At 42.7% G+C, this 72,089-nt stretch overlaps 1 protein-coding gene and 1 long non-coding RNA gene across 2 annotated transcripts; both read right to left on the bottom strand.

Annotated features, from left to right (window-relative positions):
- Nucleotides 1–6,789: 6,789 nt before the first annotated feature.
- LOC308079532 lies at nt 6,790–8,204 on the bottom strand. The gene is made up of 3 exons (XR_013932616.1): nt 7,696–8,204; nt 7,351–7,579; nt 6,790–7,077 (listed from the first exon to the last, which is right to left on the bottom strand). It is a non-coding gene; the product is annotated as an uncharacterized lncRNA (long non-coding RNA).
- Nucleotides 8,205–28,729: 20,525 nt separating this feature from the next.
- LOC308079630 (uncharacterized protein) lies at nt 28,730–54,685 on the bottom strand. Its single transcript, XM_080421183.1, has 15 exons — nt 54,344–54,685; nt 41,606–41,719; nt 39,361–39,875; nt 37,665–37,746; nt 34,327–34,658; nt 32,994–33,056; nt 32,105–32,584; nt 31,944–32,004; nt 31,682–31,807; nt 31,466–31,532; nt 31,313–31,367; nt 30,973–31,201; nt 30,698–30,847; nt 30,336–30,598; nt 28,730–30,238 (listed from the first exon to the last, which is right to left on the bottom strand). Exons 1-14 carry the CDS (start codon nt 54,588–54,590, stop codon nt 30,336–30,338), a joined length of 2,784 nt encoding a protein of 927 aa, XP_080277309.1. The 5' UTR covers nt 54,591–54,685; the 3' UTR covers nt 28,730–30,238.
- Nucleotides 54,686–72,089: the final 17,404 nt, after the last annotated feature.

The raw sequence follows: 72,089 nt of genomic DNA, 5'->3' as shown, positions 1-72,089 counted from the left end.
CCTGGAAGACCCCTCGCTCTGCGATTGTACAAGGAATTCCGCTGCCCTGCGAGTGCTCAAGAGTAGTAAAAATAAACAAAACCATTTCGCTACTCACCAAAGCAAAGGCTGTTTTGTGTTGTTGAAAGTCTATTCTCGGAGGTGGGAAGCCTCTCAGCACCCCAACTACTCTGTAAAATACACTTTTTGGGCAGCAAATAAAATATGTCAGCGAGACGGAAATTATTTTTATTTACTCCACAGTGCCCTCTACAGATCTGTAGGATTGAACTTACCATTAACCAAAATATGTAGAGGGCACTGTGGAGTAAATAAAAATAATTTCCGTCTCGCTGACATATTTTATTTTCTGCCCAAAAAGTGTATTTTACAGAGTAGGTGGGGTGCTGAGAGGCTTCCCACCTCCGAGAATAAACTTTCAACAACACAAAACGAGAAAGGACGTGCAAAAGACCTGGCTATCGAGCTCAGGCTTATTAGCATGACTGGTAACGTGTCGTGCTGGCGAGTGGGAGTTTCGGGTTCAATCCCAGCTCACTGCTTCCCTATATATGCATGGATCCGGTGTTTATAAATTCTAGCAATTTCCGATCATCTCATAAGAGGTGACAGAGCCAACTGTCAGATGTCCTGAAGCAGTCCACTCTAAATACAACGTTTGAATATATTTATGCATTAAATTACATCTACAAGCTTAAGAGGCGTTGTGAGCTTGCAATCTGCTATTTAAAAAAATATATTTATACATATTAAACTTGGGAAATGGGACATTCTGCGTCCTTTTTTAAAAATATATATTTAGGGGCTTTTTTGCCTTTATTTGGACAGGACAATAGACTGACAGGAAAAGGGGAGAGAGACACAGTAAAGGTCGTCGGTACTAGAGTCGAACCCGCGACAGCTATCTTGATGGATTCCCAAATTGTGTGACATGCGCCTAGACCGCTAGGCTAGTGGACGACCCATACTAAACGCTGTGACTTTTGGTAAAAACATTTTTTTCATATACATTTATATCTTGCAGACGTCAGCTGTCACTTTGTGAGGGGAACTGGGGTCTTACGTCCTTTAGTTAACTTGGCTTGCTTAATATTTTTATCAGATGATCAGATCAGAGATCATTCGTGAGAGTACAGTACAATTTGTAAACTTCGGGTTCATGCATAGAGGACGCTCACCCTACCCAAAAAAAAAAAGATCTGCAAGCTGTCGTTACGCACCGGCCCGGCCGCAATATATATATATATATATATATATATATATATATATATATATATATATATATATATATATATGTGTATATATATATATATATACATACATATACATATATAAATTAAATGTGTGTGTGTGTGTGTGTGTGTGTGTGTGTGTGTGTGAGTGTGTGTGTGTGTGTGTGTGTGTGTGTGTGTGGTCGGTCGGTCTTTTCATAGATCTATTTCGCTACGATCGGTGTTACTACCGCCCCAGGGCGCTAGTAACAAACTGCTTCGTAGGAGAGCACTGCAGGGCTACGCCTCTCGCAGAAGTAGGAGGAGAGTAGGATACGCCATTCTATCTCCCAAATGTAGTTTTAGCAGACACGTAACGCCTGGACGTGGGAAGCGATTGCACGTTGGGCAGAACCAGCTGCTACTAATGAGGGTAGAGCGTTGGTTTCGCCGGGTCCCAGGCTCTTACGCAGGCTGCGTAGGCTACACATGACCTGAAATCTACGTGCCTGCTATGGTACTGCGCAGATTGTGTGGACGCACGTTAGACCCGTCGTACAACCTGCGCAGGATCTCAACGCAGCATCTCTACGAATCTCGTTGGGAAACGCGGCCATTGCCATTGGACTAAATAAGGTTGTAGGAAATATAAATATGTATAAATATGTCAAATGCAACCACGGTTACTAAGTTATCAATTGGAGATGCACAACTAACGTTGAATACCTTATAACTGTACCGTTCTGCCTCTCAACTATCTTCCCTTTGTCTTTGTTTTCAGTGTTGCATCTTCAGTCGGCTTCCCTGCCATACCAGCTGTAAATAAACTGAAAAGAAGCTTGGCTTAACCAAAACACCACAGCTGTGACCAGTGTGGAAAACACTTCACTAGAATGGAAAGCCTTAAAATACACCAGAGGATTCATACTGGAGAAAAGCCATACCAATGTGACCAGTGTGGGAGCAACTTCGCTCAATTGGCCCACTTAAAATCACACCAGAGAATTCACACGGCTGAGAGAAGAGGGAGAATGTGGTATTTTTGTTTCAGTGACTGGACTATTTTCAGTTGCCATATTTTTATGGATTTCACTGTTTTACTTGTATCTATTTTGAAATATATATTTTTTACTTTTTCCACACAAAAAAATATGTTGTTACATTTGTTTGCTTGAATTTAATAAACACTCTATTGAGACACATTCTTGGTTGTTGTTGTTATTAACTCTTTGACTGCGGACGACGCGATAACGCGTCAAGTGCTACTTTGTCCAGTTGGCCGTCGACGCGCTCGACGCGCTGGACGCGCGTTCATTGTTTAATCTCTGATTGCGCTATGCTGCTTAATATTCAATGTTATTCTCGAGTTCCACTTACTTCACGGACATCTGCATCCGGTTTCATGGCCTGGATTCCGTTTCCGGTTTTTGATTTTTTTCCCCAGTCATTTTCGTCCAAAATAGGTAAATAAACGGGTTTTCACACGGTATAACGGACAAACGGACAGCTTCTCTTCTATAATCTATGGTCTGGGTGACGATCAGTCATCGCCGTCGTGCATCACAACGTAACTTTCGCTGATCAAAACAATCTGGGTGACGTCACATCCGTTTTCATGTTTTTCCTTGTCTAATCTATGAAGAAGGGTGAGAGAGACCCAACGACATGATCCAGCTGTCATGTGCTGCTCTCTGCTGGCGGATTTGTGCTGGGTCTTTACATTATGTGTCCTTAAATTATTTTCATGAGAAAAATTCAAAATAAAAAAATAAAAAAACACGAAAATTGCTGGCACTGGGGGAGTACTTTATGAAAATACTCTGGCAGTCAAAGAGTTAATAATGTTCACAACATAAAATGTATATAAAGTATGTGCTGAAGGTCAAGTTATCCAGACTGCTGCAGCAAGCCTGGGCTTAAACATCTCTAAATTGTCATGTTTTCCCTATTTTCCTTTCACTAGCCTCTGGGTACTGTCTGTGCCAAGTTCAGGAAGATCACACATTAGAATACCACTTCAGTAACGATTTGACTGGAAAAGAAGAAAAATGCATGATATCACCTGGATAAATCTAGGTCTATTTGATAATATAATGCACTAGAATACTCTAGGACAGCTTTGTACTTTCAACTTTACATTAAAGTATCATGTTTATCAGGAGGTGTTGATCAAATGACCACCAGCAAATATTGCTATCTTGATATACAAACATGTTTACATGCAACCTACAGTAGTTGCTGGTGTCTTACTTTAGTTTACGCTACATTTCAATGATCTGTTATGAACAAAGTATACATGACAACTAAGGTCTTGGACCATAACGAGATATGCTAAACTAAAACAAGTACAGGCTGTTGGAGGCTGAGCTGGACTGTTTGAACATAACATTAATCAAATAGACTATGTCACTAATTCCACCAGTGTTTCACAGTTAGCCTGATTAATTGTTGGGTGGATGTGAGACTTTGTCATTGATTGGTCTATAGCTTCACTATTCACATGTAATTCAGTCAGTAAAGTAGTGCTCAAATTCATGATATCACTTGGATACACATGGTTCTGTTTGACAAAATACTGTGATACAATACAATACAATACAATCACATCCTATGCTGCCATAGGCAACGTTTTGAACACGTTTCTTAACACAAAATAAGCAGCTTAAAGGGTTAGTTCAGTAGTTTCTGTATGAAATACTTACCATTATTGTAGTGGTTGCAAAGGTATTAATTATCTGGCCGAGTCCCATAAAGTAGTTCCATGGTTTGGCGGGGGCCGATCATTCAAAATAAATTCATCCAAAAAACTAGCGTCATCTGTATTGTTGACATATTTTAACAATATAGCGCAGGTTTGATTCAACTTCGACCCCTCTGTCACATGGTACTATTTTCTACTATTTTCTGTGTCCTATCACTGCGCCGCAGCGGCAGCTTACTCTCCCAAAACAAGGTGCTCTATAGTCTGCCGATCAGCTGTTTCCTGTTTGCCAATGTTGCCAGATTGCGATATGAAAACAAGCCCAAAACCAGCGACTAATGCGACCTGTATACCTGTATACACATCGTATACACACGTTGTGAGCTTGTAGATTGGCTATTTGCAATATATATATTGCAAATAGCCGATCTACAAGCTCACAACGTGTCTTCATAGAAAGCCGCTTATAATAACCAGACATGGCAACACTGTGCTGATCACTCTGGTGTGCTGTTTCAAACTTGAACACGGTTTAGAGTGATTTCAACATGTCAGATAGTTCAGACTACAACGAAAGTGATGAAGATGTTGCTTTTACTGCACATCCAATGGGATATCTGTATGAACCTGAATATACAGATGAAGAACTTCATCAGATGGACGTAGAACGGGCTGAGAGAGAGAGGCGGGTGAGAGAAGCCGTGCCAACAGCTGCAACGAGAGTGCGAGAGAACGATACCTGGTGGTATACGTGTACTAACTGCCAGCGAATGCCCACAGAGCCGGAGAGCTACTGCTGTGGTGAATGGGATCTGGCCATGCCACTGTTGCCACAGATGCAAGCTCTCTCGATGTCAGAGGAGGCCAGGCTGACCAGCACATCTCTCCCGGTGTCAGAGGAAGGCAGCGCATCTGCATCTGCTTCTTGCTGCATCATCAACCACCAAGAATTCCCATATATTATGAAAACTGGTGTGTTGAAAACCCTTTTCCACATACCCAAAATAAACTGGAAAGAACGTCCCAAGCCTGCTGGAGCTGATGGCCAGTTGTCAGTCGAGTAAGTTATCTCATAAAGATGATTATGGAATTAGCTGTTGTGCGGATATATATCCCATTATGCCTCTAAATGTCAATTGCAATACTTCAGTCATTCTACATCAGTGGTTCTCAAACTTTTTCATGACAAGGACCCCCAAAATGATATGTACTTGACCCCCATCTAAAAATATTTTGTTCCAGGGACCCCCAGAAGCAAAGATTTGAGTTACAAATGTCTGCTTTAAAATATATATATTCAAAGATTTGCACAAATGTTCAAGATTTTTCAAAAATAGCAGATCTACAAGTGTAGATCTGCTGAATTTTTGAATAGCCAAAGTATAAAAGGTCATAATTATTCTGATGCTATATTTACAAATATTGCTGGGTACCCCCTGGAACCCCCTCAAGTACCCCTGGGGGTCCCCGAACCCCACTTTGAGAACCAATATTCTACATCAATAGAAAGCTTGGCCTAATGTACAGTAAATCAGAGAGCTACAGAAAAACATCAATATGAGTAAAATGTTCCACTTTACAAAAACAGTATGCACACACTAAAGATTTCATTTTGTGTTTCAGTCAATACAGGCTGGTTGGGTACAGGATGGTCTTGGAATGGGCCCTCCAAGGAAAAACGCTTGGTCTAGGAAACAGGAGACCTCTCCCCTCATGTGTGGTGAAAGCCATTCGAGTGATTTATCCATCAGCAAATGGAGAATACGTTGGATACAAGGAAGCAGAGGACTCTTTGAATTTGTATTAGTTCATTGGAACATTTTTCAGAATGCTTTATTGCTCAATATTGTGTTTTGATATGTGCAATAGTAAATAATAAAACTGAAAACGAATTTTGGGCTGGAATATTATCAATTGATACTGAAATGTGTTTACACATACTGTGTGTGTGTGTGTGTGTGTGTGTGTGTGTGTGTGTGTGTGTGTGTGTGTGTGTGTGTGTGTGTGTGTGTGTATACACACACACACACACACACACACACACACACACACATATATACATACATACATATACATACATATATATATATATATATATATATATATATATATATATATATATATACACACACTCTTGTACTTGCTGCATTTATCCATTTATGCCTAAAGTTGGACAAACACTGCATAATACATTTTTCAGTCTTGGCAACAACATATTTGATTGCAATAATATATATACTATATATACAATTGTGCACACACATACACAAACGATAACTGAAATGATAACGCTCTGTATCAATAGACAGCATCAACATTTTTATTTCTGTATAAAAGGTTTTCTGTGTAAGGTTCTAGTACAAGAAGTACAGTGGGTGACAACATTGAAAATAGTGATGCTTTTTACATTGGCAAGCTGTAATTTCTGTCTAACTAAGTGTCAGTATCAGAAAGACTCTCTGTAGTCTGTACTACTCTCCAACAGATTTTGCACTGGAAAACGTGTTGTATGTTCTAAAATCAAAGAATCTTTGTCAGGCATTGGCGTTCGAGCTATATTGGCGGGTAGATCAACTGAAGGATGGATGTGGAAGCGATCATCTCCGAGCTTGATGTTGTTGTCAAGTCGCCGTTGAATGACCCGCATAACCAAGACGCTTCGAAAGTCCTGGGTAGTAGGCTCATAGATCTTCCTTGAAAGCCATTGAGTTGACAGTTTGGAGTGAAATAGATTGACCTTTTTTGCCAGACCCAGGGGGTCGGCCTACAGGAGGCTTTGTCGGTCGGTCGGTCGGTCGGTCCCTCTTTTCCTCTGCACACACGTCATGCGACACGTCAGTTTTCCCTGGGGGAGTAATATTACAAAAACACATCATATACATTTAGAACATTCAGGTTCCATTCCATGTTTTTCTCAATGTTTTAACATTTAGGTCTTGGAGTGCATAGTATACAGAATGATGGACACTGTTGTGTCAAGTTCAAGCTGTCTTTTTTTGTCCCCTCAAACATGCTTACCAGCCTGAGTAGTAGCATGTTGACGGCCAACATTGTGGTTGTGGTCAATGACACTCAGTTGGATTCTTGCCTGCATGGTGACATATTTGAAGTGTCTTCTCTTCTCGGCATACTTTAGCATAGAGCTGTGGTACACTTCAAGAGCCCCTGAAAAAATACATGCCATCATTTATATATTGTGTGCCATGCATTTCTATTATAAAAGTCAATGACAAGTCAAATTAGATAAAACAATCTTTCATATAAACATTTCCTATTGAATTGTTTGCTCAAATAACAGGTAACGCATCAAATAATCAGATACAATAGTATCCTCTAAAAAGAAATGGTGTCAGTTGTCTGCCAACACCTTTTTTTTTAGCCCCCAAATATAAATGTCACAGCTTGGGTACTAATATTCATGAACTGATTCCATCTTACCAGTGTGCTTGAACAATGTCATGTGATCCAGGACTCTCAAGAGATTCTTATCAAGTACAATAGCCTTGAGGGCGTTGTATGCAGCACTGCCCTTCTGCAGCCACTTCTTCCTTCTCTGTTGGTCATCACTGAGCTCATCATGGTAACACTTGTACTCCTGTCCATCAGCTTCCCAGCGGTGAATGCCACAAAGATGAAACAAGATAGAGGTGCACAGGCGTTTCAATTCCTTTACACATTGTTAGAGCAAACAACATTTTGTCTCATTTAGTATTCATGATTTAAATTATGAATCAGGCGATCATAACTAAGAAATTATTACAAATACAATTAAATTAAAATCACCCTTTCATCACCACCACAACTGCTGCAAGACCACTAAAGATGATAGCTCATGGACTTGATCCATGGCTGCAATTCCCGGTTGCATTTCTTCTTCGATACTGCAGCTGCCTTCTTCTTCAAGCCTACATAACAGAAAAGAAGAAAGACAAGGAATAAACTGGTAAACTACACAACAGTAATACATAACAGTACAACCTTGAAAACAAAAATCTACTTTTATAACAAACTAGATGTGTTACAGTAGATAAAATAGATATATACTTTATTAATCCCGAAGGAAATGTGTTCTGTTCAATAGCTCCTGTTTACTATACTTTATTATGGTTTCCCATTAGCACTTGCCAGAGTGTAGAAAAGAGAGTAACGACACGCTTTGATCTCGCCGCAAAGCGGGCTCCTATGGGCTATAGTTCCAAACATTGGAACTATCTCATTGAGATAGACAGAGCACTTCCGCATTCCATTCTTACAATGGGAGTCGACGCTAGTGTCAGAACTCTCTTTATGGCTCTGGCACTTGCCTAAGCATGGCTATTCTTCATGGGGTCCGTCACACCCAAATACACACATCATACACAACAACATACTACAGATACAATACACAGACAATAGTTCACCTACAAAAGTGAAGAAATACATTTCAGCAATTTTCATTAATTCATTCATCATTCATTCATTTCAGCAGTTGCAATACATTCGTACAGATTGTCAATAAAAATAAGCAAGATGAACATATAAAATACATTACATCAATGGATATAGAATGCAGTAAAAACCTATAAGTTATAAGATGTTTAAAAGTTTTAAAGATACAGTTAAAAAGCACAGCTATAACTACAATATAAATATAGATTATCGATTATCTGGCCAACCTCCTCCCACCTGCTCTTCCCCCAAGTGCCCTTCCCCCAGCATAGAAAAGGACGCTGTAAACCATAGTCTGATCAGTCTGATCAGTCTGAACATCAGCAGGAGCTTCCTGCAGATGTTGAAAAAAGACAGTCTCCACAAGAAATACAGCCTACTCTGACCCTTATTGTAAAGACAGTCTGTGTTTTCTGACCAGTCTAATTTGTAGTCTAGCTGCTGCTGCACACCAAGATACTTGTATGACTCTACCGCCTCAACTTCCAGCCAGCAAAGTCCAACTCCAGCCCACAAAGTCCTCGATCAGTTTCCTGTACTCCCCCCTCCTCTCCCACCGACGATGGCAGTGTACACAATAGACAAAGGAAAACATTCAACACAATTACCTTTTGCAACATGCCATGGATCATACTGATGTCTAAGTTTTGGGTACTTCTCTCATGATCTTCCTTATGGATGGATGACGATCTGTGGTGACAACATCAATACTGACTCCACGAGACTGCAACGCATTCAGCCCCCTCTGGAAACCTTCAGCCTCCATCGCAGATTAACTTGTAGTCTCGGATACCTTTTTGGATCAACGATAAACAAACACAAGCACAATCACAGGTACCCACTAAAGTAAGTAAAGGCCAATGATGTATCCATATCTATATGGCCACAGGTACAGTGACACAACACAATAGGATGAAAAATGTTACCTGACTTTATTATTTTCTTGGTTGAGTCATCCATGAAATTGTAGGAAGTGTATTTAGCACTGTAACCTTGGGAATCTGACCTGTAGACAGAAAAAGAGGGAGTCAATTATACAGCTCCCCATGTGATATCGATGCGGATTAAAAGATTGAAATCCCATTCAAAATTGCAATTAAATACACATTAGTTTTTTTTATATGTATATATATATACATATACATATACATATAAATACATACATACATACATACATACATACATACATACATACATACACACACACACACACACACACACACACACACACACACACACACACACACACACACACACACATATATACATACATACATACATACATACATACATACATACATACATACATACATACATACATACATACATACATACATATATATACACACACACACACACACACACACATATATATATATATGCACACACGTATACGTGCACACACACACAAACACACACACACACACACACACACACACACACACACACACACACACACACACACACACTTCACGTAATGAAGTTTGAGCATACAATATTTGAAACACAATTGAGGCAACTAAACATCTTGACTACATTTCTCTGGTTCACAGTATCACACGTTCATCAATTATAATGCTACATTCAAAGTCATACCCAAGTGAACTTAGAAGTAGAAATGTGTAGGCAACAATAGACGTTTTTGTGGTTGATGTTATATGTACTGCATGTCTGTCTGTCTGTCTTACAGTACCTGGGTTGTTGAGGATCCAGGCACAGCACTGCACTTCAAAACATGTGTTTTCTTCTGTGTAGGGCCATAATCGTCTTCAGTGAAATGATCACTACATATTCGAAGTTGTTTTATCCTGGGTAACTTGGTATGAATGTTCAAACCTGCTGCAACAAGCCAAAGTTCTCTCGTGGCTTTATCCATAGGGAAACGATGAAAGAACTTTGTTGATCCAGTAATTCTCTTATTAGGACATCCACGATAATCGCAAGTACGCACCATAGGCCTACTGATTTTTTTATTTTCCTATGTGACACACAACTTGTAAAGAAGCCAAAACAACTTATAAAGAAACCAAAACTATTATAAAACGAATTGTTTACAGGCTTGCAGCGCCGTCCACGTTGAAATTCCCTTCTAGCTTCACACAGCTGATCGTCGGACTGTAGAGCACCTTGCTTTGCGAGAGTAGGCTGCCGCCGTGGCGCAGTGATAGGACACAGAAAATAGTACCATGTGACAGAGGGGTCGAAGTTGAATCAAACCTGCGCTATATTGTTAAAATATGTCAACAATACAAATGACGCTAGTTTTTTGGATGAATTTATTTTGAATGATCGGCCCCCGCCAAACCATCGACCTACTTTATATTCACCAGATCCCGACCAGATCTCTGACCATGCACTCGGCCAGATAATTAATACCTTTGCAACCACTACAATAATGGTAAGTATTTCATACAGAAAATACTAAAACAATCCGAACTAACCCTTTAATGAAATGACAACAAAATAAGATAAATAGTTACAGCACTGCAATCCCCTTCTCAACTGCACATTGCACAGGGGTTCACAACTTCACATTAGAACAGAGAGAGAGAGAGGGGGGGAGAGAGGGAGGCGGAGAGAGAGAGAGGGAGACAGAGAGGGAGAGAGGGAGACAGAGAGAGAGAAGCCAGGATCCTACAGGCTAAGTTTTGAGCAAGAGTGGAAAATTTGTCTTAGCTAGAATAAACATCTCAGCTTTGTCACAAGCAATTCTGTTCCTCTTTTTGTCAATCACATGAGAAACTGCGCTGAACAGACGTTCACTATCTACGCTAGTAGGAGGGGCACTCAGGTACTTGCGGGCAGCTTTTGCAAGGGCAGGGAGGCGCTCCTTGTTACTTCTCCAATATCCCAGTGGGCTTTCAGTCCTTGGAATGGGGGGCTCAGTGAGGTAGGTTTGTATCTACAAGCAAGTAAAAAGGCCTACTTTAATGGACTTTTGTTTTTTTCAAAAGCATTTGCAGCGTAGCCTATTAAAATTGTCTTGCTGGGTAACAGATATACACACATTTAAAAAAAACACTGGAACAAGAAAAACGTTTTATGTTGTCAGCTAACTTATACATAATGTAGTAATCATTGTATTGGCCATAAGGGGATATTTAGGCTGTACAGGCAGTTTATTTCATAAGACTCTAACCTGCAATCCTTTGTGGATGGTCATTTGCGGCTCCGGGTCCAGGGTTACGTTCTCCTACAGGATTTCAGCAAACATGTCAACTAAAGACCCCCGATGATCATCGTCTCTCCTGGCCTTCTTCTGTTGCGGATCATCGGTCTCATCTGGCCCCACGTCCTGGCTGGTCTCACCAGGCTCTGTGCTGCGCTCTGCGCCCTCTGCGTGCTCATGGCTGCATGTTTCCAACTTGTCCACAGCGGTCTTCAACATGTCGTGTGCACTGTCTTTATTCTCTCTGTACAGTAGAAACTAGCTAAATAACGTTTTTTTCCATATTAACACAGTTCGAATGTTGAGGAAGCTTTCGATCCCAACAGATATCCGTTTTAGAATCATTAAGTGGTTTAAATTACATTACAAACACAGCAGTGTTTCTGTGTGTTTCTGTCGGTCTTGTGGGGGCGGAGAGTGGTTTTAACTTGCAGGGACAACAGTAGCATGAGTGGTTTTGGTTGGTCGTTGGCCCATTGTTCTCCGGTTACAAGCCTAATCCCCGCCCATCAGTTTCGCTCCTCTCTGTGGTGGTGTAAAGTTACTAAGTACATTTACTCAATTACTGTACTTAAGTACAATTTTGAGGTATTTTACTTTACTGGAGTAATATCCACTGGGTGAATATTCAACCTGAGGCTGAAACTAACTTCACCACGGTGGGAAGCGGCTAGCCCTGGTCCAGAGCGTTAGTCAGTTCCCTCAAGTTCCCTCAAGAGTAGTGAAAATAAAGAAAACCATTTCGCTACTCACCGAAACAAAGGCTGTTTTGTGTTGTTGAAAGTCTATTCTCGGAGGTGGGAAGCCTCTCAGCACCCCACCTACTCTGTAAAATACACTTTTTGGGCAGAAAATAAAATATAATAGAATATAATATTATTTGTATTTACGCCACAGTGCCCTCTACAGATTTGGTTAATGGTAAGTTCAAATTGTCCAGATCTGTAGAGGGCGCAGTGGAGTAACTAGGAAGCGGCCAGTATTGCGTTAGTCTTTTTCGGGACAGAATCTAGTTGTATAAACAATATAACATTGTAGCGAACACAGCAGCTACAGTAGGTGAGGGCAGCCCCAGCTAAACAACAGGCCGCTCGACGTTCGTATGGAAGTATTTCACTGAAGATGTGGCCAAAACAACAGTGGAGTAACGAGGCTAGGAGCTAGCATTGTTAGCTCGCCGCCAAGCGTAATGGCAGAACGTACACCTGGTGTTTGCATTTCTCCATTTACAACTCGTACATCTACATAAACGTTCATATTTCAAATATAAAGTGCTTATCTCATGGCCAGGGATGTTAAAATTCTGTTCGGGTAACCCATAAGTACCCGTAATCTCCGTATTGTCCAAAAAAAAACATTTTAATCCGATCGGTGGCCATTTTCTCCGTATTTTCTCCATGCTTTCAACTACGTGACCCTATCGGTTGGGAGGTGTAATTGCACTCTGATACACTATAACTCTATGAGCAAATGATCGCCAATCGGATTAAAATGCTTTTTATTGAACAATACAGAAGTTACGGGTACTTATACCCACCCGAAGTAAATTGTAACATCCGTGGCCACGGAATAAGAACTTTATATTTGAAATCCGAACTTTTATGTAGATATACGGGCTGTAAATGGAGAAAGTGCAAAAAACAGGTTGAAGTTTTGTCATGACTGTCATAATATGACCGTCAAGTAATGCTGCTATAAATCTAGTAGCAGCAAGCGAACTAACTTGTAAACAACCCAGTGTGCAAACTGTGCACAAAACACGTGGGCAGCTATATTATTATTACCATTATAATGTAATTATATATATATAATTATAATAATAATAATAATAATAATAATAATAATAGAAAGACGTGAAAAACAAGCCCAAAGTCGCTTATAGTAAGCAGACATGGCAACATAGACTCGCATAGACTCGCTGTGCAGCTCGTCTACGGGCCGCTCTGCGGGGGGTCTAGAGGTGTCAACTGCTCTTGCCTGGGGGAGAGAGGGGGAGAGCGGTCAATTTAGCCGAACTAAAACGGCTGGTATGGTATATATGGTATATATGTCATATTTATAATACGTTTCAGAAGAAAAAAAAAAGGGAGATGATTTGAAACAAATATTTAGGAAAAGTCATGAAAGGGGAACTTTCTCATAGCTTCATGAGAGAAGATAATCCACTTTAAATTCTCAAAATCGGTCATATTGATAGCTTAGTCATGCAAGTGTTAACGCGTGCAGTGACCCTATCATTAAGCTCCGGTAAAGCCGTATCTGCGAAGTAGCGACGGCTGGGTAGTTTATAGCGGGGTTCTAGATGTGAAATCAGTCGGCAGAATCCTGCATCTTCCACGACTGAAAATGGTTGATCGTCGAGTGCAATAAAGTCCATAATTTTAGCGTTTATCGCTATGGCCTTTGGGGTGTCACGGCCGAATTGTTTTCCTTTGTCAAAGGCCTCCGTAACCAACAGCTGTGATGAAGGACGGCAGGGGGTTGTGTATTTCCCTTTTTGCGCAGCACTCTGTCCAGCAGACAACTCACTATACTTTTCAAGATGCTTGTTCTTCAGGTGGTTCTTTAAGTTTGTAGTGTTAAATGACGAGGCCTTCTTCCCTCCTCGCATGACTTCACGTGAAAATGGCAATTGTCTCGTCAGTTTCACTGACTTTAAAATAATTCCACACCAAAGACATTTTACTAGAGATATCTCATTCTCGTTGTTTGTTTGTTGTTGTTCCTCCTTTTGTTTTTTGTCGAGTCGACAACCTCCTTCCTTTAAAAAAAAAAAAATCATTTTTATTACAGAAAAGGATTGGGTTACAGCATAGAAAGACAAGTTGAGGTATATGTGTATATATATTTTTTCCGTATCCCCCCTTTTCTCTTTTCTTTTTTATCCCAATAACCCCCCCACCCCAGAGGACTATGACCATACTGTCAACCAGACAAACAATGCATTATATCAAAGGCTAAGTAAAGGAAACACAAATAGAAAATGCATCCAAAAAATATATATATATATATACAGTATATAAAAAAATAAAGCTTGGTAAGTGCGTACAGTTGTAGCATATACCCTTGTGAGTGGTAGGTGTTGTGTACAGGTTTACAGTGCCAATTTACCATATACAAACATACATGTAGGGGGGAAAAAGGGTTCACATGCCATGAAGTATCAGCCTTCTATACAGTCGGCCAGGGGTCGACCAGAACATAAAAGGGAAGATGATTAGAAAAATAGAAATTAGGATTGTACCCTTCGAGTCCTCCCCCCCCCCCCCCCCCCCAACCCAAACGAGTTAATCTGCGTTTTGGTTTTGGAAATATAACAGGGAGGGGCCCCAAATAGAGTAAAACATTTGGGCTGAACCTCTGATCGAGTACTTTATTTTTTCTAATTTTAAAAAGAACATGAGGTACTCTAACCAGAGTGATATTCTAGGTGGGGTGGCTGATTTCCATTCTAGTAAAATTCTCCAACGGGCTAGCAAGGACGCAAAGGAAATAGCATTCTTGATTTTTTTCCAAGATGGAGATTGGACACCGGACATCCCAAAAATAGCGACTTCAAAGCTAGGTTGAATATTCCCCTCAAAGGCATCTGAGAGAGTTTTAAATACATCTGTCCAAAAAACTATTAAACTGGGGCAGGACCAGAACATGTGAGTCAAGTTGGCTGGGTCATGTTGACATCTCTCACAGCTCCCATCCAGGTCAGGAAATATTCTGCTTAATCTAGCCTTACTAAAATGGGCACGGTGGAGAACTTTAAACTGTATCAGATTGAGACGGGCACAGAAAGTAATCCCATTCACTGCGCACATAACCCGGTCCCATGTGTCCTCCGGTATCACTACGCCAAGTTCCCCCTCCCAGTCCCCCTTAATCTTGCTAAGTGAGGCGTCATTAAATGAAGATATAGAGCTGTAAATGTTTGATATGAGATATGTTTGATAAGTTGAGCAGGGGTCTGTAACAAAATATCAAATTTCAAGTCTGGATATACTGTAAATTAGGAAAGGTTGGGCTTTGGGCTTGGACAAAGTGTCTAATTTGAAAGTACCGGAATAGATGTGAGAGGGGGAGGTTGAATTTTAGTAAAAGGTCATTGAAAGTGGCAAAAGTCTGTGTAGAGGTCAGTAAATGTATACAGGCCTGATCTTTTCCAGTGCAAAAAGCTGGCATCCAATTTAGCAGGGAGAAATAAATGGTTGTTGCATATGGGGCCTTCTAAAGAGAAGCCACTAAAATTTAAATGCTGACGGAATTGAGCCCAAATTTTAAGACTAGAAATAACAACGAGGTCTGAAGTGAATTGTTTGGGAGAGAGGGGTAGCTTGGCTGTAACCAGAGCCGTAAGGGATGTTGTAGTACACGCGCTAGACTCAGACTGACACCAATCTGCATCTGGGGAACGGATCCAGTGTAAAAAGTGTTGTATATTTGTGGCCCAGTAATAGAAAAGCAGGTTAGGAAGTGCCAGTCCGCCACTGACTCTTGGCCTTTGAAGAAGTTCCTTACGGATTATGGGGTTTTTGCCGCACCATAAAAAGGTTGTTATGGTTTTATCAACTGATTTGAAAAAGGACTTGGGCAGGAACACCGGAAGACACTGAAACAGGTATAAGAACCTGGGTAGGACATTCATCTTAATACAGTTAATTCTACCAGCCAAAGACAAGGACAATACACCCCACCTCTGAAGATCCTGTTAAAGGTTGCTGACTACGGGCAGAAAGTTACTTTCATATAGACCAGGAAAATTCCGACAGATATTGATCCCCAGATATTTAATACCTGACCTAGCTATACGAAAGGGTAGGTCATCGTCTCCGATCTGTAAGGCTAGATTGTTTACAGGGAGGCATTCGCTTTATGTGAGGTTTAGTTTGTACCCTGAGAAGGAGCCATATTTACAAAGAATGTCCACAATACTGGGCATGGATAGCACAGGGTCTGATATATATAATAAAAGGTCATCAGCGTACAGTGAGACTCTGTGCTCCTTTTCCTGTCTGTGGATCCCCTGAAAAGCAGTTGAGGACTTAAGGGTGATTGAAAGAGGCTCTATGGCCACGGCGATACAGTACACAGTCTGCCTATATGTTACCATGGCATTGGACGAGCATGTTATTAGTCCGCCATCAATATCGGAGAATTTAATCGGGTTTATTTTGAGATCGGTTCGATACCGATATGGCATTTTAGGGCCGATATCGTCCGATTCCGATACGTTACCGATGATATCGTGCATCTCTAGTATGAAACAATGCTCTGTCTTACATGCACTTTGTAACTGGGTGTTGTCCCTTTATCTGACTGCACTGGCAGTGTTTATGTCCTTTGTACATCTTGTACTTCTGTTTATGTGGACATAAATACATGTTTCAAATGTGTGTGTGTGTGTGTGTGTGTGTGTGTGTGTGTGTGTGTGTGTGTGTGTGTGTGTGTGTGTGTGTGTGTGTGTGTGTGTGAGCGAGCGTTATTCTTTTGTGTACTCTATGCATTCTCTTTAGACTTGTGAAAAAGAATATCCCTCTGGGACAAATAAAGACTTTACTTATTCCTCACAGATCAATAATCGCTTGTGTGGCTGCTGCTCAAATTACAAGGTTGTTACAAAGGTTCTAGTTGTAGATGTTTCTTGTATCTGTTTCTCTGATTCTGTGAATTATTATACTGTGTAAATAAAGGCAAGACGTGACATCTGCTCTAAACATGGAACATGTATCTACATACAGGTAAGGTAAATGCCTTTCCAATGCCTTCCTGTGAAACTACACATAGCTGATGCAAAGCTAGACAGAGGAAGGACAGCAGTGAGGACAGAGGAAGGACAACAGTGAGGACAAGAGTATCTCTGTTCAGAGGAAGACCATGGAAATAGTCTCAGGAGCATATGAGGATGTGAGGGTTTTGATCCATGACAAAGAATATGGACGTATTCAAGCACACAGCTAAAGTTAATGTACTGGAGGTATGTATGGAGGTGTGAATCATGTGTGAACTAGAAAAAGTGCTCCTCGGAGCACAGGTCTCCGCCAGGTCAGGTAGGTTATTGTGGGCCAGCAATGTTCAGAATTTGCCAGTAAGGATGGAATATAAAAAATCGTACGGAACCATCTTGATCACTTGCCTAAAGAGATAATGTGTACTGATTTGCATGATGTTTGGACAAAATATGTAATATAAGTAATATAAAAAAGAAAAATCGGCCTCCTGGTGGCGCTATAATAGGGCAATGTTAAAAGGGTGGCGTTTGTTCTTCAACATAGTGCGAATGTACGTGCAAAGTTCCACCGCAATCGGACGCTGCGTTCATGATTTGCGGCATTTTGTTCAAAACGGGCCACTCCTGCAAACTTTAGATGTCAATGTTAGCCAATCAGGATGGAATATGAAAAATCAAACAGATCCATCTTGACCACATGACTATAGAGATCATGTGTACCGATTTGCATGACATTTGGATCAAATCTGAAGGCTTAATCTCAAAATATGTATTTTACATAAGTCGGCCTCCTGGTGGCACTATAAAAGGCTAATGTGAAAAATGCAGGGCATATGTTTTTCCTTGGCCTCTAGGGAGTATGCGTGCAAAGTTTCACGAAGATCGGTGCAGTTACAGTTAAAAACGCAATTTGGCCTTTTATAGCGCCACCATGAGGCTGATTTGAAAAGTGGCATTTATTCCTAGGCCTAGTGGGAATGTGCGTGTGAAATTTCACGGAAATCGCAAGCTGCGTTCATGATTTGAGGCATTTAGTTCAAAATGGACCAATCCTGCAAACTTTGGAAGCCAACCTTAGCCAATCAGGATGGAATATGGAAAATCAGACAGATCCGTGTTGATCACATGACTATAGAGATACTGTGTAATCTTTTGCGTGATGTTTGGATAAAATCTGTAGGAGAAATATAAAAAAAATGATTTTGCGCAAATAGGCCTCCTGGTGGCGCTATAACAGGCCAATCTGAAAAATCTGGGCCAGAGGTTCTGAATTGGCATCCAGGGAGTATGTGTGCACAGTTTCGCAGCGGCCGGGCCAACGGTGCCGGAGATTAGCCGCTCGCAGACAGATGGACACACGGACGGACGGACACACGGACGGACGGACGGACAGGGGGTAAAACATACTCTCTCGCCAGGCCTTTCGCACTGGCGGAGACAATCATGTCACAGTATTACAGGGTTAACAGATATCCAATAAATGTTTGTGCATATTGATGATAATGCTGTTATATGCATATTTTCTATGACTGGCAGAGCAATTGCACAGTGATGTACTTCCTTCCATTGTGTACGAGTTCTCACTTACTGACTGTATTACAAATCAATGGTAAACCAATAGACCAAACAATGACCAACTAGAAAAAGTGCTCCTCGGGGCACAGGTCTCCGCCAGGTCAGGTAGGATAGTGTGGGGCAGCAATGTTCGGAATTCGCCAATCACGCTGGAATGTGAAAAATCAGGCGGATCGGACGGATCCGTCTTGATCAGTTGACTATAGAGATCATCTGTACAGATTTGCCTGATGTTTGGATAAAATCTGAAGGAGTAATACAAAAACATGAGTTTTATATAAGTCGGCCTCCTGGTGGCGCTATAATAGGGCAATGTTGAAAGGGTGGCATTTGTTCGTCAACGTAGTGCAAATGTGCGTGCAAAGTTTCACCGCAATCGGACGCTGCGTTCATGATTTGCAACATTTTGTTCCAAACGGGCCACTCCTGCAAACATTAGATGTCAATCTTAGCCAATCAGGATGGAATATGAAAAATCTAACAGATCCGTCTTGATCACATGACTATAGAGATCATGTCTACCGATTTGCGTGAAATTTTGATAACATTTGAAGGAGTAATATAAAAAAAAAAGTTTTATATAAGTCTCCTGGTGGCGCTATAAAAGGCAGATGTGAGAAATGCAGGGCAAATGTTTTTTTCCCTGACCTGGGAGTGCACATACAAAGTTTTACACAGATCGGTGCAGTTATAGGTAAAAACAGTAATCGGCATTTTATAGCGCCACCATGAGGCTGATTTGAAAATGTTCAAGTTTGCAGGACGTGCAGTAGGCTAACCCCACGTTTGCAACTACTTTCGCCTGCACACTTCACCGGGTATGGTCTAGTATTATCAAATTGGCCTAGATTTATCCAGGTGACATCATGCATTTTAGAAGGAATACGGTAGACCAGCTAATAGAGTTTAAAGGTTTGATATATTGCCATTTCAACATGAGATGATCATGCCTCATACTGTTGTGGAATACCAAAGATAAGCACATAGCTGTTATTAGCATTAAACACTATAGAGAGAATCATTTAGAGAAGCTGAATATAAAATAAATCAAATAGCCAATGACTACAGTTGGTGCCTAGTGAGTTTGTCGTTTCTCACGTGACTCTCACGTGTCTCACTTGCTCCATGGAGCTAACCCACCTCACGCAGTAAATTTAGTTCCAAATACTACCACGAGGTGGCGCTTTGAAGTCACTAAACCCATGCCTTTTTTTTTTTTTTTCAAACAGACAGACAGACAGACAGACAGATATAGATAGATGCCTTATATTATTATTATTATTATTATTATTATTATTATTGTTATTATTATTATTATTATTATTATTATTACCCTTATTATCATTATTATTATTATACATCCCATGTCTATAATGAATTATGAACAAGGCATAATCTGCTTAACATTATAATTGCTAAGTGTATTATAATTGCCATAGTTGTAATGCATTGTAACAACGTTATAATGTATTATAATCGTTGTTATAGTGTGATTATATGGTCATTGGGTGTTTTAAGTAAAGTAATTACATTCCTGAAGGTGAAGACATGAAGCATGTGGTGTTTTTGCTTTTTTAAACTTCGCTTAATGCACCCAATGAGTACTTATAGTGACTTATAATCACACCAATGCATTATAACATTGATTATAATGCATTTTAAGAATATATATAAAGCATTATAGCTCGGATGATTAGCAAGTGTTACCGTGTTGGGTAACACTTGCTGTGCATCCCATGTCTGGGTAAATAAATGCTGGATTAGGCTTATCAATTGTAAAAGCAGAACTGTGATGTATGTGCAGTTTCTATTGTGAATACTAATGAAGTGGGCAATTACAAGGGTTCTCATGTTAATAAAAGTAGCAGGCTAGGATGTCTATTGTTCACATTAATGAGAAAATAATTATACATTTATAAAAATGTAAATGTAACAAAGTTGTTTTTCTTGTTTTTAAATATATAATATATTTGTTCAAAAATATATAATATATTTTGTCATATCCAGCCTACATTTGCAAACATTTCAGTGCCGAGTAGACCACGTTACATTCGTGCAACATGAGAAGTGCCATATTGATGTTTGAGCATTTGGGGTATTTTTTCCCCAAAAAAACAAGCCTTTGGGGGGCCTTTACAGTTATGTTGCAGCAATTTCACATGAGAAATGTATCATCTGATGTTATTGTTATTAACTTCTTCCCGCCATTAACATAAGACATGCGATGCACTACATTTTCATCGATGATACACATGATGAAAACATATTATATATAAATATATTATGTCAAAGATATATTAGATATTGTCATATCCAGCCTACATTTGCAAAGATTTCAGTGCTTAGTAGACCACGATACGTTAGTGCAACAAGAGAAGAGCCAGTGCCATATTAATATTTGAGCATTTAGGGTCTTTTAACAGAGATACCTGGAGTGTGTAGTTTGATGTTGTGTGTAACAGGCATACCTGCAGTGTGTAGATCGATGTCCATATCCAAATCAATGTCCAGCAGTTTGTTTTGTTTCTCCAGCAGAGTTTCTAGTGTCTCTATACTCTCTGGAAGAGGTTGCACATGAACTCTGCCGCCGCACTGAGGCGCTCCAACACAAACACTCTGACAAGCTTCACACAACAAACATCAGCACCATGCTGCTGTTTGTCCAAAACACACAGTCCTCTCTACCACCGACGTCATGTGTTCATTTATCTTCAGCCATACAGACTCCATTTGACACCTCCTTTAAAGGGACACTTAGCCGATTTTGATAAAAAAATCCTATTTTTATGAAGTCTAGGAAGCAATAACCTGATCCTGGTGTGTTTTTTGTGCTGTATCTGTGTTTTTAGATTTTTTATCCGTGAGACGTTTCCCAAAGCGTCAAATGACGTTTTCGGTAAGGTTCTCACCTTATGTCCGCACTACATGACTGCAGGTGACTACAGGTGTAGTTCAAATCCAAACCAACCCCCATAGCTCAAAGGACCGTCCCCGAAGGTGTCGCCTAACATCTTGTTCAACCTTCTTTCCCCACTCGGCCACTCCCATTAGCTACCTCACATGTACTATCATGGCGTCTGCAAACATATCAGAGTCGGACCATTCCATGGAGGAAGATGACTATTTTGACATTATCTCGGAGTCAGAAATACAGCAGGGTTACTTATTTGAACACGAGTACACCGAAGAACGGACCGTGGACGGTGGACGCTTGTCTCTCGAGTAAGTAAACATTGCTGTAAAGTCGCCACTATCATTATAATCTCATGTTGTATCCCTCGGATAGATTAGACTAGCTGATGAAGGTACATGTAGCCGGAGGCGACACGTGTCCTGATCTGATGGCGTTCTAATAAAAGAACGTTTGTTATTGTTTACTTTGACGTTCATATTTCAAATATAAAGTTCTTACCCCGTGGCCACAGATGTTACAATTGGAATCGGGTGGGTCTAAGTACCTGTATCTTCCGTATTGTTCATTAAAAAAACATTTAAATCCGAACGGTGGCCATTTTCTCTTAGATGTATAATGTATCAGAGTGCAATACACATCCCAACCAATAGGGTTGTGTAATTGAAAGCATTAGGAGAAAATGGCCACCGATTGGATTAAAATGCTTTTTATTAAACAATACGGAAGATACTGGTACTTAGACCCACCCGATTCAAATTGTAACATCTGTGGTATGAGGTCAGCACTTTTTTGAAATCTGAACGTTTATGTAGATGTACGGTCTGTACATGTAGAAAGTGCAAACACCAGGTTGAAGCTCCGCCATGACTGTCATGTTTCAGAGCTACTGAGTTTCATGACGTCGGCGCCGCTCGGCGGGTCCCGAAAATAGCAGATCTACAAGCTCACAACGCGTCACGGACTCGACACTTTGTGAGCTTGTAGGTCTGCTATTTTCGGTGAGCATGCAACTAAGAATAAATTAGGTATCACGTCGGATGATATCCATGTAAACTACAAGTCTAATCTAATGTGTTCTTTCCAATGACAGGACAGAAAGTTGTCATCAGCCTGCAAAAATGAAGGAACTGCTAATGAAGACCTGGGACTACAGCCATATTTTATTTTTTTTCTAAATAAAACGGTTACAAATACACACTGCTTGCTCTACTCATTGGTATATTCTACATTGTGTAAGCATTTATAATGACAAAATATATGAACACCCAATTCTATAAGGGTTCTTTTGAACTGTTTCATGATATAGGATATGATATGGTCTTTCATTTGGCAGAATGGTACATAATTACATGACTGTAAGCATTATAGATATAATAGTGAAACTCTTGTGCATTCTTTACTTCTACATGTAATCATTATTTTTCTGGGGACCCCAGCACATTGGATTCAACTTTACTGGTCTTTGGTCTGCTAGAGTAAAACCTAATATTATCCATATACACCAATTGAAAGCATGAAACGGTCTCAGTTGAAAAAAAAAAAAACAAAAAACGATTAGGCTGTGTATGACAAGAGTATTTGAACATTAGCATGTCATCTATTCTAAAGTAATGCCCATGTTTTCTATAAGTTTAGTCCAAAGAATATAACTGGAAATGACAGTGAAACATTATGTTCTCAGAAATAAGGAATCACACATGACATGAGTATGAAACGTTTTGTTTTATTATTATATTGTTGACTATGCCTCATCGTCATGGATGTCCCGACTATAGATGGACGTTACCAGCACCGGACTGTCTTCATGGTGGGAACTGGGAAGGAATGTTGAACACACACACACACACACACGTTTGTGCTACTCTGCTAATTTACACATCATATTTAGTTTGCTAAAAGATGCAATCAATACAGAACACTATACAACAGCAGCAAAGATTGAATAGTTTCACGGAATGGAACATGCAGCAAAGATTGAATAGTTTCACGGAATGGAACATTCATGAAGTCTATTCAGTGTTGCCAGATCTTGTGAGAGAAATAAGCAACCAGGTCTATGAAAACAAGCCCAAAAGAAAATACCTAGGCCAAGAGCACTTGAAACCTAGACATGGGCTACTTGAAAATTGCCGATCTACAAGCTCACAACGCGCAGCGATGTGACTCATTGTGAGGTTGTAGATCTGCTATTTTCTAAGAAATCTTGAGGGAAAAAAACGCTAAATGTATGGAATATTTTTGAAACATTTTAACAACACAAATCTGGTACAGGGGTCCTAAATTATAATTTCAGATGAGGGTCCGTGGACAAGTACACAATTATTGTATATATGTATTTAAAAACAAGCCCAAAAAAAGTAACCCACAACTACCAATATTTACAAAGTCCCAGAGTCGCTTATAATAAGCAGACATGACAACACTGGTTGATGTTGATGACAACATCAACATGTGTTGATGTTGTTGTAGTGAGAACTGGGAGGGGAAAGTTACAATGTAGACCACACCCCCACGCATCCTCCCCTCCCCACAAGGAAGGGCAGTGCCCCAAAGCATTATGGTCATTGTAGTAATGCAGCAGTCCAGTCAAACCCCAGTCAAAAACACATACTTCTATATTGTTCTGGCCATAGGGTGCAAATTTCAAAATTTGCTACTGTTATCTACTACAAATATTATTAACATTGAGTGACTGGAAGTTCTTCCAGGGGTGAAATGCTCCTTTAAGACACATGTCCGAGAGTTTCTAGTGTCTCCATCACTCTCTGGAAGAGGTTGCACGTGAACTCTGCAGCCGCACTGAGGCGCTCCAACATGACGCGATGCAGCCCTTTATTTAGACATACATTTAACACTTAAAAACATTCCAGACCTACAAGCTCACAATGCTGTATTTTGTTCATTACTGTTACATTCAGTGTGGATGAACAGGGGGGGATGTTTATGAAAATACTGAACTAATTGCATGTCTCTCTGTCTGCTGGGGGCGAGTAGCAGCCAGCAACTGCCTGCCTGTGTCTGTCTGTGGTTGAAATGGGCTGGGAGCTCTCTCTGCTGGGAGCGAGGAGCACACAACCTGCTGTCTCTGTGTCTCTGGCTCAAATGGGGCTGTGACGTTGAATTGTAGGCGTGCACTCCCTCTCATATTTATAGGGGGCGGGGCTAAAGCCGCATTCCATTGAAACAATCTGAAAGAACGGATTCTCTGTTCAAAAATGATCACAGCAATGTGGGATGAGGAGTAAAACTCAGTCATCAAAATGGAGCCTACTGACTGGTCTATTGATCTACAAGCAATGATCCCTAAAACAGATCTAAAACCTAACAACACCTCACATAAACACTGTGTCATAACTGCAATGTGTAGTTTGATGTTGTGTATGTAACAGTCAGACATACCTGCAGTGTGTAGTTTGGTGTTGTGTGTGTAACAGACATACCTACCTGCAGTGTGTCGTTTGATGGTGTGTGTAACAGACAGGCATGCAAACAGCCCCGAGGTGAAAAAGGTGACAACATGTTGTTTTCTTTCGGGTCAGGTGTCACACAATTGCCCTATTTGGGTTCAAAAAGGTGACTGTAGCTGAAAAGTGACACTTTTGCATGTCTGAACAGACATACATACCTGCAGTGTGTAGATCGATGTCCATATCCAAATCAATGTCCAGCAGTTTGTTTTGTTTCTCCAGCAGACATGGGCTACTTGAAAATTGCCGATCTACAAGCTCACAACGCGCAGCAATGTGACTCATTGTGAGGTTGTAGATCTGCTATTTTCTAAGAAATCTTGAGGAAAAAAAACGCTAAATGTATGGCCACACACTCCAACCCAAACACTCTGACAAGCTTCACACAACAAACATCAGCACCACCCTCCTTTATGACACGCTTTTCACCTTCTTAATGCCTCTCGCCCCCTGGTGGAAGAGGTGTGTAAGTGAAGATAGAGCCTCCTGTAGCTGTGGAAAGACAGTCTGTCCTCCCTCACTGTGAGTTGTGTGTTTGAGCGGGGGTGTGTCCAGAGAGTTTAAAGGAGCACTTCACCCCTGGAAGAAGTTTTCGGTCTTTTAATGAAGTTTAGGAGTGAAGAAACAAGATCCTGGGTTTTTTTTGTGAATAATCTGTGTTTTTAGATATCTAGTAATCTTTGCAATATTCGTGACGTTATTTGCATCATGAGAGATATGTCTCATTCCTTTCCGCACTACATGTTGTCTCGACGCGTCTCAGTCAGACAGCTTCAAAGACAGCCCCAAAGGGTGTTCCCAAGATTCGGTCCAACCTTCAACCTTCTTGCACTCCACCCCTTTGTTTTGAGTTGTAAATAATACCCACCCCTTTTTAGCTATGCGTTCCCCGTTCAGATTTGTATCATGGCGTCAGCACGCATATCTGAGTTAGAGGATTCCATGGAGGAAGATGACTACTTTCAAGTTATGGCTGATTTTGAGATACAGGAGGGCTATCTTTTTGAACCGGAGTATAGCGATGAACAGCTCCAGCGCAGGGACGAGGAAGAGGCGGCGGCGGCGGCGGCGGCTGCTGCTCTAGCAGCCAGGCAGGCAGCATTAGCTGCTGGGGCGGACGTGGAGCAGCCACGGGTCGGTAACACTTCTTGGTGCCTGTGCACCAATTGCATGCCCATGGTGACAGACATCGAGTGTATTTGTTGCCACGAATTCCCCCGTGCGCAATTCCTGCTGGATGAGCTGTTGGATGAGCAAGATGCCAGGGGGGTAACAGGGCAACCGATATGTACAACTGTGCACAACAGCTTTGCAATAAACATAGATCGACATAACCTGGAACTCTACTTCAAGATTCCCAAAAAGAACTGGGAGAATCAACCAGAACCAAAGGGGCCAAATGGACGCATGTCTGACGAGTAAGTAAACATTGCTGTAAAGTAACCACTATCACTAGCCCTGAAACATGACTGTCATACCATGACAGTCATGGTGCCGAGTCCCCCTGGTCTAAAGTTGTGTTCGATTTTTTCACATTGCCATCTCTCACATAAACATAAACGTTCAGATTTCAAATATAAAGTGCTTACCACCGAGCCACGGATGTTACAAGGCGACGCGGACCGCGATGAGTACCCGTATCTCCCGTATTGTTCAATAAAAAGCATTTTAATCCCATCGCCGGCCATTTTCTTTTTTGTTTTGTAATGTATCAGAGTGCAATACACATCCCAACCATTAGTGTCGCATGGTTGAAAGTATCGGAGACAATTTGGAGAAAATGGCCGGCGATGGGATTAAAATGCTTTTTATTGAACAATACGGGAGATACGGGTACTTATCGCGGTTCGCGTCGCCTTGTAACATCCATGGCTCGGTGGTAAGCACTTTATATTTGAAATCTGAAAGTTTATGTTTATGTGAGAGATGGCAATGTGAAAAACAACACAACTTTAGACCAGGGGGACTCGGCACCATGCGTCATGTGAACCATGGCTAGCTGATGAAGGTACATGGAGCCAATTACGCGTCCTGATCTGATTGCATTGTTGCCTCTTTTGAAATAAAATAATAAGTAGCCTGTCCTATCCTACACGAGGGACACAACGTGAGTGCTGGCATCAATTATTTTATTAGCTTATGAATTGTAGACTCCTGGGTCGTTATAATGTTCCAGGTGGATAATATTCTACCCAGTGTGTGTGCATTTTACATGTCAATATTAGGCTACTGTAGGTCTGTATTTACTGTAAGCATTGAAGAGTCAAATGGAAAGATCCGTGGTAGTCACAGGAGCATGAGTGTATGGACAATATTCATTCAACTCAACTGTTTTAGGCCTACATGGAAGCTAGATACAAGTATTATTCGTGTACAAAAATTGGAAAATGGTGAGGTGCATAATGAGGTGTTTGTATTATTTTAGCTGTCATTCTTCTGAATAGAGGTGGAATATTCCAGTCCATGTAACGGTAGTCTACCGATCTAATCAATGATTAGTAATCATGTCTTTTGTCAATTATATCTTTCAGTCAGTATCGTTTGGTAGCCTACAGGCACTACGTTGAGTGGGTGTTGCAAGGAGAGAAACTTGGTCCAGGAGTTCGCATCGTCTTACCGGCCTGCGTCATAAAAGCCGTCAGATCCGCATACCCATCACCAACGGGACAATACCGTGGATTCCAGCAAGTCCGTGAGGCTTTTGAAGAGCTATGAACAGCCCCCTTTAGTTCTGGTTTATTTTTCCAGGTTATGTCGATCTAAGTTTATTGCAAACACATATACACATATCGGTTGCCCTGCTGGTCCCCCCGTGGCATCTTGCTTATCCAACAGCTCATCTCGTCTCCATGGACATGCATTTGGTGCACAGGCAGCTGAAATCCAGCACATTTTTTTTTCTTCATATTTCTTATTTGTTTTGGAAATAAAACTAAGATTGTTCACATTTGGTTGCAATATTCATTGAAGGTATGCCTATAATAACCATTCATGAGAAATGTACATTTCATTACTTGGCCAGTATTTTCAGTTTGACATATTTGTTACCAATTACAGCTGTGGGACTATAATGTACTTTTGAACCATCATTAGACATATCTGGTCTGATGTCTCATTTGGCACAGAATTCCTTTTAGCATGTAAGTTACATAAACAGTGTACGTCATGAGTATACTGTCCATGTTTTAGTCGGAGATAACAGTGAAAACTGCCCAAAAACAGAGTTATTTGTATTTGGTCACATGTAATGTAGCAGGGGAAGCCTATACTGTTATCAACTTGGTGTTAGTGTTCGCATATTCAAAATGATATGGTGAGTAAAAAACAGATTACAAAGTAAGCAAGTCTACTAGCCTGAGTTCAATATTATCAAGACTTATCACAACTTTGTGGGATGATAAATAACACTGGTTGCTGGTTGCATCTTACAGTACATTTCATAGCTTGTATATGAGCACAATGTAAGGGACACAGCACACAGGTAGTAGGTTTTTCCTTTTTACTTCCATATTGGCACATACAAGGATTTTCTCTGGAGCCGGTGCATTACACAGTAGTATGCAACATTCTCCATTCACTCAAAATGTAAACAAGCAATGACAAGGTAAACAGTTTCCATAGTTTCAGCTTGATTCAATATTCCAATTGTCACACCTTGATTGACAAGTACATAATAGTAACATTCTATGTTTTGGTTCCTAAAATGATAGCAGCAATAATATACTGTGCACAATGCCTGGCTGTAGAATAAGCATAAATGCACTCAGACAATGTTATGCCAAAACAGTGTGTTGGTATTCAACTGTGATCATACCCACTTTGAAGTCCATATATTCATTTCTGCTCAACTTTCACGTGCATGAGGGGCCTTCTTTCAAGGACAGTTATTGTCACATCACAAGTTTACAGGTGTGAAACAATGGGTGAAACGATTGCAGTTATAAAATATAATCATAATAGATGAAGAAGTGATAATGCCTGTGTGACGTCCCACGTAGCCAGAGTGATTTAGCAGCAGGGCTCAGCACTCAGCCTGATGATGGAAAGTGTTCTGCCTTTTTCAGCACATCAAGGGTGGCCCATTTGAGGTCCTTGGTCATGTGTACTTGAACTTCAAGTGTTGAACAAAGCTGCTATCATTTGCAGTCTCCTGGGAATTAGAAAATAGCCATAGACAAAACACAAGGAAAATGGTCAGATATGTGAAATGTTCCCAATATGAGCAGATCAAATGTATGGACACATAACGGTGCAGGGTTCAACTAATGACAATGCAGGCATGCAAACAGCCCCGAGGTGAAAAAGGTGACAACATGTGTTTTTCTTTGGGGTCAGGTGTCACACAATTGCCCTATTTGGGTTCAAAAAGGTGACTGTAGCTGAAAAGTGACACTTTTGCATGTCTGACAATGAAATAAGGCAGCACAACAAGGAACTTGAAATTGCTGACCATCTCCACTGCGACACCGTCGATGCACAGGGGAGCAAGCTCTCTTCCCGGCCTCCTGTAGTCCATAATCAGCTCCTTGGTGTCCTTCATTGAGTGCGAGGTTGTTATCATGACACCATTGTGTCAGTGATTTGAGCATATTCCTGTAGGCAGTCTCTCTGTAAAAAATGTATCCCACGATTTTGTAACCCCATTTTTTACACCCAGTGCCAATTGTCTATGTAATCCTGGGCACTGCCTTCCCTCTGCCAACCTAGGGAGGCCAGGGCCGAGCTCATGCCTCCTTCAATGCATGAGAGCCAACTGACCTTCTTGTCACCTGACAGGGGAGAGTTTCCCTGGTTGGATGTAGCGCGTGGAAGGAACACGTTATTCCAACCATTTCCTTTCCCCTCTAGGGAGGGTACCTACCCTAGGGAACACGGGATGAACATGCAAACTCCACACAGAGGCCCTTTCGCCAACCCCACCTAGGGTATGGGCACTGATGACGTGGAGGAGAGAACACGCCCCCAGCGCCCACAGCGTCCCCTGCGGGAATCCTGTAGGCAGTCTCATCATCACTGATGAGACCCATCACCGTCATCAGCATGGTCACCAGCAACTGCATCAGAATATGACAGGAGAGGTGTCACTGACTGGCAACATTTTTGGGAACAATCAAGGAGAACACTAGAAGCTTCACAACATGCAGGACTTACCTATTGGAACCGACTCCGACTTCTGTCAAGTAATTCCTGCAGTGGGGGGGCAGGTGTACGGGCAATGTTGGGCGGAAGGTCCGATGGTTGAGGCAGATTGAGTGAAGATGTCGGGGCCTTGTACACCACACTTGGGTCCCGGCGACGCTCAATGACCAGCTGCATTAGTGCGCGTCTAAAGCGGTAGGTGCGAGGCTTATAAATCTTTTTCTCCACCCACGTGCCTGAGCGCCTGCAGTTGACCTTCTTGTGACGCGGTGCACCTGAATAAAAGGAGGAAAAAAAGTTTCAACAAGGACTCACCATTGAAAGTCTGCTGCAAGTGTAAAAAAATATGTCATATATCTGCTCCTAAAACACACCTGTAAGAGTAGTGGCTTGCCTTCTCTTTACAACATTCTCGTTGTGCTCCATAATGGCAAGATGGCCTCTCTGCTTCATCCCCATGTAGGAGAATGACTGGCGTTTCGGGATGTATTTCAGCAGGGCACTATGGAACACCTCAAGCTCACCTGTGTGTTGTAACATGAAAGCACACAAACATCTACTGTAAACCAACTGGTATGTGTCATTTGAAAAGGTGTCAACTTGACAATCACTTATGATTGCTTATCGCATTCAAGGGCTAATTCCTCACCAGTATGCTTGAAGAGGCCCATTTGTCCAAGGTCCTTTAGGAGCCTTTTGTCCTGGACCAGGGAGGACAGCGTCTTGTACGATGCAGACTCCCTCTGCATCCACATCCTCTTCCGTCGCTGCTCTGAGCACAGTGGAAGATGATGGCAGCTGTGCTCATCGTCACCCTCTTTCCACTTGTGCTCATCACATACATGGTGAAGAATGGACAGCCACCTCTGCTCCAATAGCTACAGTATTGTGAATATCAGTTATTGACTGCTTGGTAATGACTGGCACAATGGAAAGAAATTGCAACTGTCTGAGAACAATCCAGAATCGTACTGCTGGCGATCCCTCACCTCTGTGTCACCGTCACATGTTGAGCAGGAAAACCACATGTGGTTATAAATGGACCTTTCAAGAACAACAACATACACAAGAATAAACAATTACACTGAACAAATGACATGTTTGAAATATGCGTCTTCTTTGCATAAAGACTCAACACTCACATTGTCCAGCCACGCAATACGTCCAGGGCTTTTTTTTTGCTTCTGGTCTTCAACTTTTTCAGGAAACCTACACACACACACACACACACACACACACACACACACACACACACACAACATTGTGCCCTGTATTGCATGAAATTACATGTGCTGCCACAACTATCTGATGATAACATGAATAGTATATAGTGCATACAGCTTTGAACCAGAGCCAACCTTTAGCTGTGTGCCATACGTCAAACTGATGTTCGATCTCCGGGTACTCGACTCTCATCAGCTTTCGGACCGAGGGAGAGCGATCTGTAGCGATCACGTCCACATACAACCCCATACCAAGCAGCTCTGTAAAAGTAAGCAAAGTTTATCTATGAAGTGCTTTTCAAAACATAGTTACAAGGTGCTGTACAATGACCCACAAAATGAGAAAATGTAGTTATAACAAGGCAGGCAACATAAGAGCAATAAAGCATATGAGAACCTGTCAGTCCACGCCTGAAGCCCAGTGGTTCCATCATAACAGAGCTGGAGGCTTCTGTGACCTGGAAGGAGGAGCAAGAAACAAAATGCAGCAGTACAGAAAGTTATTTCAGTAACAGACCATCCTGCTGTGAACACAACATTTCAAAACATCAACATTACCTGAACCAGTTCAGTGTGAAGAATCTCCTTCGTGTCCTCCAACATGAAGGTGTAGTGGCAGAACTTGGCACTGAATCCAGGAGAGTCGCATCTGGCATCTCCCAGGAGTTGTGGCTCCTTAGTAGGACTATATTCTATGCCTTCCTGCTCAAAGTAGACTCGTGCCAAGAGTCCTCTCCTCTGCTGCTGATATAGGTCCTCAATGGCAGGGTGAACATAGGCCTTTTGAAGTTCATGAAAGGTTGTGACACCAAACATTTGCAGTCTCATGGTCTTTGCCCACGCTGCAATCTCAGTGAAGCTGCACCCCGTGAAAACAACTGCTCCAGCAACTTGTAAGTGGACCTCTGGCATGCCCCTGACATCCGGCGATGACCTCCAGGTGTCTGTGTGGCCGTCAGTGCACCGCCACTTGACGTTGAGCTGTGCACCAACATAGTGCTCCTGCACATCTGATTTTGCGATAGATTTTCCACACACCTGGCAGAATTTGAAGAGGGACATTATCCTCTCCTCATCCACGAGCACCTTCCCACCCTTGAGCACCTTCCCCTTCCCATTCAATGCCGCCGCCGCCTCCTCCTCCTCCTCCTCCTCCTCCTCCTCCTCCTCCTCCTCCTCCTCCGTCATCGTCTCAGGCTCGTAGCGCTCATCCCCCAGGTCACACGCCTCCACATCGGTCTCAACTTCACTGGAAAGTTGTCCTGCGGTCTGAATGAAAACCATGACTTGAAAGCAATCTCTTTCATATGGAAGTATGATTGTATTCAAATGACAACATTCCAGATGTTCATGTCAACATTTGCAGACTTTTCATTGCATATTTTCTATGGCGCTAGAAGTGGATGACACCAGAGTAAAGTAGTTTTTTACAGCTAGGCTAACTTACAGATTGACTTGCCCCTGGCACTGCCACTGGAACAATGTTCAGCGACGTTGACGGTTCCTCTGTCTGGATGAGAGTAGAAACAGCAACATAGTGTTATGTCCAAAAAATACATGATCTATTACTACATTCAAACATTTGGACAGCTGTGTGAGGCCTGGTGAGGAATGGTTTAGCGGTACAATTCAAACAATTTATCAGATTCTGTTGTCCAAGCAATATAGAAATGATTTGGTCTTATATTAGTTTGACTAGTTTTTATTTTCCTGATCATGTTGCTAATGCTATGAAGAATGTCACACTCTTATTTCACTGTAAACTGTGGTGTGACAAAGTGCATTCTGAAGTGTAAGATCAGGGTAAATGGCATGACACTAGTCAGCAAATGGAGATGTACTGTAAATGGAGTGAAAATAAAATCACTTGCTGTAAAACATCTGGCCCCCCAGATATGTGGCCCAGTTGTAGGGGAGGTATTATTGAACTATTTTCCAACGTTGTAAAGCGAATTTGAAAAAGGAATTGACCTTTTCCTACAGATGTACAAACAAACTGTACAAAAGGTTTACAGTTGGGTTTTTCACAGCATGTATTGAAAAAGACGTTTGGGAATAGGTAAAAATGAAAATACAAACCCGAAAAACAAACAACTCAGATGGGCAAGGAAATATTACACCAGGCAACTTCGACACATGCAATAATAACGATAGCCATTCATATATACCCATTGTTATGCTACGCGTAGCTATGTTTGCTCAATGTACTCAGATATAACCATGGATCACACGACGGTCGTGAAGTCATCTACATAAACGTTCAGATTTCACATATAAAGTGCTTACCCCATTGCCACGGATGTTACAATATACATCGGGTGGGTCTAAGTACCCGTATCTTCCGTATTGTTCAATAAAAAGCATTTTAATCCGATCGGTGGCCATTTTCTCTGAATTGCTTTCAACTATGCGACCCTATCGGTTGGGAGTTGTATTGCACTCTGATACATTATAACTATGATAAGAATGGCTGCCGATCGGATTAAAATGCTTTTTATTGAACAATACGGAAGATACGGGTACTTCTGGGGGCCCGTACATAATTGTAACATCCGTGGCCATGAAGTAAGCACTTTATATTTGAAATCTGAACGTTTATGTAGATGTACGGGTTGTAAATGCAGAAAGTACCTAAAAACCTGGTTGAATTTGCGCCATGACGCTCGTGACAGACGAACATCATGCGAACCATATGGCTAGTTTCAGGGCAATACTAAAGATATTACCGTGATCCGATCAAAACAAAACAGTGCTATGACTATTACAGTAACTTGGTATACCTGTGTTCGACGCCTTTTCGCAGGCGAAGGTCCGACTGACTCGGCGTCGTCCAAGTTGATGGAAGGAACCGCGGTGGTCGACAGTACTGGTCGAGGTTTTCGACCTCCCATGAGACGATACCTCATCTGGTCACATTCATACTCCTCCGGGTTGAAGTGTAAACTACACACTCTCATGTTCTGTAGCTCCCTGAGCGGTGTGCTGTCGTTCAACTTCGGGTTATTCATTGCTCTGACCCACTTCTTGCAACGCTCTGGATCCTTGACTGGAAAGGTGAAGGCACTAACTCCACCAGGATGATTCTTCCTTTTAGTAACTGTGCAATGTGGTACTGCACAAGGCGGTGTCATGTTTACGATAACTGTCTCTCAATACACACCAAGAAACAAGTCACCTCAAGACTACTCTGAACTCCTACTCTACAAATTGAATATGGCGCTTCTTGAGTTTATAGTACCCACGCATGCCCAAACATACCCAGGTGGCACCGGGGTAGCCATGTGTTGTGGGCAGTGCCAGAAGGCTCTGTGTGGGTGTGTAGATGATATTACGTATGCAATGTGGGTGGCTGCGTTTGTGAACCGCGCCCCGTCGGAGAGGGTGGGTGCGCAAAGCATTCTGGGAGTTGAAGTTATAGGCAGTGATACGCTGTGGTCCCCCTGTGGTCCCCCCTGTGGTCACCCCTGGAACTTCTTCCAGGGGTGAAGTGCTCCTTTAACTGTGGTGTGTCCTGGAGTCTGAGCAGGAGGACAGTGTGGAGATTTGGAGTGAAAACACCACCTTTTTATCTTGGAGAGGAGAAACAGCTCCCCCCATCTCCTCACATTCTTCCAGTTAACTGCAGTCAGGGTCAATTTCAATGTGAAAGGCTCATAACAAAAGACCATCATCAGAGACACATTTACATAGACGCGAGTTTCAATGTATTTTGTTTCATCAACATGTTGACAGTTTTTCTTTGCCAAAGACAAAGAAATAAGTGTGTTTGTTACAATGATACGCCATCATGCCACCCTTTTTCGCTTTTGAAAATGTGTTGAATTCTAGGTTTTATCAGCACTGCACACATAGTGGGGAGTGTTTACTAATGCATGACATGTTTCAGTGATCTTTTCCTTTTTTACATAGCATGTGAATGAGTTTAAATGAATTCTGGACCAAATGACAGAACTGTGTGTAATATACTGAACATATTTACTGTGTATAAATGGGTGTACATGACTAGACTGGACATGTGACAAAGAAAGTGATTCTGATTAAACTGTGTAGATTAACTGTGCTGTGACGGTTGTTCAACACAATTCAAAATGCAAATAAGACACCAATAAATTCAGCCAGTGTGTTAATGTATGTTTTATAATAATAATCTAAATCTATAAATTAACATGTCACCCAAGTTTTCAAATGAGTGTAGTGGAGTAAAAATATTTGCCTCTGAGATCTAGTCAAGTATAAGTATAAATAGATAAAAAAATATATTATTATTATTATTATTTTTAATTGTAAACTAAAAAACTAAATGTATCTCAAACCAGATGGTGTCAAATCACCAAACAGAAAGCCTACTCAGTACGACTAAATTAAATAGTGTGATGAATATAACACATATTCACTACTTTAACCCATTAACACCAGGAAAGCATGTGTAATATTTTTAACCCCCTTGGAGTCTTGGGACCCCCGCAAAACATCGCGGACCCCTTCGGGCCCCCACGAAACATTGTGGACCCTTTGGGGGTCCCTTGATACCCTTGCGGGTCCCTGACATTAAGCTTCACACAACAAATATCTGCACCACACTGCTGTTTGTCCAAAACACACAATATCTCCTCTCCCACCGACGTCACGTGTTCATTTTATCGACAGCCGTACAGACTCCATTTGACACATTTTACCTCATTTATCCAGCTCTCACTGACTCTCCCCTAAGATACGGTGTCTGGTGCATAGCGTGTCTGCCCCCATAGCTTGTGGATCTTTCACACATGACAGGCTTAGCCTGCGTTCCCTGCCCCATAGCTTGTAGATCTCTTGTACATGACTGGCTTAGGCTGCGTTGCCAGGTGTGCTTGTTTTTGGTCTAATTTAGTCACTTCTTGAAGTACCATGTAATTGGTTGTTGGCATGCATGCCATTTGCTTGTGGCCAAAGTGACTTTCGTGTGAGAGCCTTGGGGGTCCCTGGATATATGTAGAAGATATATATAGGCGGCCCTAACCTCTAGATATATACATAATAATATATATAGGTGGCCCTAACCTCTAGATATATACATAATAATACATATTATTATAGTATGTAATGTTATCATATATAACATTGTATTGCAATAATTATTGTGTGACATCGTGGCTAATGGTGGCGAGCCAATAGATTAGCGATGTTGTTATTATTATGACGTCGTGCCCCCCCCAAACACGACACGTGCAGAGGCGAAGAGAGAACCCCTGCTGTATATCAAAAAATGTGCTCTATTGGGCCCTAAATGTAGTGTAATGAAGGGGGGGAAAGTCTCTCTCTCTCTCTCTCTCTCTCTCTCTCTCTCTCTCTCTCTCTCTCTCTCTCTCTCTCTCTCTCTCTCTCTCTCTCTCTCTCTCTCTCTCTCTCTCTCTCTCTCTCTCTCTCTCTCAATACAAACTGATGGTCGAGAGAGAGAGAGAGAGAGAGAGAGAGAGAGAGAGAGAATGAGGAGGCCGGCGTAAGAGTAGACAGTGTTGCCATGTCCATTAATTGTAAGCGACTTTAAGCGAGGAGGAATGGAGGCAAATGCGTCATCCGGAGGAAAAATTCACAGACCGGATTGCTTATTTATCTCGCGCAACCTGGCAACGTCTTTGAGCCTCCGTGTAGATTCTAGCGTGGTTGATAATGTTGTCTTTGTGATGTACATGGCACGTAAATGACGGACATATTAGCGTGAGTGTGGTGTGATAGAGAGATGACCAAAGTGAAAGCAACGGCACCTGTTGAAGCGAAGTGGTCGCGTGTTGTTGTTGTTGTGGAGATAGAGAGATTACAATGGCGGCCGCGTCGTGTTGGATCGGGGTGCTTCGGTTTCGCTCGGCGGTGCTCGCGCTGAAGGGAACGAAGGGTGTCCACGTAATGTGGTCAGTTTGTGCTGGTCACAATTAATTATGCTCCGAGGAGGCAAATGTGTAGTGAGCAATGAAAATTAGCCTACGCCACCCGTGAATTAGTCGCGCACGTTGTGGCTTGTCTTGTAGTGACTTGTGATATGTTGTTGTTGTGTTTTAGTTCAAATAAAACATAAATAACCAATGAAAAGTATTAAAAGGAGCTTCTGACAAAACCTCCCAACTCCATTGGATCCTCAAACTGTCCGTCAAACCAACAAACTCCTCTCCCTGCTGCTGCCGTCGTGTTGTGCCACAGCGCATGAGCGCACACAGAGAGGAGAGCTGGTGTGGCGCAGCAGATAAACACACTAACGAGGCAGGGTCTTTTCCCTGTAGTCTGTTAAAACTATGCACGGCAGTGTACCTGTTTATCAAGCTTAGCACTGACGCTAATGTTATGAAAACAAGTAATTCTATTTCTAAAATCTATGAAGTGTTTTCTGAGGAGATCAATGTGACAAGAAATTAGATCATAGCAATTATCTCGCTAATTCCACTGAAACTCCAACTCCGTGAAACCCTCTTTGCAGAAGTTATTGTAATATTTAAAGTCTTGTTTATTATTGTAGGCCTATAAAATAAGTGTCATGAAGAATCAGGGCATTAATTCACACGTTGTGATGCATTGTGAGCTTGGAAATTCATTGTCAGCTTTTAGGAATTTAGCCCCATTTGAAACCTCTCCCTCAGCAGCGATTGGAGCTATTGTCTCCTGATCGGACTCCTAACTCCACTTGAGATGGATTTCTGTTCGGACAAAACTCCTAAATCCACTTGCGCTGGATTTGGGTAAAGTGGTGATAATATAATGACACATGCAAGTATCTGACAATATATAAAGTCACTATACCAACTTTGATGAGGCAGTATTGCTTTGTTTTAAAAATATAAGGTTTTCTTCATTTCCTGAAACACTCTGCTTGACAGCAGATACATTTTTTTATTATTTGAAATTCAATCATGTTGAATCAAAAATAAGATCCAAACAAAAGATAAAACAAAACTCTATACACAAGATAACTAGAAACTATTTTTTAGATTATTTTATTTTATTCATTAGTTGTGTTGATATTGTCAGATTATGTGATTCTTCTGCTTTAGTATCCTTCTCATTGTCATCCTAGTTTAAACTGAATGATCATATGTGTCACATAGTGTGTGTGACTATCTTCCACTAAAAGGCTCCCCCCCTGTATGAGTCCTCATGTGTATTTTTACAGCACTTCTGTCAGCAAAGCTTTGACCACAAACTGTACAAGAAAATGGCTTTTCGCCTGTATGAGTCCTTAAGTGTTTTTTTAGATCACACTTTTGAGTACAGCCTTTACCACAAACTGTACAAGAAAAGGGCTTTTCACCTGTATGTGTCATCATGTGTATTTTTAAAGTAGACATTCTAGCAAAGCCTTTACCACAAACTGCACAAGAAAAGGGCTTTTCACCTGTATGAGTCCTCATGTGGTTTTTTATAGTACTTCTGTCAGCAAAGCTTTGACCACAAACAGTACAAGAAATGGGCTTTTCGCCTGTATGAGTCCTCATATGTGTTTTTAAAGTACTTTTCTGACTAAAGCTTTGACTACAAACAGTACAAGAAAAGGGCTTTTCGCCTGTATGAGTCCTCATGTGTTTTTTTAGATCACTTGTGCTAACACAGCCTCTACCACAAACTGTACAAGGATAGGGCTTTTCACCTGTATGAATCCTCATGTGTTTGTTTAGATCACCCTTGTAAGCACAACCTTTCCCACAAACTGCACAATAAAAGGGCTTTTCGCCTGTATGAGTCCTCATGTGTTTTTTTAGATCACCCTTGTAAGCGCAGCCTTTCCCACAAACTGTACAAGCAAATGGCTTTTCCCCTGTGTGAATCATTGTGTGTCGCTTATGATGTACCTTGTGATTAAACATTTTGCCACACACAAATGTCTTCTCTGTGTGACTCCTCATGGAGTGAGGATGTTTCGATGATTTCAGGTCTTGGGACAGCTTGTGCTGCCCTCCCTCATGTTGTGTCTTGTGTGATTTCAGAGTGTTTAAAGCTGACTGATCTCCCCTAGTCTCCTCCCACTCATCACTGTCTTCAGTGTCTGAGTCAGAACAGTGTGAAGAGAGGAGCTGGTCAGCACTAGTTGGTTGTGGTGTTCCCCAGTCTACATCTACATCAGCTTGTGTTTTCATGTGTTCAGTTGAGGTGCTGGCTACAGGCTCTGTCTCTCTGTTTTCATCATCACCTTCACTTTTCACTGCTAGTAATGTCAATGTTGACCCACCAGCCTCTTCTGGTCTTTCAAGTAGGTCCTCCTGTTCCTCTTTAATCTGTGGAGGTTGTGGTTCCTCCTGGACCAGACTGGAGCTCCACTCCTCTTCAGGTGAAACCTCCTCTTTACACACTGGGCCATGCAGGAAGTCTAGGAAAAAGATATAATGAGACTAGGGATGCACCGATGTGACATTTTGTCCGATATCGATATCCGATATGATATATTGCTGTTATGGACGATAACCGATATAACCGATGTCGATATGATCGATAAAAAAAAAGTTTTATCCAGTCTGAAAAACATGTGTAAACACTGAATTTGAAAAAGCAATCCCTGTTTATTACAAATAATTTTATATTATCATCTGGATAATCCCCAGAGCAAAAAACATTTGTGTCAACTGCAAAAAGTACCAGTGACAGCAGCTTAGAAACTTATATAATCATATCATTGATGTAAAGAATAAAAAGTTTGGGCCCCAATACTGACCCCTGGGAGACGCCACAAGCAATGTCCAGATGATTTGAGCTGTATTTGCCCAGCTTCACAAACTGTTGAAGTCTGTCCAAATAACTTTAAGTTTAAATACGTTTTAATTTTAGTTTTAATCCAGTCTACTGCAATGCCTCTAATACAAATTTTCCAGTTTGTTTATTAATATGTTGTGATAGATAGTGTCAAAACTCAAAAGCTTTTTTGAGGTAAATTAATATTCCAATTGCATCTGTGATTCTTTCAATGGATTCCATCAATGCCTGATGTTGATCTGTTAGTTCTAAAACCATATTGACTCACTGAGAGTAGGCTACATTAAATCTATCCAAAAAATAATCTAGTCTGCTATTGAAAAGTTTCTCCAGTAGGCCCATCTTTGAAAATTGTGACTAATTGTGACCAACACTGAATTACAGACCCATAAGGGTCCATTTGGTTTGTACACTCCGAGCTACAGACCCATAAGGGTCCATTTGGTTTGTACACTCCGAGTTACAGACCGATATATATCGGTTGGCCGATATATCGCGCATCCCTAATGAGACTATAAAAGGTTGTGGCTGGAAAAAGTATCAGCAGATTACTCTTTGCCCACTTCTTCCAAAAGTTGTATTTGATGGTGCACCGACCACGCTCTGTGCTGTAAATAGTGGGCCAGGGTTAAGATGCGAGACAAGCTGAAAGAGAGTTGAATGCGGCAGTGGCTCAGGGGTAGAGTGGCCGGGTAGAGTGAACTGGAAACCGCAAGGTTCCCAGTTCGATCCCGGGCTGGGGGGCTCCTTTAGATAAGTTACCAATTAGATCAGTGAGTTTTCTGTAGCAGGTTAGTTAATACTGAAGCAGAATTAACTGCAAAGCTTAAAGGGAACCCAATAATAATATTACAACTGTACCATCGTCCGATTCATGGTACATCATCCTATAATTCTACAAAGTTCTGTGCGCGCTGTGTACGTGCGTCCCCAAAATCTCTTCTGCCCGGTTCTCCTCAGTGGCTGGAGCAATTGATCTGGCATTTGCACACAGCCATTGACCATTACCATGAGCACGGAACATCGCTTTCCCCAAATGTCAGCTGTTTAGCGTTTTTGTGTTCGCTGGCTCCCGGGTTGCCAACTCAAGTGCGTGAAACAAGCGCCGGTGTTGCCACATCCGTGAAATAAGCTGACCATCCGTGAAATAAGCGGACCATGACGCACTTTGGGTGCTCATATCCCGACGGATATGGTCTAGTTTAGATCGATGCAGGGGTCCATGCATCAATATAGTCACATTGTTAATGCTTAAATCGATAACAGATTCATATCGGTTCATCTGTACACCCTCAGTACCGGCCCACTTTCTCCAATATAATAAATAAAGAGAGAGTGCTTGAAACTTACTAAGATCCAGGTCTTCAGGTTCCTGTTTAAGGTGGTCTTCAGGTTCCTGTTTAATAGAAACAGTCCTGGCTGGAAAACTGATCTTCACCTGCATACTAGACTCCACACACTGGTCTGGAATGAAGGAATACAATAAATGCTTTAATAATAAGGACTTTAATAATAAGGATTTTGGTATGACATGGATACAAACTTTAATAATTAGGACTTTGATTGATGTTATATGAATGAGGACTTTAATAATAAAAACTTTGACGTGACATGAATAAGGACATTAATAATAAGGACTTTGTGACCAGTGTTAATTTCGTTGAGTAAGACTAAGACGAAAAATACTCGTCAACGAAGCTTTTTCAAAGACTAAGACTAAACGAAGACTAAATGAAAGGTATCCAGTGAAGACGAAGAGTGACACGAAATATAATGTACACGTTAGTCAACGAATTAGACGAGACGAAAATGTTAGGGCGGGACGAATGGAGAAGAGATCCAATCAGAATTACTCTTTTTGTGGGACTAGTTGGGAAGGGATTATGGTATATCCAGGACTAAAAGTATCTATTAAACATGGATTAGGAAATCTAAAGTAATATTTATTATTGGTTAATAACATTGTGGAAATTGTCAGGCCCTCGCCTGAAAATTGTGACCTTTTGGAGTCAAGAGGGTGAGAAGGCAGTCACTAACAGTCAGGCAACAAACCCCCTTAATTTGAATATGCTATTGATGTGTTGATCAGTCAACCCTTTAAGATCCTGGTCTTTGTCCTGGAGCAGAAGCTCCTAGCTTTAAGTGTGAACCAAAACAAGTCTCTGGGCCAAGTCTTTTGTTACCAAGCGGCTGATTATAATACTATTGTCCTTATGCAAGGTGATGGCTAAGGTGAATGCATATGTTATCTCTCTCTATCCCCACAGACTTCTGGTAAAGCCAGATTTAATTCATACTGTATTATTCTTATTTCACAGTAAAAGCTCATTTTGTAGTAAGTACACAAGAATGAATGAACACCATTGTCCCAGCAATACTTGACAAAAAGCTCAGAGACCTAGGGCTACACCCAAGCATGTGCGACTGGATACAGGACTTCCTGTCCAACCGACATCAGGTGGTGAGAATGGGCAGCATCACATCCGACCCCCTGACCCTCAACACCGGAGCACCCCAGGGATGCGTGCTGAGCCCTCTCCTCTACTCCCTGTACACGTATGACTGCATAGCCACACATGTCTCCAACACCTTCATAAAGTACGCGGACGACACGACAGTGATAGGCCGAATCGTCAACAACGACGAGTCTGACTATAGAGAGGAGATCAACTCACTGGCTCTCTGGTGGACTTTTCTGGCTCTTCCTGAACACACCTGTGGATTATACCAGGGACAATGACTTGGACTTAGCTCCCCCTCGGACACACCTGTGGACTACACCAGGTACAAATGACTTTTTGTTGCACTCCCTCATGGAGCTACTTGCGGATTATACTAGGGTCAGTCCACCCTAGGTGGACACGCACTGACCTTTTGCACCTTAATCCCATGTATAACGCACTGACTTTTTTTTTGGGTCTTTTTTTATTGTGCTCTTTTCCTCTAAGCACCTTAACGTCCATATGTATATCATGCACAGTATAAGTATAACATGCACAGTATACATACATTGCTGCTATGCTCAGGCACCTTAGTTTTTTATTATCTCAGGTACTTTGTAAATATGTAGATAACTTGTCTGGCCTTCTGTTGCTCTCTTGTTTTGATCTCCGTGTGAAGTGGGCGGTGTCTTGCTAGCTAATCAAGTGAATCACAATGTGTGATTCACTTAAAGGAGCATTACACCCCTGGAAGAACTTGCAGTCACTCAATGTTAATCATATATATATTAATGATCTATTATAATATAGTAGATAACAGTGGCAAAATTTCAAATTTGCACCCTATGGCCCGAAAAATATAGAAGTCTTGACATTGACTGGATGACTGGGGTTTGGCTGCATTACTACAATGACCACAATGCTTTGTGGCACTGCACTTCCTTATGGGGAGGAGGCTGCGTGGGGGCGTGGTCTACATTGTAACTTTCCCCTCCCAGTTCTCACTACAACAACATCAACAAACACATACACCACATTGGCCAGTGTTGCCATGTCTGCTTATTATAAGCGGCTGGTTTCTAAAATGTAGTTGATATTTGGGCTCGTTTCCAAATGTTTTGATTGTTGTTTAAACCAGTGGTTCTCAAACATGTTCATGTACTTTTCCACGGACCCTCATCTGTGCACTGCGCGCCAACATATTTGCCAGGGAGAGAAAAATGTGTTGTTAAAATGTTTAAAAAATATTCCACATTTTGCACTTTTTTCCCCTCAAGATTTTTTGGAAAATAGCAGATCTATACAAGCTCACACTGCGTCACATCGTTACGCGTTGTGAGCTTGTAGATCGGCAATTTTCAAATAACCCATGTCTAGGTTTCAAGTGCTCTTGGCAGAGGTATTTTCTTTTGGGCTTGTTTTCATATACCTGGTTGCTTATTTCTCTCACAAGATCTGGCAACACTGAATGCTTTAGAATGATGAATGTTACAACTTTTCCGACTTTTTTGTCTACCTTTGGATCACAAAACACGACATCGAAGCCATGTTCTTTCTTGGACCACGTGAAATCTGCCTCTGTTGAACCAGTACAGTTGGACCAGCAGGCCTACCCATTGCAAGTTTGCTATATACCAGGATGTCAGTATCATCATCACCGTGTCTTTGTTGCGCCAGCAAGGTGAAACTATAGTCTTGGCTGCTGTTGTATTGTGTTCTGTATTGATTTGATTGTATATTATAGTAAACTAAATATATCATGTATAAATTAGCATAGTAACACTAAACGTGTGTGTCTGTGTGCGCGCACGCGTGTGCATCAATTTTTTTTTCTACATTCCATCCCACCATGTAGACAGTCCGGTGCTGGTGACGTGACGTCCATCTTCTACTTGGGAGTCGGGACATCCATGGAGATGCAGCATAGTCAACAACAATATAATAATAAAACAAAACGTTTCATACTCATGTCATGTGTGACTCCTTATCTCTGAGAGCATACTGTTTCACTGTCATTTCCAGTTATATTCTTTGGACTAAACTTATAGAAAACATGGGCATTACTTTAGAATTACATGCTAATGTTCAAATACTCTTGTCATACACAGTGTAATCGTTTTTTTTCTCTTTTTTCAAATGAGACCGTTTCATGCTTTCAATTGGTGTATATGGATAATATTAGATTTTACTATAGCCTATTGTATCTAAGACTAGTAAAGTTGAATCCAATGTGCTGGGGTCCCCAGAAAAATTATGATTACATGTAGAAGTAAATACTAACAGAATGTACAAGAGTTTTTCACTATTATATCTGTAATGCTTACAGTCATGTAATTATGTACCATTCTGCCAAATGAAAGACCATCTCCTATCATGAAACAGTTCAAAAGAACCCTTATAGAATTGGGTGTAAATACATTTTGTCATTATAAATGCTTACACAATGTAGAATATACCAATGAGTAGAGCAAGCAGTGTGTAAATGTAACCGTTTTATTTAGAAAAAAAAAATATGGCTGTAGTGTCCCAGGTCTTCATCTGCAGTTCCTTCATTTTTGCAGGCTGATGACAACTTTCTGTCCTGTCATTGGAAAGAACACATTAGATTAGATTTAGTTTACATGGATATCATCCGACGTGATACCTAATTTATTCTTAGTTGCATGCGCACCAAAAATAGCATACCTACAAGCTCACAAAGTGTTGAGTCCTCGACGCGTTGTGAGCTTGTAGATCTGCTATTTTTGGGACCTGACGTCATGTACTGACTGTAGCTCTGAAACATGTCAGTCATGGCGGAGCTTCAACCTGGTGTTTGCACTTTCTACATGTACAGACCTTACATCTACATAAACGTTCATATTTCAAATATAAAGTGCTGACCTCATGCCACGGATGTTACAATTTGAATCAGGTGGGTATAAGTACCAGTATCTTCCGTATTGTTTAATAAAAAGCATTTTAATCCAATCGGTGGCCATTTTCTCCTTATGCTTTCAATTACGCGACCCTATCGGTTGGGATGTATATTGCACTCTGATACATTATACATCTAAGAGAAAATGGCCACCATTCGGATTTAAATGTTTTTTTATTGAAAAATACGGAAGATACGGGTACTTAGACCCATCCGATTCCAATTGTAACATCTGTGGCCACGGGGTAAGAACTTTATATTTGAAATATGAACGTTTATGTAGATGAAAGGGTTGTGATTGGAGAAAGTGCCAAAACCAGGTTGAAGTTCTGCCATGACAGTCATGTTCCCCCCAAAAAAATACATGGGGTTCCGTGACTACAGGCAAAGTCAACAATAACAAACGTTCCGTTCACGCCACGGCTCCACAAGCTAGTTTAGTCTACCCGAGGGATACAACATGAGATTATAGTGATGGTGGCAACTTTACAGCATGTTTACTTACTCGAGAGACAAGCGTCCACCGTCCACGGTCCGTGTATATTCTGTCAGTTCCACTAGGAAACATCCCCGACAGGTTGTTGCTCCTCACTGTCCGCATATAGCTGCGTGTGGGTCCGGGTACTAAAGTATTACTCTGATATGTTTGCAGACGCCATGATAGTACATGTTTCCTCCGAGGTGGAAACTGGAAAGACTGGTGATGCGAGGTTAGTACATGTGAGGTAGCTAATGGGAGTGGTCGAGTGGGGAAAGAAGGTTGAACAATGTTACGGTGACACCTTCGGGGCCGGTCCTTTGAGCTATGGGGGTTGGTCTGGATTTGAACTACACCTGTAGTCACCTGCAGTCATGTAGTGCGGACATAAGGTGAGAGCTGCGGAAAACGTAATTTGACGCTATGGGCAGCAAAATCGGCGAAGTTCCCCTTTAAAAAAATCACACCCTGTGTGAAGTGGGCGGTGTCTTGCTAGCTAATCACAATACTGAATGGAGTCAACCAATCATGTACAAAAGATAAATACATTTATTGAAACACTCTTTATGATGGACGAAACCATAACTTTAAGTTATGGTTTCTTATATAGGGCTATGCACATGTGTCATGTGACACTGGCCAATCACAGTCCTGAATAGATTGTGATTGGCCAATCACAGCGCAGGATAATTGTACAAATTTCCAAACCTCACTTATAGGGGCGGTTTCGCTGCCCAAGATAATTGTACAAATTTCCAAACCTCACTTATAGGGGCGGTTTCACCGCCCAAAAACCCATAAATGTGTTTTTTTTAAGTGCATAGTCCTATTTATAGGGCTATGCACATGTGTCATGTTTCCCTAGCCAATCACAGTCCTGAATAGACTGTGATTGGCCAATCACGGTGCAGGGTTAAGGGGGTACACTGGTGGCCAATCACAGCGCAGGATTTGGTGTGCAAATATCCAAACCTCACATATAGGGGCGGTTTCACCGCCCAAAAACCTGTTTGTGAGTGGTCAAGAAGGAGAACTGGGAGGAGGTCCTACGTCAAATGTCTGTATAAAGTGCAATGTTGTTGTGATTTAAGTACACTCTGTGGATTGGCAATGCAGGTGTCACGTCTGTGGAAATAAAAGCATTTCTGTGGACAAACCCTCTTTCAAACTGGATCCTTGTTCTTCTTGCACTCAGGGAATAGTTATGGAATAGTGTTTTTCTTGTCTGATTAAATGGGACTATATACGACAGGATCCAATCAGAACGATCCTCATTGTTATGTTAGGTTGATCCACCCGGAAGCAGACCATATTAGGGGCCATCATGGACGCTGCAGGAACGCAACAAAAATCACAACAAGCCGGTGCACGGGGTTACACGATACAGGAGGAGAAAAGAGTGTATTTAGTTTAGTTTTTATTTTTTTCATTAGTTATCGACGCGAGTCGCGTTATTATTCCCGTAATTTTCGTGTATTGTACATCCCAAAAGAGAATTTATTAACCACGTTATGGTGCTGTAATGACAACATAAAATAGCGTTTTTTTTTGCTGGGGGATCACTTCCGCATTTTTCTTCTTTGATGGGGTAAACAATGACTATGTTGCCAGATTACTGAGAGAGAAATAAGCAACTAGGTCAATGAAAACAAGCCCTAAGAACTAAGTGACTATTAGGCTACATGAGCACTTTAAACCTATACGCAACGGCTATTTAAAAATAGACTATTTGGAAATAGCCAATCTACAAGCTCACAACAAATAAAAAGCAACTACCAATATTTACAAGCAACTTTACAGAAAACGAGGTCGCTTATAATAAGCATACAGGGCAACACTAGTTGTAGACGTGTGTGTGTTGTGGAACGCCGTCTTTTTGCATTTCTTTAGACAATCAAACACGTCTACACTAGCGTGTGTGTCACCTACATAGTCAATCTATATACCATTTTAAAGGTACGGGCCTTGTGATTAAAATTATGCAAACCATTCCAAGATAGCATCAAAACTGAAAGCTAAAATCAACGCCAAAGTCCGACATACACAAAATGTTTCATGAAAATAGCAGATCTACAAGCTCACAACACGTCGCACTGCAATGCCTTGTGAGCTTGTAGGTCAGCTATTTTGGATTTCTGCACAGGTGCAGGCCATAGCCAAATGGATTGGACGCTCAGGTTTATGCACTGACTGCATACCTTTTCAGGGAGAGCAGGCCTTATACTCATTTTATCTGAGATCAAGGTCATGTACTTATTTCTTGTAATAGTCCGGGAGTCATGGGGCTTAACGTGGTTTCGTCGGTTAAAGTTTTTTTCTCAACTGATTCTTGCTGCTGCGGGTCCCCTCTTAAGGATTCAAGAGGGTGCCCAGTGAAATCCCTTGAGCATTTTTTATTATTAACCCCTTAATGCCCAAAACACTAAAAATGCACCCAAAATAGACTTCTATGGTATTTCATGCAAAATACTTGATCTAATTGCTTAAAATTTGCTTTCTACAGTGTGTATCCATGTAAGTGGATGTGTACAGTGCATTAGATTTAATATTTGTAAACTTTTAAATATTAACCCCTTCATTCCCAGAACAACTTAATCTTTAAACTGTGATATTGTGAAATAGAACGTGCACAGAAATCAAATCAAATGCATCAGAACTGCTTTCTACTAAGTCTAATAGTGGAACTGGTCATGTTTCCTTTTGGATGAATGCATATTAACCCTTTGAGGCCAACCATCTTTTAGTCATTAACCCTTAAATGCCCAAAAAAAAAAACGTTTTTTATGGCATTTTATGCAAAAATATTGATTTATCACATCAAATTGGAATATGTGTTTGTATGGGCCACGGTCCGTGGCCCATCGCTGCCCCAGGAAGAGGCCTCTTCCTGGGCATGGTCCCTACCTACTAGATGGCACCAGTCGGCCCTTCTCCCGGGCTCTCCCCTTCACACAGGGCAAGGGCCAGGGAGCCCAGTGCCTCACGGCACAGTGCCGGGTGCACACTCGCCCGCTCTACCCGCCCCGGGAGCCACCGTCCCTGGGTAGGAGGTGGTCCATGGACCCCCGATGGGGACCAGGGACCGGGGACGGCGCCGCCTTGTGGACGCCGGCGGTATTGCGCCCCGCGGCCACCACAGGCCTATCCAGGCTTGTGGATCTGCTCTTTTTCGACCGCAGGACTTTGTCCTTTTTCCAGACCCACGGCTGGGGACCCCCAGGGAACCCCGGGGAGGCCTCGACCCGGCCCAGGGAGCCCCCAAGCTGGGTGCTCGCTCCAGTCCCCGGCTCCAGAGGCTCGAGCCTGGCCACTCGGCCGGTCGGCTCGGGCCTCTCCGGCCAGGGACCCCCGGGGAGGCTTCGACCCGGCCCAGGGAGCCTCGAAGCTGGGTACTCGCTCCAGTCCGGGGGACCCACGCCTCCGGGGGACAACCGGCTCTCCAGGCGGTCCCGTGGACCCACTCTTAAGAACCCCTCGGCGGGCGTTAAGTGAAGTGGCAGGCCGCGGCCAAAGCACCGCGTGGACCTGGTGGTACAAACGGCGACGAGTGCCCATGGGACTATTATGGACTTAGCGCGTTGGACCCGGCACACCGGCCGGTCCCGCGGACCCACTCTTAAGCACCCCTCGGCGGGCGTTAAGTGGAGTGGCAGGCCGCGGCCAAAGCACTGCGTGGACCTGGTGGTACAAATGGCCTGGCGCGCCCATGGGACTATCATGGACTTAGTGCCTTGGACCCGGCAGAGGCCAGGCCCGGGCCTGGCCCCTGCCGGGCGGGGAGAAGCCTCCGTTCCCAGGCCGGGGACAAGCCTGCTCCTCAACAGAGTCAGGCTCAACAGGGTGTTCTTTCCCCACTGAATCTGCCCCGTTCCCGGGAGGCGCCGTCACCCCTGGGAGTGCGGCGCGCTCTGAAAAAGGTTGTTAGTTTAACGTCAGGTACGCCGGGGGGCCACGTGCCGACCCCGGCATCCCGGACAAAAGGTTGGATCGAGGGTTGACTCTCAATAGATCGCGGTCATACAGCCGCTCTGCTACTTACGAGACCCTGACCCAGAATCAGGTCGTTTACGAGTCATTTGGCGCCAAGTTGTTCACAAACATGAAGTGCGCGTCCGGAGGGGGGCCGCCATCTTTTGGCGACCCCCCGTAAAGCTCAGGCGTGCGAGCAACCTGAGCCACCTTCGCCGCGAGCCCTTCCAGGCCGACCCAGAGCCGGTCGCGCCGCAGCGCCGCGGATAAAGTGCGCCCGGCGAGGGCACGGCAGTGAACTCTCTCTTCAAAGTTCTTTTCAACTTTCCCTCACGGTATTTAGCCTTAGATGGAGTTTACCACCAGGTTTGGGCTGCATTCGCAAACAACCCGACTCCGAGGAGACGTTGCCCTGGGGCGACGGGGGCCGCTACCGGCCTCACACCGTCCACGGGCTGAGCCTCTATCAGAAGGACTCAGGCCCCCGATCGACACCCGGGCGACAGCCGTCTCCTGTACGCCACATTTCCCGCGCCCACCGCGGGCGGGGATTCGGCGCTGGGCTCTTCCCTCTTCGCTCGCCGCTACTGGGGGAATCCTTGTTAGTTTCTTTTCCTCCGCTTAGTAATATGCTTAAATTCAGCGGGTCGTCTCGTCTGATCTGAGGTCGTAAAGCAACGGGTTGCTGGTGGCGGCTCCCCCCGTGAGCGAGGAGGCTCGCCGAGACGCGGTGAGAAGACCGCCAGCCTCCCCAGGAACCGCACGCTCCGCGGTGGGTCGGCCGGAGTGCGCCGGCCGCCAGCAGGCTGCTAGAGACACAAGGTCCACAGGCAGCCGTACGGCACGCACGGCGCAGAGCCGGCTCCGACCTCCGCGGGCCCCGGGCTAGGGTGGCCGACCGGGGCCCACCCCGCGAACTGACTGACCGGCCGGCTCCCCGCCCGGGGGCGAAGTGACGGCAGGGGTGACGGCCCTGCAGGCTGCAAGCAGCGGCCGCCGAAGCACACGAGGTGCCGGCGGGGCCCTTGCAAGAGGCGGGCTACGAGTGCCTATCGGTCAGGAAAAAGTAGCGGGTTCCACGGCCCTCGCGGGCGGCGTGGTTCCCGTGGAACACAGTGCAAGACTAGAGTGGCCACCGTGGCCGACGGCGGGCCCTGCATTCGGGCAGGCCTGCCGTCCGTGTCCCCAGTGTCCGCACGCTGGTCCATATATCCGGGCTGGGAAAAGTTGGCGAGACTCCCGGGAGGCCCTCGCGGGCGGCGTGGTTCCCGTGGAACACAGTGCAAGACTAGAGTGGCCACCGTGGCCGACGGCGGGCCCTGCATTCGGGCAGGCCTGCCGTCCGTGTCCCCAGTGTCCGCACGCTGGTCCATATATCCGGGCTGGGAAAAGTTGGCGAGACTCCCGGGAGAGAATTTCAAAGGAGGGGGCCATGGCAGAGCCCAGATCCTCGTGGGCTCCACGAGGACCTCCAGGGCGCCCGTCCACCCGGCCGTGCCCGACCGGAGGCCTCTCTCTTCCCATAAGCCCGCTGGGAAGAGGCCTCCGATTTCATGGTTCTCCTCAGCCACCACCACCGGGCGCCCCGCTCGGGCCACCCGGGCCGCCCCGAGACGGAGCCTCGCCCCGGGCTTCGCGACGGCCAAGCTCCATAGGTGCGTTCTGGAACAAGTCGGCGCCTCGCCCGGGAGACTTTTTCACAGGAGGGAGGCAGGGACGAGCCATACGCCTCCTGGGCCACGGGGAGGGGACAGGGAGGTACGACGCGGAGATCCAGGAGGAGGGGGCCGCGCCGCCACCCGAGACGGAGCCTCGCGCTGGGCATCGCGACGGCCAAGCTCCATAGGTACGGTCTGGAGCGAGTCGGCGTCTCGCCCGGGAGACTTTTTCAAAGGAGGGAGGCAGGCACGAGCCAGACGCCTCCTGGGCTACGGGCAGGTGACAGGGAGGTACGACGCGGAGATCCAGGACAAGGGACCCCTCGCGGCGCCGACACTGCCCCAGGACCATGCCCCGGTTCCGGGCATGGTCCATAGCTACCCGCTGGCACCAGTGGCCACTTTCCCCCCACGCAAAATTTCACGCAGGGGAGAGGCCGTGAGCCCACAGCTTCCTGGGAGCTCTGGACTCTGAAGAAATCCTGGCTTTTTTCCGAATCCTCCAGGATTTGGGGCCTCTCGCGGCGCCGACACTGCCCCAGGACCATGCCCCAGTTCCGGGCATGGTCCATACCCGCTGGCACCAGTGGCCACTTCCCCCCACGCGAAATTTCACGCAGGGGAGAGGCCAGAGCCCCAGACACCCGGGGGGGGGGCACCGACGCGTGCGCACCCCCGGCCCGGATCCAACGAGCCCTCCGCCGGCGCCGGGCGACCCAGGGACAGGGAGGTACCGCCCGTTTTGGCCCGAAAAATAGCAGATCGACAAGCCGAAAAAAGTTGAGATTTTCGGCCGGGGGTCCGCCAGGGGGTCCCCGCGGACCTCTGGAGGCCATACAAACACTATGGGAAAGCTATGGGAAACACCAAATTGGGAATATGTTCTGTAGATATTTTCGTGCAGGATGCTCAAGATGGAAGGCCTGAAAGGGTTAATGTGCATTCATCCAAAAGGAAAAAAGTGTAGAAAGCAGATCTAATGCATTTGATTTAATTTGATTTCTGTGCATGTACAATATCACAGTTTAAAGATTATGTTGTTCTGGGCAGGAAGGGGTTAATATTAAAAAATGCATAAATATTAAATCTAATGCACTGTACACATCCACTTACATGGATACACACTGTAGAAACCAAATTTAAGCATTTAGATCAAGTATCTTGCATGAAATACCATAGAAGTCTATTTTGGGTGAATTTTTAGTGTTTTGGGCATTAAGGGGTTAATAATTAAAAATGCTCAAGGGATTTCACTGGGCACCCTCTTGAATCCTTAAGAGGGGACCCCCAGCAGCAAGAATCAGTTGAGAAAAAAACTTTAACCGACGAAACCACGTTCAGCCAAAAATCACCCTTTGACTCCCGGACTATAATTTGATACTAAAAATAAAACAAGTCATGTTTCATATACAACTATAAATCTGTAATGTATTGCACATTCAAACCTAAAATGTATTTGACAAAGACTGAAAGTCTAAAAGACTAAGACTAAACAACAAAGACTAAGACTAAAAGTCTAAAAGACTAAGACTAAATGACAAAGACTTAGACTAAAAGACTAAGACTAAAATTAAAAGACTAAAATACAAAGACTAAGACTAAAAGACTAAGACTAAGTTTAAAATATTTTGATATTTAATCGACTAGACTAAGACTAAGACTAAACTATTTCAGAAGACTAAAATGGGACTAAGACTAAATGGTGTGTAATTCAAAAGACTAAGACTAAGACTAAATCAGAATTTGCTGTCAAAATTAACACTGTGTGCCATAAATAAGGACTTTAATAATAAGGACTTTGATGTGACATGAATAAGGACCAGATTTTATATTGAGAGACAATAGGACGATAAGATATTTATCATATTAAACTTCATAAACAGCCTAATGCTCCTGTATAAAACTGAACCAGACTAAAATATCTAGCAAGCAGCATTTTTTATTTACTTATTTATTTGGAACAACCAATCAGTTTGATAACGGGTTTATGATCCTGAAATAGATAACACAAGTAGGTATAATATTGTTGCTGTCAGGTGGAAACCTCTTATGTCCAAAACTGTTACTTTTCAGAATTCTAATAAAAAAAGTAGCATAAATAGCAGATCAAACGCTTGTAGATCGGCTATTTTGGCTACTTTTATGTGACACTGTAGTATGATGAATTAGGACATTAATTTACAAAAAACATGGAGATACAAACAAGGTTTCTGCCAGACAGCAACAATATGTTAAAACAGAAACTTAGCTGCTATAATAGAACAGTGAGAATCATCTAGATCTCAGGATTCACATGGGAAAGGTGTGGCTCCAATGATGATCTCTGACTTCATTTGACCACATGGATGGCACTTGACGTGGTGACGGATGTACGTGTATGTGTGCGTGTGCGTGAGTGTGTGTGGTAGGGGGGTAGGCTACAGAAAATATTACAGCAGTGTGTCAAATCAAAGCAATGTGGGACAAGGAGTAAAACTCTGTCATCAAAACGGAGCCTACTGACTGGTCTATTAATCTACAAGCAATGATCCCATAAAACAGATCTACAACCTAACAACACCTCACCATGCAAACACTGTCATACCTGCAGTGTGTAATTTGGTGTTGTGTGTGTAACAGACATACCTGCAGTGTGTAGATCGATGTCCAGCAGTTTGTTTTGTTTCTCCAGCAGAGTTTCTAGTGTCTCTTTCTCTCTCTGGAAGAGGTTGCACATGAACTCTGCAGCCGCACTGAGGCGCTCCAACACAAACACTCTGACAAGCTTCACACAACAAACATCAGCACCACGCTGCTGTTTGTCCAAAACACACAATATCTCCTCTCCCATCGACGTCATGTGTTCATTTATCTTCAGCCGTACAGACTCCATTTGACACGTTTTTACCTCCTTTATGACACGTTTTTCACCACGACAAGTTATTATAATTATAGAGTTATAATATATCGGTTATGACCACGCTGATAACTCAGTGTTATTCTTAGCGGAACGGAGCTCTCTATGGTGCGTTTACTGCGTTATGATACGCACTATAAGTACTTCCGGGGCAACATGTTTCACACATGCGCATTACACGGTCAAGGAACTGTTGCCATAATGCCTTTCGCCACCTGGTGGAGGGGGTGTGTAACCATATATATATACAGGCTAGATGACTGACTCTACATGTAAATGTAATATTTAAAATAATTTAGCAATGCCTTGCTTAGCTTGAAGAACAGGGACACAACTAATGCCAATAGCATATGGTGGTATATATATATTCACACCTTTATCAGAAGAATTAAACCAACATAAAATGAACTTACAGAAAGTAGGTCCTGGCCAGTTTTGTCTCATTTATCACAATTATTGTCTCTGCCAGGCCGAAAGGCATGGCGAGAGAGTATGTTTTGCACCCTGTCTGTCCGTCCGTCCGTCCGTCCGTGTGTCCGTCCGTGTGTCCGTTTGTCTGTGAACAGCTAATTCTCCGGCACCGTTGGCTTGATCACAGCAAAACTGTGTACACACACTCCCTGGATACCAATTCAGAACCGCACAGACGTTCTGAATTTTTCACATGGGCCAAATTTTTCACATGGGCCTTTTATAGCGCCACCAGGAGGCCGATTTGTGCAAAATATTTTTTTTGACAGTACTCATACAGATTTTGTACAAAGTTCCCGCAAACCGGTACACAGTATCTCTATAGTCATTACACGAAAAAATGTCTTTCACATTTTTCATATTCCATCCTGATTGGCTAAAATTGGCTTCCAAAGTTTGCAGGAGTGCTCCGTTTTCAACAAAATGCCTCTTATCATGAACCCATTGTGCAATTTCCGTGAAATTCTGCATGCACATTCCCACTATGCTGAGGAAGAAATGCCACTTGAATTTTTTTTCAAATCAGCCTCATGGTGGCGCTATAACAGGCCGATTCGTGTTTTTACCTTTAACTGCACCGATCTGTGTAAAACTTTGTATGCGCTCTCCGTAGAGGCCAAGGAAAAAATAGCTATAGTGTACAAATGAAACCAAATGGTCCATTTGTACACACTGCATGGATCAGTCTATCACACACACACACACACACACACACACACACACACACGCTTATACTAAGCGTGTGTGTGTGTGTGTGTGTGTGTGTGGTAGACTGATCCATGCAGTGTGTACAAATGAAACCAAATGGACACGTTTGGTTCCATTTGTACACACAGGTATATACATACAGGTAGCAATGACAGAAAACATCAACTGACCTCAGTGCTGTCTGCATGTCATATTTTCTATATATGGTCTCTATCAGGGGTCATCAATATATATATACTCTGTTTTAGTGCTCAGCATAGCTATAGTGTACAAATGAAACCAAATGGTCCATTTGTACACACTGCATGGATCAGTCTATCACACACACACACACACACACACGCTTATACTAAGCGTGTGCGCGTGTGTGCAGTGTCTCTCAGTAGCATACTCTTCCGCTGTGGAAGAGTGCAAAGCAGAGCAACAATTACAAACTGGACACTTCTCTCGTCTTCTCTCGTCTCTCTGCCTCTGCCACAAAAAAAAAGTGCAATCCCATCTTCCGTGTGTGTGTGTGTTAGACAGTGGATTTTCTGAGCGTGTACAAATGAAACCAAATGGACCAGTGAGGATCCATTTGGATTCCATTTGTACACACCTTGAGTTACAGGCCAAATAAGCAACTACACTTTAGAAACAAGCCCAAATAAGCAAATACACTTTAGAAACAGACATTTGAATCAGCCGAAATACATGGCATATCTATTGAATACATGGGAGTGTTTCCCTGCAAATGAATGATATGAGACATGACAAATACAATACATACAAGGTAGAAGAGTAGGCCTATACTAAGCAAGTGTGTTTTCAGCGTCTCTCAGTAGCATACTCTTTCGCTGTGTGGAAGAGTGCAAAGCAACAATTACAAACTGGACACTTATAAAGTCATCTCTCTGCAAGGTTTTCCTTCTCTGCCACAAAAAAAAAAGGTGCAATCCCATCTTCCGTGTGTGTGTGTGTGTGTGTGTGTGTGTGTGTGTGTGTGTGTGTGTGTGTGTGTGTGTGTGTGTGTGTGTGTGTGTGTGTGTGTGTGTGTGTGTGTGTGTGTGTGTGTGTGTGTGTTAGACCAGTGTCTATCAACCTTTTTTGTGCCAAGGCACACCTGGTATAGCCAAATAATCCCAGGGCACACCTAGATATACGGTATATATATATATATAGAAAAAAAGCAAATGCAAACAAATATTTCTGTTTTTGCATTATTCAGACATGCAAACTTGTAGCTTTTCAGCTTCCACTAGCCGTTTTTAATCCAAATAGGGCAATAGTGTGACACCTGACCCGAAAAAAACAGCATTTTGTCACCCTTTTCACCTCGGGGCTGTTTGCATGCCTGATTATTATTATTGTTTAAAAAAACCTTCTTCAAACGGCGCGGCACACCTCAGCAGTAGCCCCGGCCCAAAATTGGGACGTTTGCCAGGGTTGATATACACTGTGTTAGACAGTGGATTTTCTGAGCGTGTACAAATGAAACCAAATGGACCAGTGAGGATCCATTTGGATTCCATTTGTACACACCTAGAGTTACAGGCCAAATAAGCAACTACACTTTAGAAACAAGCCCAAATAAGCAAATACACTTTAGAAACAGACATTTGAATCAGCCGAAATACATGGCATATTTATTGAATACATTCAGTGTAAACGATAGTTCATGTAGACACGGCAGGCAGAATGTTTATTTTCATTCATACTCCCCGGACCCCCCCATTCGCTAACAAGCTTATTCAGTTGTACTCCTTTAAGTCATACGTTCAACCCCTTGTCATTCTCATTCGCTTCAAGCTAACTCACTCACGCCCTCTTATACCCACAGTGCATCTCAGGCGGTTCATTTAAGCAGCCTCTGTTCTCTGTTCATTCTCTGTTCATTCTATGTGCTTGGCTGTCAGTGCCGGTTGTACAGCTGTAGGTTTTCAAATTTTCAAATTTCTTGGTTGCTGAACTAATGCATTTTGCTAGCTGCTGCGAGCTGTCATCTGCTACTTATCTACGGTTTGTGTGCTGCTCTACGATATTTTGGTGCTATATGAGATGATTTGCTAATGATGCTGACTTTAACACTGCTACAGCAGCCAATGCTTCTTCTATTATTGCTGCTAACACTACTGTGCTCATAGCTCAAAGCTAATACAGCATGCTTGCTGCCCATGTACAGTAGAAGCTTGGTTGTAGGCTACTCCCTTTTACCATGTGGAAAGCTGGGATTATTTGTAGCTTAAAGCTAACGTAGCATGCTGCTGCATGTAGAATCTTTGTTTGTTATACAGCACTGCACAGTTAGCATGCTTGCTTCCCATGTGGAAAAATCGAATCGTTTGTAGCTTAAAGCTAACAGCATGTTGTTGCCATGTAAAAGCTTTGATTGTTTGTTCAACACTGCACAGTTAACACAGCAGGCTTGCTTCCCATGTAGGCTACTCCCCTTTACCTCATCAGGTAATGAATCTTGGCTATTTTAGATTATTATTATTATTATTATTGTTTACTTAAGGTATAGAAGTAATGGAGTTATTTGGGCCAAATTGTTTTTCCAAAATAAGTACTGCTTCTAAGTTCTAATGCTGTTCTGCTGAGGCACTCTTGACTCTGGGAATACCCACAATGGTGCAGTGCCATCTAGTTGGCTCTGAAGCTTCAAGCAGAGTTTCCAACAGTTGTTTTGCTACTGCTCGCTCAAATGCTTTTATAATATGTTTATACTTAAGGCTGTCGTAGACAATCTGTGTGCAACGGGGCATAATATAAGACAAGTCAAATTCAGACATGTACTCAAGCCAGGATAGGAAAACACAGCATGTGTATCAAATCAGTGTTGCCATGTATGCTTATTATAAGCGACTTTGGGATTGTGTTCCGTAAGTCACAGCAAATATATTACTGAACAGCGTTCATGGGAAGGAACCCCAGATTCATATGTAATCACGGTGCAAAAAATGTTTAATATTCTAAACATTTGTTTTGCGACTTGTTTTTATAGACTTGGCCGCTTGTTTCTCTTACAATCTGGCAACACGGCGTGGTGGTGTCATGTGACTTTTCCTTGGGAGTAATCAGGAAGTCTCATACAATACAGCAATGCATCTTGGGTACTGTAGTCTATGCAACTGACAGTCATATCATGGGGATCAGTTCAATGCTACTGTGTGAGAATAAGGTGAAAGGGCAAGGGTGTTTTCTTTTTAACTGGTCATGTGCAGGCATTATGGCAGTGTAACTGTCATGTTAAATAGGTACACAACTATCATGGGATATTCAAGTTAATTTAATCCACTCAGTGAAGCTGTTATTTCTGCATTCCTGTTCTATTCACTTAATCAACGCTCAAGTTCAGGTAACTATAATATGGGTGGATTAGTTTGCAGAGGCTTAAATAGATAATTACTTCATGGTGGATTTGAAGTCTTGTGAAATGGGGTGATTGCTTCAATTGTAGTGGGTTGTCCTCCAGGGGGTGCCATTTAGAGGGCAAACAAAGGTTAATCTGATCCTCAGATGCAGGTAGATTCATTAGTGCACTGAAGCTAATTTGCACGTTACTTCTCTTTTAGCTAACCATGTCATTGTAAAGAGATATTCATTGCTTGAATTCACACTGCTTCTGTTTTCGTTTCATGATTGACTGCTATTATGGTGATCCAAGGCTTTGATGGCATGACCATCTTTCCATCACGGATGCCGGGAAGGTTCAGGTTGGGTTTCCGTTAGTTCTAAAGTGCGAGCTACTGATTCTACTACTAAAAGGGGCTGTTGTATAGCATTATGTAGCATTGACACCGTACTGCTATTCAAGTCAAAAGCTTAACAGGTAATGTGAGGTAAGGATTGTAGTATATGTAAGAAGGGTTAATGGAAGTAGTTTGGAAGAAGAGCAGATAAGGGTAGCTATTGTATTCATTGTGGATTGAAGCTCGTGAATGGGGTGATTGTTTTAACTGTAATTATCTCTAGGGGGTGCCATTTAGAGGGCATACAAAGGCTAATCTGATTCTCTGCTGCTTCAATTTCTATCATCATTATGGATTGGATTCATCGTTGATGAGCTAACTTGCATGTTACCTTCACTTTTAGCTTAAACATGTCTTTGTAAAGGGATATTCATTCATTGCTTAAACTTATTCTGCTTCTGTTTTATGTTTCTTGAGCAACTGCCCATTATGGTGATCCAATTCTGACGATGGCATGAACTTCTGTCCATCATGGATGCTGGGAAGGTTCAGGTTGTGGGTTGCTGCCGGTCTTCATAACTACTGCAGCGATATGGTCATTGCCGAGCAGTTCTCAAGATCACCTTGGTGGTATAACTGGATCTACTTCTGCCGAAGTCATGAGAGGCAGGTCATCATTAATCAAATCTAAATTTATTCTGGTTCAAGCTTACTGAAAGCCATGTCGGTTGCTCACTGCTTGATCGGTGTAACCCACTCACACTGATGTTCTAAAGGAACGGCGTCCATAAAATCCAGGCGTATGTCAAATGGTATGGATCGTTTAATGATCTCGGACATTTAAGTATTCTGGGATGGTCGCTTTATATTGAACTTATTACATGGGTGTTTAAATCGCTCCATTCTATGTTGGGATTGTGATAGTGAAATGTTGTGAAAAGTTAATGCATGATTTGACTCAAAAGTAGCTTGGATCACTCGGATCATGTGTCGATGAACGCAGCTAGCTGCGAGGAGTTATGTAATTACTAAGCGGAGGAAAGAATCTTAACTAATGTAGATATTACTTGGAAGCAGTTTCTATCAGTATCTTATGGGTTTCTTAGATGTGGGGAATACTTTCTTGCACTGAAAGCTTTAACCCCTTGCATGACATTTCCATTCCTGTCTTCTCTTTCAGTCACATGTTTCAATTCCTCTTAAGCACTCTAAATCAGTTAATTATTCTTATGGAATATCAGTTATTGTAAGAACTGATACCGCTTTATTCTAATGGAATATCAATTATTGTAAGAACTGATACCGCTTTTGTCCGTTCTCTTCTATGTCTCGCTACCTTCAACGGCGGTTAAATTCTGGGGGAGATGAACCTTGTTCGGATGTTGGGAGGGCCATGTCAAGGCTTGGTTCGCTGCCAGGAAGCAGGATGCCTTCAGATGTGGATTTGCCCCAAGTTGTTCACTCCTTTCGGATTGGTGCTGCAACTCAGCAGCATCTTTGGTTCCATCATTCACACTGAAAGCCATGGGTCGTTGGGCATCTGCTGCTTATATTATTATGTTATATCCGTTAGATACGGATACAATTTCTTCTGCTCAAAAAGCTATGAGTGTAAATATACGATCAATTATGGAATAAATCAGGAGTTGCATAATTGATGCCATGTTAAGTAATTGCTCCTGCCTGAGCGCAGGTTGGGGGTCAGGTAAAACACTATAGCATCGGTCGTGTTATGGTCTCACGTAGGCTATAGTGTGGTATTATGATGTTATGGTATCTTTTAAAGTATAACTGGTAAAACACTATAGCATCGGTCGTGTCATGGTCTCACGTAGGCTATAGTGTGGTATTATGATGTTATGGTATCTTTTAAAGTATAACTGGTAAAACACTATAGCATCGGTCGTGTTATGGTCTCACGTAGGCTATAGTGTGGTATTATGATGTTATGGTATCTTTTAAAGTATAACTGGTAAAACACTATAGCATCGGTCGTGTCATGGTCTCACGTAGGCTATAGTGTGGTATTATGATGTTATGGTATCTTTTAAAGTATAACTGGTAAAACACTATAGCATCGGTCGTGTCATGGTCTCACGTAGGCTATAGTGTGGTATTATGATGTTATGGTATCTTTTAAAGTATAACTGGTCTTCATATGCTTCAGTGTTTTAGGTTGGTAGGCATGGTTTACCTAAGGTTTGGTCGTGTTTGGTCTCACGTTTACCTTAATGTGGTAGGCTTATAGATAGGTAAATTTATAAGCTTTGGTCGTGTTGGGTCTCACGTATGCTTAATGGTGGTTTAGATGGTAGGTTTAGATGGGTAATTCACTATAGTGTATTCCTTCTATATCAGGTCACCGTCCGGGCGAGCGGGACTTGCCTAAAGGGTTAGCATTGCTGCCATCATATAGAAGGAATTAGACATTGCTGTCTATACACATAGTTATTCATAAGTTCATAGTTTATTTCCTTAACATCAGAACACAGTGGTGTTTTGCCAAATGTGCATCTAATAGTCGCTGCTGGCGCAGGATGTCGGCTTTAGATGTGAAGGGCATCTTCGGTATGCATTTAAAGGAAATGTGTCAACGCTGACACTCACATAGTTAATTCATGTAGCATATTTCATTTATATCAAATGGATTTAAATGGAATTGCGTCAATTTGATGCTTTTACTGATAAACATTCTCTTATAAGGTAAGGTGTGGCTCTGTATTTGCTCACTGCAAGTGAGCGCGTGTTGGGGGTTTGTGATTGAAGATCTGTGTCATTTTGCACAGGAAATCTTTTAATATCACATGAGCAGAGTCACACCGCCAAACTTGAATGCAATATCATTGCATATATGGTAACGGTCATATATTAATAAATGGTTAAATGGTTCATTACGGTCTGGTTATTTCTGAGCTGAAGTGTCTAAATGAAATTCAGTGTAAACGATAGTTCATGTAGACACGGCAGGCAGAATGTTTATTTTCATTCATACTCCCCGGACCCCCCCATTCGCTAACAAGCTTATTCAGTTGTACTCCTTTAAGTCATACGTTCAACCCCTTGTCATTCTCATTCGCTTCAAGCTAACTCACTCACGCCCTCTTATACCCACAGTGCATCTCAGGCGGTTCATTTAAGCAGCCTCTGTTCTCTGTTCATTCTCTGTTCATTCTATGTGCTTGGCTGTCAGTGCCGGTTGTACAGCTGTAGGTTTCAAAACTCCTCCACCTCCCCGGCCTCCTCCCTAGCATCTGATGTTGGCAGGATAGTTTTGTAGATGGCGTTGTATTATGGTGATGGTTGTACATTAAGGGTTTAAATGTCGTGTCATGTTATAACTGTGGTGTAATAACTGTGGTGTAATAACTGTTGTGTAATAACTGTTGCGTTATAACTGTTGTTTCTGTGTTGTACTGTGGTTCTATGATTCTGTGTATTGTACTCCGTGGTTCCATGATTCTGTGTATTGTACTGCGTTTTTGGATTGTACTATGTTGTGGTTGTTTAATTATGCATTGATGGTTCAATGTTATGTTAAACTGTATTATGTTTCATGCTTTCTGTCTCTCCTCTGTCTCTCCCTCTCTCTTTTCCCCCGACACGGTCGAGGCAGAAGGCCGCCACCCTAGAGCCTAGGGTCTGCCTGACGTTTTCTCCCAGTTAAGAGGGAGTTTTTTCGTTGCCACTGTCGCTAATTGCTTGCTCAGGGTGGGATCGTCGGGTCTCTTCTCTACATGTAAAGTGTTGAGACAACTTTGTGATTTGACACTTTAATTGAATTGAATTGAATGCTCTGCTCTGGGGGTTTGTGATTGAAGATCTGTGTCATTTTGCACAGGAAATCTTTTAATATCACATGAGCAGAGTCACACCGCCAAACTTGAATGCAATATCATTGCATATATGGTAACGGTCATATATTAATAAATGGTTAAATGGTTCATTACGGTCTGGTTATTTCTGAGCTGAAGTGTCTAAATGAAATGGGAGTGTTTCCCTGCAAATGAAGGATATGAGACATGACAAATACAATACATACAAGGTAGGCCTATACTAAGCAAGTAAGTGTGTGTGTGTGTGTGTGTGTGTGTGTGTGTGTGTGTGTGTGTGTGAGAGAGAGTTCAGCGTCTCTCAGCAGCATACTCTGGGGCTGTGTGGAAGAGTGTAAAGCAGAGCTTTTTGTGCAGAGGAACATGACAAACGGGACAATGGTATGTCGTCTCGTGGCGATCTTCTCCATCTCTGCCTCTGCCACAAACCCTGCAGTGCCGAGCGGGGTGCTGTTTTTTCTTGGTGGGCTGCAGGCGAACAGGCACATGTGATGTTGGCAGCGGTGGAATGTTTGCACAGAGCCTGGTTTGAGGGTCGGTGTTTCTAGGTGCACTAGGATCACGTGGAGGCCGTCTCTGGATGGTGGTCCATGCCCTGCAGACGCTTTGTGTGAATTCCAAGATAGTCTTGCAGCTGCCCTCTGGGTTTTTCTGTTTGTACAAGTAGAATGCATTGGCCATACATATTTCAAACATATAAATCACAAACTTGTTCGTCCACTTGCTGGACTTCCTAGTGAACGGGTAATATGCAATTGACTGGTCCAGCTTGTCCACTCCATTCATAGCGTTGTTGTAGTCGATGACACAGACGGGCTTCTCTTTTGCCACTCGGGCAGTGTGGCGCGCCACACACTGACCTCTCCCATCTCGTCCGGGTGGAATGTTGAGACCATCCGGACCACGTTCGTGTCCCGAAACGCCATCACCATCACTCTGGGCTCGTCTGTGTGGCGAGCAAGTCTTCCCTTCGTGCCCAGGCTGGAACAGGTAGCCTCTTCAATCTCCTGTGGTGCGCCCCTCTTCCTCCTCAGTGTCCCGCATACGTGAGTGTTCACTTTCAGGAGGTTTTTACACATGGTCACAGAGTTATAAAAGTTGTCCATGAAAACACGGTAGCCTTTACCTTTTAGAGAACCTAGGAGTGAGGTAATAGTGTCGGCAAGGGAGACATATATTCCACAGTATGGCCTCATGTTGTAGCAATACCCTGTGTCCGAATCACACAAGATGTAAGACTTGATCCCATATCTTATTGGCTTCTGAGGATTGTAGACCCGGAAGGACAAGCGTCCTCTCCACAAGAGTGTGCCCTCATCAATGGAGATGTTCTGTGATGGCTGATACAGCTCCTGGAACTTGTCCACAAGGTAGTCTAAGACTGGGCGGATTTTGAACAGTCTGTCTTTACCAGTATCTCTGGCATCGCTGAAGTGGAGGAATCGGAGGATGATTTGAAACCTATTTCGAGCCATTACCTTGCTGAAATAGGGCGTAGCCTGCATCTCATCCTGAGCCCAGTAGAGTTCCAGCTCCGGTTTGCGCATCAGCCCTGTCAGGAACAAGAGGCCCAGGAAGATTTTTAGTTCCTCCACTGTGAGAGGCTGCCATGCCTTGACTCTAGAGGATGGCACTGATGGCAGGTCGATCTTCGCAATGCACGCCGTTGCATAGATGTTGCTTTGGTCCACGATCTGTGTTAGCAGTTCATCGGTCAGGAATAACTGGAAGAACTCCACTGGTTCATCTGACTGAAGATCTGCAGCACTGCTGAGTGGACCAGGAATTGGGGTGAATGGGAAGTCCAAGGGGCACCAATCCTTCTCCTCCAAGGAATGCCACACAAGAGGGACAGCCTTGCCACCACGCCCACGCCCACGTCCTGTAAATTATAGAAAGACATAATTTTACCATAAAATATACATTTCTAATAATTTTTTTTGTATTTGTGTGTAAGTGTGATTAGAAAAATAAACTTTTCTTACCTCCAGTGGTTCTGCCAACAGTTGGATGAGATAAGGGTTCGTCCACACTCGCCTCTGCATCTGAAATCAGAGGAAAATATCAAAGTTATTATGATAGTATGGTAAACATATTTTTACACACCCAGCTTTATGATACTTATGGTAAACCAAATCAATTATTTTTACACCCCCAGCCAGTGTTGCCAGGTCTGCTTGTTTTATAAGTTTCCCCCAAGATTTTATTGAAAATAGCAGATCTACAAGCTCACAACATGGTCGCTTTTTTTGGGCTCGTTTTCCTAGACCTGGTTGCTCGTTTCTCTCACAGAATCTGGCAACACTGCCCCCAACTTTTAGATTTAGCTTTGTAAACGAAAAAAAGCATTGAAAAAACAGACAAAAATAATAAGCTTACCTCCACTGCCATCATGTGACAAGTTGGTGATATTGGATGTTGCCATCTCACCATCTGATTCAGAGTCTAAAATGACAATACAAGAGTTGGTAAATATATAACCGTGACGCTCGTCTGTCAAGCGTCATGGAGCAACGTGTTCCCGTTTTTTGAATAGTCTCCATTTACAACCTATGCGTCTATGAACGTTCAAATTTCAAATATAAAATGCTTACCCCATGGCCACGGAAGTTACAATTACGTACGGGCCCTCAGAAGTACGCGTATTTTCCGTATTGTTCAATAAAAAGCATTCTAATCCAATCGGCGGCCATTTTCTCATAGAGCTATAATGTATCACAGTGCAATACACCTCTCAACTGATAGGGTCGCGTAGTTGTGAAAACTCTGAGAAAATGGCTACCGATCGGACTATAATGCTTTTTATTGAACAATATGGAAAATACAGGTACTTAGACCCAGGCGTAACTTGTTACATCCTTGGCAGTGGGGTAAGGCCTTTATATTTGAAATCTGAAGGTTTATGTAGATGTATGGCATGTAAATATAAACGATTCAAAAACCAGGAACACGTTGCTCCATGACTCAGGGCTAGTGAATGCACACGAGAATAAAATCCATTTCACCATTTAGGCTTTAGCAGACACTATTATCAACCAGAGCAATGTACAGTATAATACATTCATTTCATCTCAAAAACGATATAAAATGTACATACCACTCGCAACTACGGCTCTCCTCGGGACCCACAGCTCGTCCAAATCCTCATCTGAAGACGACGGGCCAGAATGAGATCTTTGGGAGTTGTACAGAGACTCTATGATTTCTCGCCGGGTTGTCCTGCCACTCCGACGGACAGAAAGCACTGAGGCTGAGAGATCCATCGGTTCCTCACCGCCAGAAATCTCGGAGTCAGTCTCTGGCTGAAGGTCCACCACAGCACGATGGAACATCTCATCAAGCGTCTGCTGTTTGGGTCCAGGGGCTGGAGCACTGACTGCAGGGCGAGGGCCACCGCGCGCACGGCCCCGTCTAGGCGCTCGATTCCCGGGAGGACCAGCACGTCCACGTCCACGTCCCGGTCGAGGGGCTGGACCAGCGATGGGTCGAGGACCACGGCTTGATCCTGGGAGTGGATCGGCGACAGGAAGACCCCCAACAGGCTGTTTGCGCTTCGGCATTTTGAGAGACTAAACTAGCTCACAAAAAAAAAAAAAAACACTAAACTCACACTATACTTACACTAGACTGACTGACGACTGTAGTAACACACACACACACACGCGCACTTTTTTTTTGTTTTTTTCTTTTTTGTCACACAGACAGACAAGACAAGACAGACAGACAGACAACAGATGTATCTAACTACTGTGGACGCTAACTAACAACTACAATCTCTATCTATGTGGAACTACTACAACTACAATACTATCTATGTGGACGCTATGTGGAACTACTACTACTACTACAATACTATCTATGCGGACTCTATGTGGAACTAATACTACTACTACTACTACAATTACTATCTATGTGGACGCTATGTGGAACTAATACTACTACTACTACAATCTATGTGGACGCTATGTGGAACTACTACTATCTAACTGGACACTATCAATAAATGGACTTCTCTCTACTCTCTTCTCTTCTCTTCTCAACTCAACTGGCTTTCTCTCAAAACGACCTACTCCGCGGAACACAAGGTAACGTTGCCCACTCCCTTTTATAAGCTTCTGTTTTGATTGGGTTCCTTTGATCGGGTGGTGTTTGTATTGCTTGTTTTGGTTCACAGAGAGTCCAATGTGCCTCAAACTAAGATTCAAGTTGAGGAACAGCGCCATTGTTGTTGATGGGGTGACATTCAGTACCATTTCACACACACACATCAGCTGCTGTTTGATCACGTGGGTGACGGCTCCCTTTGATCGGCTTTTGGTCTGATCGTGTGTTATGGGTCACAGCGACCTGAACGACGGTACAGGTGGCTGAATAGCACTATGGCGGTTGATGGGAAAGGTTTTTACTTTTCTTTTATCAGCCTTTGTTTTGATGAAGTGGTTGTTCACGTGTTTTTGGGCTTTCTATTGATCACAGGATCCTCACATTTTGTCACAAGTTGGGTGAGAGTGTGATACAGTGTATGAACCAAAAAAACTAAAATTACGTTTTTTACGTCAGTGGCAGGTTTGGTAATTGGAAATAATTACGTTTTTTACGTCAGTGGCAGTGAATGAGTTAAGCCTTCAGATTGTATCAAAATTTCACGCAAATCAGTACACATGATCTCTATAGTCATGTGATCAAGACGGATCTGAATGATTTTTCATATTCCATCCTGATTGGCTAAGACTGACCTAAATTTTGCAGGAGTGACCCGTTTAGAACAAAATGCTGCAAATCATGAACGCAGCGTACGATTGCGGTGAAACTGTGAACGCACATTCACACTACGCTGAGGAACAAATGCCACCCTTTTAACATTGCCCTTTTATAGTGTCACCAGGAGGCCGAATTTTGCAAAACCTTTTTTTCATATTACTCCTACAAATTGGGTCCAAACATCATGCAAATCGGTACAAATTATCTCTATAGTCAAGTGATCAAGACGGTTCTGTCCGATTTTTCATATTCCATCCTGATTGGTGAATTCCAAACATTGCTAGCCCACAATAACCTACCTGACCTGGCGGAGACCTGTGCTCCGAGGAGCACTTTTTCTAGTTTTGACATGAAATCTTCATATCGTCCCATTCCTAACCAAGACTGTCCATAACCTGAAACTTCTCCAGAAACCAATGAAGATCTGTGATTGGTTTTGTATTTAGGTTATTTGGGAACAAATCAAACAAGAAATCAAAACAAATCAAACAAATAACGGTTCATAAAGTAATAAAACTAAATGTAATAAAAGCTCATAATGTAATAATCAGCTCATCATGTAATACAAATAAGAGTGCATAATGTAATAACCGATTTTTGCATAATGTAATAATGTGTTACATTAAGAACCTTGCGTAATGTAATAACAGTTCATAATGTAATAATGTCTCATATTGTTGGGAAAAGTGGTACATCATAATTATCAGTATTATGGTCGGTATCGTGGTCAGTATCATGTCAGTATCATGTCAGTATCATTGTCAGTATACATGGTCATTATCATGGTCAATATCATGGTCAGGATCATGGTCAGTATCATGTCAGTATCATGGTCAGTATCATGGTCAGTATCATGTCAGTATCATGGTCAGTATACGTGGTCATTATCATGGTCAATATCATGGTCAGGATCATGGTCAGTATCATGTCAATAGCATGGACAGTAACATGTCAGTATCATATAAATATCATGGTCAGTACCATGTTAGTATCATGGTCAGTATCATGGCAGTATCATGTCAATAACATGACAGTACCATGGTCAGTATAATGTCAGTATCATGTCAGTATCAATGTCAGTATCATGTCAGTATCATTGTCAATATCATGTCAGTATCATGGTCAGTATCATGTCAGTATCATGGTCAGCATTATATCAGAATCATGGTCAGTATCATGTCAGTGTCATTGTCAGTATCATGGTCAGTAGCATCAGTATCATGACCGTATCATGGTCAGTATAAAGTCAATATCATGGTCAGTAGCATGGTCAATATCATGTAAGTATCACGTCAGTATCATGGTCAGTATAATGTCAGTATCATGGTCAGTACAGTATCATGTCAGTGTCATGGTCAGTATCATGGTCAGTATCATGGTCAGTATCATGTCAGTATCATAGTCAGTATCATGTCAGTATCATGGTCAGTATCATGTCAGTATTGTGGTATCTTGATACACATTTATGGACTTATAGAGCCCAATTTGAACATCCACAGAGACAAGGATTTAAGGCTGCATACTGAGTGGCACAGCTCACATACACAGCGCACATTCCAGAGAACCTACAATTGTCCAGTACAAAGGATGTGTCGTATCTGGCCCTAAGGAACCGGCAGGAAATGAGGTCCATGTCCAATGGCGGGGAATAAAGAGTCAGCGCTCAGAGACCGGAGTTTTTCATTCTCAAACAATTCACTTTATTGTCAGAGTCCTTTAGCAATCCATACATTCAAGTCAAATCGACGTATAGCGCATCTTGTTCAGAGAATCTGCTTTATCCTGCTGAACGTGACATCTGTGTGTAGCCGAAACACAGAGTGTCCTTAAATCACAGAAACACCACATTATATGCAGACAGACATTTGACCTAGGACCTTCCTCCTGGTCCTTTCTCTGACCACTCAAACAGGTTTTTAAAGAACAATAGACTTCTTGGCCAGCCTCTCACGCACAACGGATCTGCCTCTTTTATACTGACACATGAAAATCTTTCTTTATCCCTATCTACAAAACCGTACTTTTCCATATGCTCACATTATGACATTATTATACAACATTTTATTAGCTGTACGCACTTCTCTCTCTGAGATGGTTAGAGGGTTCTCCTCTGCTGGTGCTGCTGATGGCCCCGCTTGGCTGCCGCGGTTGGGGCTGATCTCAAACCGGCCGTAGAAAGTGTTCAGTTTGTTGGGGAGGGAGGCAGGCGGGTTCACCTTGCTTCTGGTTCTTGTTTTGCAGTCTGTCAAGGTGTGTACCGCCTGCCATGTTTCTCCTGATGTCACCATTGCTGAGTTGGTCTTGCATCTTTTTTGTGTAGGCCTTTTTCGCCTTCCTGATGGCACTGTTTAGGGCCGCGCGTGTCGTGTTGCGCATTTCCACGTCGCCAGATTTGAAACCAGCATCCCGTTCATGCAGATGTGCACTTACTCCGCTGTCCATCCATGGTTTCTGATTGGGATAGATCCGAACTGTCTTTTTTGGGACTATATCATCTATGCACTTACTGATAAAGCCAGTGACTGAGTCTGAGAGTTCGTTGATGTTATTCCCAGCGGCGTTCTTAAACATCCCCCAGTCAGTCTGGTAGAAGCAGGATTGTAGCATAGCGTCTGTGTCCTCAGACCAGATTCGGATTTCCTTCTCAACGACCGGCTCCCTTTTTAGCCTCTGTTTGTAGGCAGGTAGCAGCTGGATGGCGTAGTGGTCAGAGCTTCCTAGCGGTGGGCGGCGGAGAGCTTTGTATCCATCCTTGAAGGGCGTGTAGCAGTGGTCAAGAATATTGTCACCACGGGTACTGCAGGTGACATGCTGGTGGAATTTGGGAAAGACCTTTTTTAAGTCTGTCCGGTTGAAGTCGCCTAGGCAGATGGCTGCGCAGTCCGGGTGACGATTTTCTTGTGCACTGATAGCCTGGTGTAATTCCCTCATAGCTGTGTCCTTATTAGCTCCAGGATGAATGTAAACAACGGCTACAATCACAATGCTGAAGTCGCGTGGTAGGTAGAAAGGACGGCAGGCTATGATTAAAAGTTCAAGGTCTGGTGAGCAGTGACTATCTAGGATTTTAACATCTTTGCACCAGTTGTTGTTGATCAAGGCACAAACTCCCCCCCCACGTTGCTTACCGCTTAGTACAGGGTCTCTGTCTTTCCTATACGCGGTGAAGCCAGGAGGAGTGATGGAAGAATCAGATGCTAACTCCGTTAGCCACGTCTCCGTTAGCACAACAATCGACGTGTTCCTCGTCTCAGTGTTATACTTGTAACGGTCAGATATTATATATTTGACTATTACTATTTTTTAAATCACGGGTTGTGAATGATCTCTTCAGATACAATTGATTAGGCTGAAAGCAGTGCACTTCAATAAATAAACAGCAAATAAACACAGCCAGAAATAAAGCACGAAAGTTTGTGTCAAAGTTAACCCTTTTATCTAAATCAATGACAGGAAAATAATACATGAATTGCCAACTGTAGCAGATCGTGAAGCCCGACGGTAAAGTCCGCGTCTTGCGCACGCTCCCGCGCACGCTCCTATTGTTCCAATATAGTTCCCTGTAGCGTCTCCAAACGCTCCCAAAACAGCACGAAAAAGTTAATCCAAAAGAAATCCAAAAGAAACTTAATCCACTCCAGAAGCGGTATAATCCAAGTGAAAAGCTCGGATCTCCACGGAGAAAAGAAAAGTATATCCACGCTGGATATAAACAAAATATAAACGGTCTCACCAGTCAGAAGAATGTCCCGTGGCTCTTCCCTTTACACGGCGAGTATTGACAGTTAATGTGGCCTTTGCTATTTTCCACCTATAGCTTAGAACTAGACAAATAAATAATCAAACTGGACCAGGTCTCCCGTGGACTCCCTGTCGGTTTGTTGTCTCGTTTCGGGGCCGCGAGCCGGCAGCTTCCGCACACTATATGGTGCGTCAGTCATTCCAGACAGACCCGTCAATCAATGTCAATCAATCAATCACAATACATCAAAATCAAAGCATATACATTTAAACCCCCCAAACAATAACAAAAT

Source organism: Gymnoscopelus braueri (genome assembly GCF_963280865.1).
Source record: "Gymnoscopelus braueri genome assembly, chromosome: 23".
NCBI classification, from domain to species: Eukaryota; Metazoa; Chordata; class Actinopteri; order Myctophiformes; family Myctophidae; genus Gymnoscopelus; species Gymnoscopelus braueri.
The sequence above is the reverse complement of the archived record's forward strand: the minus strand, read 5'-3'. Positions and strand labels throughout refer to the sequence as shown.

Excerpts from the sequence above, each read along its gene's own strand:
- LOC308079630 (XM_080421183.1), bottom strand. The coding sequence starts at position 54,590 with ATGGAGTCTGTACGGCTGAAGATAAATGAACACATGACGTCGATGGGA. Across the intron at positions 31,533-31,681 it reads CGTATGGCACACAGCTAAAG|GTTTCCTGAAAAAGTTGAAG; the intron begins GTTGGCTCTGGT and ends GTGTGTGTGTAG. Across the intron at positions 30,848-30,972 it reads GGGCCTCTTCAAGCATACTG|GTGAGCTTGAGGTGTTCCAT; the intron begins GTGAGGAATTAG and ends TACAACACACAG.